The sequence below is a fragment of the Jatropha curcas genome, chromosome 10, assembly GCF_041381405.1.
Source record: "Jatropha curcas cultivar XTBG-Jc1 chromosome 10, XTBG_Jcur_1.0, whole genome shotgun sequence".
In the NCBI taxonomy this organism is placed as follows: Eukaryota; Viridiplantae; Streptophyta; class Magnoliopsida; order Malpighiales; family Euphorbiaceae; genus Jatropha; species Jatropha curcas.
In genome coordinates this window covers 25,013,311-25,085,399 of record NC_143160.1, presented here as the reverse complement: position 1 = coordinate 25,085,399, position 72,089 = coordinate 25,013,311, and the positions used below count along the sequence as shown (strand labels likewise).

The 72,089-nt window shown below is 32.7% G+C and overlaps 1 protein-coding gene, 1 non-coding gene and 1 pseudogene across 3 annotated transcripts; 1 reads left to right on the top strand and 2 right to left on the bottom strand.

Moving 5' to 3' along the window:
- The first annotated feature begins 21,770 nt into the window (after window positions 1–21,770).
- LOC149493332 (small nucleolar RNA R71) lies at window positions 21,771–21,876 on the top strand. The gene has a single exon (XR_016318622.1). It is a non-coding gene; the product is annotated as a small nucleolar RNA R71 (small nucleolar RNA).
- Window positions 21,877–39,820: 17,944 nt separating this feature from the next.
- On the bottom strand, window positions 39,821–49,966 carry LOC105631141 (bystin-like protein). Its single transcript, XM_012213141.4, has 12 exons — window positions 49,693–49,966; window positions 49,383–49,598; window positions 49,043–49,169; window positions 48,853–48,904; window positions 48,297–48,624; window positions 45,607–45,686; window positions 43,053–43,100; window positions 42,139–42,285; window positions 40,672–40,744; window positions 40,496–40,568; window positions 40,228–40,322; window positions 39,821–40,066 (listed from the first exon to the last, which is right to left on the bottom strand). Exons 1-11 carry the CDS (start codon window positions 49,813–49,815, stop codon window positions 40,243–40,245), a joined length of 1,347 nt encoding a protein of 448 aa, XP_012068531.1. The 5' UTR covers window positions 49,816–49,966; the 3' UTR covers window positions 39,821–40,066; window positions 40,228–40,242.
- Window positions 49,967–54,454: 4,488 nt separating this feature from the next.
- Window positions 54,455–57,992, bottom strand: LOC110009206 (uncharacterized; annotated as a pseudogene). The gene is made up of 8 exons (XR_016318479.1): window positions 57,717–57,992; window positions 56,290–57,146; window positions 56,114–56,130; window positions 55,944–56,014; window positions 55,674–55,859; window positions 55,581–55,588; window positions 55,166–55,243; window positions 54,455–55,075 (listed from the first exon to the last, which is right to left on the bottom strand). The product of XR_016318479.1 is annotated as an uncharacterized LOC110009206 (transcript).
- Window positions 57,993–72,089: the final 14,097 nt, after the last annotated feature.

The window sequence follows — 72,089 nt, the reverse complement described above, 5'->3', positions numbered from 1 at the left end:
CTCCACACTCTGACTTAATTCTGGGGATCCCAGGTTAAGGTTGCAGGAACCCTAAACCTTAATTAAAATAAATTAATTCAAATTGGTTGAGTTGATTGACAAAAAATTATTTGGTAAATTGATTTTGTTTGTGATAAGTATGCTCTGTGGATGCAGCTTAGTCTGATCTTCCACATCAGAAAAATTGTTTAAATTGTATGTTGATTTTATGCATTATATAAGTATTCATATAAACCCAATTAATCATAGTATTTTAGTTCACAGTTATGATTTATCTTTAAATATTTGTATCTGTATTTATTTAAACCCTAGTAATAATCTTAGTGCTATACATATATATGATTTTATTTAAAATCAAATCTTAAAGTCTTTATATTTGGTTTTGTTTTCTCTTTTGTTGATAAAAAAAAAAAAAAAAATTAAAAGCATATCTCTTTAAAGTCATTTGTCATTATTATTTTCAAAGTCATAAGTCATTGTTTTTATAAGTCTTTAGTCTTTGTTAGGGTCTTTTGTTTTGTTTTGCTTTGTAACGTGTTTTTGTTTTAAATTCAAAGTCTTTAGTCTTGTAAGTCTTAAGTCAATTTTATTAAAGTCTTTTAGTTGTTTAGTTTGTAATTCTTATTGTATTCAATTATAAAAACGATCCATTACTTTTGTTGGTATCAGAGCCACTATGGTATAAGTCCGGTGCTTCTTAACTGAGCCGGCATCCAGATCCATGGAGGGTTCTCACTGTGTGACACTGTGACGAAACATAGGCTCTTACCTCCAGGATGTCCTGCAGGGTGTCTGCGCCATGTATACGCGGCCCAGTAAGCCAGGTTGTAGTTGTCGAGAGGCAACATGCGTGAAAAGTGGTTTCTGAGGTACTGCAGGTTGTCACGATCCTATACCGGATTAAGTGTGCCTGTGAAAAACAACACTGGTCGTGTATGTGCATTACTTTTGTTGGTATCAGAGCCATTGGATTTAGATCTACTATCTGGATACTTAAATAAAGACTTCATTTTAGTATATATCCTAAGCAGTTTTGACTTAGCCTACTGAACCCATTCCTATTGAACCCATGAGTAAGACCCATGTGAAAGGCATCAAAAGGGTATAACCAGGAGGGTATAACCAGGTAGTCATTAAAGCTTTTGGTATATAATAAAATGGATCCTTTGTTGTGTAGATCGGCTAGTAGTAATAAATCTGAAGACTCAGATAACTCAGAAATTAAAAGAGTAATAAATAGAAATGAATTAATTTTGCAAGATTTTAGTAAAGCAATTGATGAATGGGAAATTCCTAAAGTTGATAAAGAACAAATTTATAAAGTTTCTAAATTTAATTTATTTAAAACAGATTATGTAATTAAAACAGAAGAAAGAGATTTTCAATTAAGTAAAATCCAAGTTCGTTCTAACACTACCCAACATGTAACCCCAGAAACTCCTCCTTCATCAGGATCAAGAAATATAAACATGATAGAAGAAAACACCAACTCTGATGTTAGTGAACCTGACTCAGAAAATATTAAACAATTTGAAATCAATCCTATAAATCATCATAGAGAACTAGTAAATCGGGCACCAGACCTAGGTATAATTGATAAACCTAATACTATATCTCAATTTAAATATAATGCTTCAACTGTTTATGAATGGAACATAGATGGTTTAAGTGAATATAATATATTAAGTATTTTGCAACAAATGACAATGGCTGCAAATGCTTATAAAACTCAATCTATTATTTCAGATAGAGCTATAGCAGAAATCATTATAGCTGGCTTTACAGGCCAATTAAAAGGTTGGTGGGATTATCATCTCACTGATCAACAACATTTAGAAATCTTAAATTCAGTTCAAGTAAATGATGACGGTGAACCTATTTATGATGAAAATGGTGAGGTAATTCAGGATGCAGTTGCAACCTTAATTCTTACTATTTCATTACATTTTATAGGAGATCCATCTCACATAAAAGATAAAAATGCCGAATTATTAAGTAATCTTAAATGTAGAAATTTAGGTGATTTTCAACATTATAAAACTACTTTTCTCACTAGATTAATGTTAAGAGAAGATTCCAATCAAAGCTTTTGGAAAGAAAAGTTTTTGGCTGGACTACCTTATTTTTTAGGGGAAAAAGTTAGAAACCATATAAAGCAACAATTTGGACAACCTATTCCTTATAATAAATTAACATATGGACAGTTAATTAGTATAATCCAAAAGGAAGGTTTACAAATTTGTCAAGACTTAAAACTTCAAAGAAAATTAAAATATGAAATGCAAAAAACTAAAAAAGAATTAGGATCGTTTTGTAAGCAATTTGATTATAATTTCATATCAAACCAACGATGTGATGGTCAATGTTCTAAAACAACTAAACCTAAAAAATATTATAGAAATAAATACTCCAAAAAACAATATAGGTCTACACCTAGTCAAGATAAATTCTATAGTAAAAAGAGAACAAAACCTTCTTATAAACAAAGATAAACGACCTTCTAAATCTACAACTAAAACTTCTTATAAAAATTTGACTTGTTACAATTGTGGAAAAAAAGGGCATACATCTAAATTTTGTAAATTTAATAAAAGATTACATGAATTAAAATTAGAAGATGATGTTTTAAATAAAATTTATGAATTATATATTGATTCTGATTCTTCGGAATCTGAAATTGATGAAAGTGAAAATCAAATTGATGAATTAGGGACTACCACAAGTTTTTCCAGTTCATCCGACAAATCCATAAATATGCTTAGTAAATATCAAAGTACATTATTACAAGTAGTAAATACAATAGAAGACCAAGAAACTAAAGCAAAACTTCTTAAAAAATTAATTCAAAGCTTTGATAAAGAAAAAGAAGTACCAGATATCACTCCTAAAATTCAACCTAATACTTATGATTTAACCACTATTTTAAATAAAAATAAAGGGAAAAAAGAGAATATTGACATATCTACTAAAGAATTACGCAATGAAATTAAAACTTTAAAAAATGAAGTTCATGAATTAAAACTTCAATTTCAACAGAATTCTAAAAAAATAAAAATATTAGAATCTCAACTTATTTCCAGTTCTTCTTCAGAAGAAGACGAACCAGATAATAATTTAAAAATAAATGAATTAGATGAAGATGTAGATTGTAATTTTCTCAATTTATTACAAGAAATCACTTCACGAAAATATTTAGTAAAAATAAACATTCAAATAAATAATTTTGTGATAGATGCAATTGCACTCTTTGACACAGGTGCAGATTTAAACTGTATAAAATCTGATCTAGTTCCTAAAAGATATTGGTTAAAAACTAGTGAAAAATTAAGTACAGCCAATAAATCTAAACTTGAAATTATAGGAAAGACAGATGCAATAATCATAAATCAAGAATTAGAAATAAACACAGTATTTTTACTATCTCCTCAAATAAATTATATGGTCATTTTAGGTACTCCTTTTATAAACCTAATAACACCATACTCAGTAAAAGAAGATTGTATTAAATTCAAAATAAGAAATAGTCGAGCTAGATTAGAATTTACAGAAAAACCTAAAACAAAACAATTAAATTTGTTAAAAGCTCATTCAGTTAAAATATTAGAAATCAATTCTTTAATAAAATCAAAAGAAGAAAATATAAAAGATTTAAATAACAATATCCATTTAAATAGAATTCAAACTCAATTAGGCAGAGATCTTGTTAAACATAAAATTCAAAATCTCCAAACATTAATGGAAAAAGAACTATGTGCTGAGCATCCAAGTGCATTTTGGGATCGTAAACAACACATGGTAGATTTACCATATGAAAAAGATTTTGATGAAAAAACTATTAAAACTAAAGCTCGACCAATTCAGATGAATCCTGAATTAATTGAGCATTGTAAAATAGAAATTCAAGATTTAATAAATAAAAAATTAATTTGTAAATCTAGAAGTCCTTGGTCATGTGCAGCTTTTTATGTCAATAAAAATGCTGAAATTGAACGAGGTGTTCCAAGACTAGTAATAAATTATAAACCATTAAATACAGCTTTAAAATGGATCAGATATCCAATTCCTAATAAAAAAGACCTATTAAAGAAATTATACAATGCAAATATTTTTAGTAAATTTGATATGAAATCTGGTTATTGGCAGATTCAAATTGATCCTAAAGACAGATATAAAACAGCATTCACAGTTCCATTTGGTCAATATGAATGGAATGTAATGCCTTTTGGATTAAAAAATGCTCCTTCTGAATTTCAGAGGATCATGAATGACATATTTAATCCCTATAGTAAATTTTGTATAGTATACATTGATGATGTGTTAATATTTAGTCAAACTATTGATGATCATTTTAAACACTTAAAAACTTTTTGTATGGTAATTAGGCAAAATGGTTTAGCACTTAGTAAAACAAAGATGGATCTATTCAAAACTAAAATTAGATTTTTAGGCCATTATATTGAACAAGGTAAGATTCAACCTATAGAAAGAGCACTTGTTTTTGGTGAAAAATTTCCTGATGAAATTACTAATAAACCCCAATTACAACGTTTTCTTGGTTGTTTAAATTATGTAATTGATTTTTATCCCAATTTAAATTGCATGATAAAACCATTACATAATAGACTTTGTAAAAATGCTGGTCCTTGGACAACTCAGCATACTCAATTAATAAAAAAGATAAAATCATTGGTAAAAGAAATTCCTTACTTATATATTCCTGATCCTAATGCTTTTAAAATTGTTGAAACTGATGCTTCTAATATTGGTTATGGAGGCATTTTAAAACAAAAAGTAAATGGTAAAGAAAGGATCATCCAATATACTTCAGGTCATTGGACTCCAACTCAATTAAATTATTCTACTATTAAAAAAGAAATTTTAAGTATTGTTATTTGCATAAATAAATTTCAATCTGATCTTTTAAATCAAAAATTTTTACTTCGTATTGATTGTAAATCTGCAAAAGATGTTCTGCAGAAAGATGTCCAAAACCTTGCCTCTAAACAAATTTTTGCTCGATGGCAAGCACTTTTAAGTATTTTTGAATTTGACATAGAATATATTAAAGGCAATGATAATAATATTCCAGACTTTCTAACTAGAGAATTCTTACAGAACCATGGGAAGAAAGAAGGATAAAGGGAAAGAAATTAAACAAGATTCCGGCTCCCCAACTAAAGCTCTTTCTGAGCACTCTGAAGACCTTAAAACCTTAAACACTAAAACCACTCCTCCTAAAGATCTTAAAAAATGGATTGAAGAACTTTCTCAATCTCCCGAAGTAATTAAAGCCCTGCAGGGTATGGCATCCTCTTCCACAGAGGACCCAGGTATGTCTTCTAAATCTAAAGCGATCGTATCCGCTCATGATACGGCTACTCTGTCTCAAACGGTAGACAGTAAAGAGTTATCAAATCCGTTGATGGCTGTGGATTTGCCAAAAATCCAATATAAATCTACTGGTACTATACATAAATGGTTTGATAAAAATTTATTTGATTTTGAAATCGAAGTTGAGGATGGATATAATCATACCAATCCTTGGCAAATTATAAAAAACTATTATCCTGAGAATTGGTTTTTTATGCCTACAGACTTATCCAAACCTCAGGCTTATTATAATAATATATTATTAGATACTGATTCAGTAAACATCAAACATACTTTTGATAAAAATGGAATAATTTCTTATTCTTCTATAAAAATAAAACGCGTCATCCATCCTAAGAATTGGCCCGTATCTTCTTTAGTAACACCAGTAAAATTTAAAGGATTACATAAATATAATATGAGTTATAATTATTTTGATTATAAAAAAGCGTGGGATACGATATTTTGTATTCAAAATCCCACCACTACTCATTCATGGTTAATATATTTTGATCAAAATATACGCACTGATTTAAAAATCCCAAATTGGTTTAAACGATGGTGGCAATTTAAGGGAATTTCAGAAGAAATCATTCCTCATGATATCCTTTATTTGTATCAGTTCTTTAAAACCCATTATAAACCCAAACCTGAAGAAGTTCATATTCCTTCCTTGATGTATTATTGTATGACCTTCTTCACTCCATGGGTATATCAATGGTATTTTGATTATCAGTATGTTCCAGGAAGCCAAATTCCCATGATAATAAAAAGACATAAAATAAAATGGTGGGGATCATTCAAGAATTCCACCACTGAACATAAAATTAGTCAATGGATCCGCAATAAATTATCCAGCCCATCTAAACCAGCTTTAACCTATGCCCATACATTAGCTATTCAGGATAACCCCCAGTTTGGTATCCAAAAAGCCCAATGTCAGGCTCGGTTAGCTGCAGCTAAAACAGCAGAAGAATATAGATTGATCTGTCAAGAGATGTCTGAACAACTCTCAACCAGTTCAAATCAGCCCATAAAACCATCCACCAGTAAAGCCCACAGTGCATCCTCCAGTAAATCTTCAAACACTACACACCATAAAAGCAAGGGTAAAATCGTTTTACCATCATCCTCATCATCTAGTTCATCTAGTGATGAAAGTGATGATAGCGATATCATAAAAATCCGAAGCAAAGCAAGTCAAAAGCAAAAAGATAAAGACAAGAAAGGCAAAGCTAAAGGAAAAAGAAAAGAAAAAATAAAAAGAAAAGCAAAGAAAAAGGACACGTTAACTTCTTCCTCCTCATCATGTTCCGACACATTGTAAAAGAGGCATTTGCAACAGTAAAAGTTAAGTCACCAAGTCATTTTCAAATAGTAAAAGCCAAGGCATCTCCAACAGTAAAGGCCAAGGCATCTCCAACAGTAAAGGCCAAGGCATCTTCCTCAGCCAGTGGCAGACAAGGAACTATTCATTAATAGTAAAGATTCGCCAATTTTCCTATTAAAAAGGGAGCCTCTCCCCTTGTGAAGGCATAAGTTTTAGTCTTTAAGTTATTACCTAGAATCCCTCTCTCCTTCGGTGCTCCTAGTTCGAGTTGTAAGAGTTCAAGTGGAGAAAGTATAAATCTAAAACTATTGTAAGTTTTAAATCTTGTATTTATATTTTGTAAGTAAATAAAGTTTGTATTTTATTTTAAACTGCTACGAATATAAGTCCGTGTTTACGGCACCTTTCTCTTCTCCCTCCACACTCTGACTTAATTCTGGGGATCCCAGGTTAAGGTTGCAGGAACCCTAAACCTTAATTAAAATAAATTAATTCAAATTGGTTGAGTTGATTGACAAAAAATTATTTGGTAAATTGATTTTGTTTGTGATAAGTATGCTCTGTGGATGCAGCTTAGTCTGATCTTCCACATCAGAAAAATTGTTTAAATTGTATGTTGATTTTATGAATTATATAAGTATTCATATAAACCCAATTAATCATAGTATTTTAGTTCACAGTTATGATTTATCTTTAAATATTTGTATCTGTATTTATTTAAACCCTAGTAATAATCTTACTGCTATACATATATATGATTTTATTTAAAATCAAATCTTAAAGTCTTTATATTTGGTTTTGTTTTCTCTTTTGTTGATAAAAAAAAAAAAAAAAATTAAAAGCATATCTCTTTAAAGTCATTTGTCATTATTATTTTCAAAGTCATAAGTCATTGTTTTTATAAGTCTTTAGTCTTTGTTAGGGTCTTTTGTTTTGTTTTGCTTTGTAACGTGTTTTTGTTTTAAATTCAAAGTCTTTAGTCTTGTAAGTCTTAAGTCAATTTTATTAAAGTCTTTTAGTTGTTTAGTTTGTAATTCTTATTGTATTCAATTATAAAAACGATCCAACAGTAAAGGCCAAGGCATCTTCCTCAGCCAGTGGCAGACAAGGAACTATTCATTAATAGTAAAGATTCGCCAATTTTCCTATTAAAAAGGGAGCCTCTCCCCTTGTGAAGGCATAAGTTTTAGTCTTTAAGTTATTACCTAGAATCCCTCTCTCCTTCGGTGCTCCTAGTTCGAGTTGTAAGAGTTCAAGTGGAGAAAGTATAAATCTAAAACTATTGTAAGTTTTAAATCTTGTATTTATATTTTGTAAGTAAATAAAGTTTGTATTTTATTTTAAACTGCTACGAATATAAGTCCGTGTTTACGGCACCTTTCTCTTCTCCCTCCACACTCTGACTTAATTCTGGGGATCCCAGGTTAAGGTTGCAGGAACCCTAAACCTTAATTAAAATAAATTAATTCAAATTGGTTGAGTTGATTGACAAAAAATTATTTGGTAAATTGATTTTGTTTGTGATAAGTATGCTCTGTGGATGCAGCTTAGTCTGATCTTCCACATCAGAAAAATTGTTTAAATTGTATGTTGATTTTATGAATTATATAAGTATTCATATAAACCCAATTAATCATAGTATTTTAGTTCACAGTTATGATTTATCTTTAAATATTTGTATCTGTATTTATTTAAACCCTAGTAATAATCTTACTGCTATACATATATATGATTTTATTTAAAATCAAATCTTAAAGTCTTTATTATAAATATATTTAATGTATAATTTCTAATATTTTTAGGTGGAAAATCACTTTTAATTGTTTGATCATTTACTATCCATTCTGGTCTTTTATCTCTTACAGCCATTGGATTTAGATCTACTATCTGGATACTTAAATAAAGACTTCATTTTAGTATATATCCTAAGCAGTTTTGACTTAGCCTACTGAACCCATTCCTATTGAACCCATGAGTAAGACCCATGTGAAAGGCATCAAAAGGGTATAACCAGGAGGGTATAACCAGGTAGTCATTAAAGCTTTTGGTATATAATAAAATGGATCCTTTGTTGTGTAGATCGGCTACTAGTAATAAATCTGAAGACTCAGATAACTCAGAAATTAAAAGAGTAATAAATAGAAATGAATTAATTTTGCAAGATTTTAGTAAAGCAATTGATGAATGGGAAATTCCTAAAGTTGATAAAGAACAAATTTATAAAGTTTCTAAATTTAATTTATTTAAAACAGATTATGTAATTAAAACAGAAGAAAGAGATTTTCAATTAAGTAAACCTTTTGAAAGAATAACTCTTTTATCTTCTAAAACTTTACAACATCATAAAAGTAAAAAATATAAATATATTCATATAGGATTAATTCAAGTAGGAATAAAACCTTTAACCAGAGAAGGATTAAATACTAGTATTCTTGCAGTAGTAAGAGACGCTAGATTTTTAAATTTTCAAGATTCTTTATTAGGATCAGTTGAGACTAGCTTAAGTGAAGGACCGATCTCCTTTGAGGTCTATCCAGATATGACTGTCTCATTGAATTATTTAAATATTTTAGAAAGTATAGTTTTGGAAATTAAAACTCATAATTATAAAATGAAACAAGGATCAATTCCTATAGCGTTAATTTATAAAATTCATTATAAGGCAATGAATTCAGCCTTTGGTACTAAATATAAACTACAACCTAAAATTGGTGAAACAAGATTTCTTCAAACAGATTTGACTAAAACAAACACAGTAATTCCTAAAACCATCCAATGGAAGGATATAACACTTCCAGATGAATGGATTTTAGAAGGGGTTGTACCTCCTCCAGTTATTGATAAAGTAAAACCAAACATCAATTTGCAAAAAATTGAACAATTTGAAGATGGTAAAGTAACTTTAAAATTTAATAGAAGTCAAAGTATGAGGTATGCAGGGTCATCTTCCTCTGTAACTACAGATGAAAATGATAAACCTACTTCATCCATACCTTCTGTTATTTATGCTAAGTATAAAGAGACTGAGCCTAAACCAATAATTCAAACATTAGTAAAACCAAGATTTTCTACTTCTGATATTCCAAATTTAAAAATGAAAGGTGTTGATTACAGTAATTCTATACCACAGGCAGTTTATAATCCTGTAGATAACTATGTTAATCAACAATCAAATTTAGTAAATACACCTCCAGTATCACCAACAGCTTCAGCCATAACTGAAAATGTTAGTGAACTCAACAGGGAATTAAATGTACTTAATAAAGACGATATAGAAAAAAGTTTAATAAAAGAAGTATCTAAAATTAAAAATTTACTTAAAATGAAACAGATATTAAAACAATATACTTTTGAAGAATTAAAATATGAATATTTAGATTATAAATTAAATACTCAAACTGACATTAAATTCTTTGATTGGTATAAATTTATTAAAGAACATTCTTCTAATAAAAGTTTAAATCCAATTACTGTAAGAGATAAAAGACCAGAATGGATAGTAAATGATCAAACAATTAAAAGTGATTTTCCACCTAAAACAATTAGTAAATTAAAACATCAAGATCATGAAATTGTCTGTGCTCCATTTAAAAATATAAGGGAAAATGATACAAATAATAAATTAATTGAACAAAATAATTTTAGTAATGCCAGTTTAATTTGTTTAAATACACAATTAAAACGTATAGAAAATTTATTAGAAGATAAACCAATTGTAAATGAGACTGTAAAAGGTAAAGAAAAGGTACAAACTCATATGTTTAAACCTTATCAAATTTCTCAATCTAGTAAAAATGAATTTGTAAATACACTAAAAGATCAATTAAGTAAAATCCAAGTTCGTTCTAACACTACCCAACATGTAACCCCAGAAACTCCTCCTTCATCAGGATCAAGAAATATAAACATGATAGAAGAAAACACCAACTCTGATGTTAGTGAACCTGACTCAGAAAATATTAAACAATTTGAAATCAATCCTATAAATCATCATAGAGAACTAGTAAATCGGGCACCAGACCTAGGTATAATTGATAAACCTAATACTATATCTCAATTTAAATATAATGCTTCAACTATTTATGAATGGAACATAGATGGTTTAAGTGAATATAATATATTAAGTATTTTGCAACAAATGACAATGGCTGCAAATGCTTATAAAACTCAATCTATTATTTCAGATAGAGCTATAGCAGAAATCATTATAGCTGGCTTTACAGGCCAATTAAAAGGTTGGTGGGATTATCATCTCACTGATCAACAACATTTAGAAATCTTAAATTCAGTTCAAGTAAATGATGACGGTGAACCTATTTATGATGAAAATGGTGAGGTAATTCAGGATGCAGTTGCAACCTTAATTCTTACTATTTCATTACATTTTATAGGAGATCCATCTCACATAAAAGATAAAAATGCCGAATTATTAAGTAATCTTAAATGTAGAAATTTAGGTGATTTTCAACATTATAAAACTACTTTTCTCACTAGATTAATGTTAAGAGAAGATTCCAATCAAAGCTTTTGGAAAGAAAAGTTTTTGGCTGGACTACCTTATTTTTTAGGGGAAAAAGTTAGAAACCATATAAAGCAACAATTTGGACAACCTATTCCTTATAATAAATTAACATATGGACAGTTAATTAGTATAATCCAAAAGGAAGGTTTACAAATTTGTCAAGACTTAAAACTTCAAAGAAAATTAAAATATGAAATGCAAAAAACTAAAAAAGAATTAGGATCGTTTTGTAAGCAATTTGATTATAATTTCATATCAAACCAACGATGTGATGGTCAATGTTCTAAAACAACTAAACCTAAAAAATATTATAGAAATAAATACTCCAAAAAACAATATAGGTCTACACCTAGTCAAGATAAATTCTATAGTAAAAAGAGAACAAAACCTTCTTATAAACACAAAGATAAACGACCTTCTAAATCTACAACTAAAACTTCTTATAAAAATTTGACTTGTTACAATTGTGGAAAAAAAGGGCATACATCTAAATTTTGTAAATTTAATAAAAGATTACATGAATTAAAATTAGAAGATGATGTTTTAAATAAAATTTATGAATTATATATTGATTCTGATTCTTCGGAATCTGAAATTGATGAAAGTGAAAATCAAATTGATGAATTAGGGACTACCACAAGTGACAGCGTTTTTTTCGCAAGTATACGAAATCGCAACAAGTAATATAGAGTAAGAGAGTATCGTATCCACAGGGATTGTTTATCAAGTACCAAAATTATGTTAACCTATTATTATTTAGACGACGATAAGAGAGATTCACTGTAAGGTAAATAGAATCTTAAAGTAAAAATAGAAGAGATCAAACATAAAATTTAAGTGAAAAGAAATCAGGGGATTAAGCTACTAGGGAATTTGATTTCACTTAATTCTATCCAGCTTATTCTATTAGTTCATTAATCAATTTTAATTGTTCAAGTAGGAGAACAACCCTAAAGTCACTAACAAGCTCTCCCGATTTATTGTTAGTTATTCTAATTCAGTTCAATTACCTATCTTTAATAGTGAAATTAAACATAAATCAGATTATTAGGTTTTATGGTTGTTTTGTGAGTTCACAACTTAATAATTTATTAACTTATGAAAACCTCCCTTGAGTCAAACCATATAGCTTCCGCATCAAGTTGTTATTCTCAAGTAAATTATTATCTTTTTCATATCAATAACCCTTCTCCCGAATGTAGTTATTGAAATACCTCAATCCAGGGGAAAATTTCTGCCTGGAAGCATTAAGCACAATAATAATTTATAACGAGAACAAAAAAAAACAAATCTAATATCATAAATTGGAATCGAATTAAGCTACATCAAATCCCTAGTATAAGAGTTTAGCTGGACATAGTAATTAAATTAAACTCAATCATGCTTGGCACATTCATCATATTTAAAGACAATAATAAAAGAAAGAAACAAGATGAAGAGTTTTAGAATAAAAACTGTATCACAACTATGTTGATGGCTTCCTTGAATCTTGGCACAATTGTTTGATGCTTGAAATCCTTGAGAGAGAGAACGAATTATGTAAAGAAATTGCCTAAAAACAACGAGAGATATATTTTGCTATGAGAAGTTCCTTTCTTTATATAGAGTTCCTGAAGGCAAGTCTGATTCCTTTTAGGAAATAGAATCCTTATTTAATGCAAAATCCTTTATAGGAGATCATGACTGTTTAGACTTTTGATTTCTTCTTGATTAGGACTCCTTTTTCTCCTAGAATAGGTCCAGGTCTTGTTTAGTGTGTTTAGGAAACTCCCTGAAGTCGGCCCATGTGAGAAAAGGCTTGATTTGCATATTAAATTTACGCTGGTTCCGCCTGTGCAGCACGGGCGTGCTTCCTGGCACGGGCTGGGTGTGCTTTAGTCTGGAAGTCTGGCCAGTGAAGCATGGGGCGTGCTAGGCAGCACGGGCTAGCGAAGCATTGAGGCACGGGCGTGCCACTTAGCACGGCAAGGGCGTGCTTTTCTCTGGAAGTCTGCCTAGAGTTGTCACGGGCGTGCTATGCTTGACACGCCCTGGTCCCATTATAGCACGGTCGTGCCTTTTGGCACACCCTGGCCGTGCTTTCTTCTGTCTCTTCTTTGGTTTCCTTGGCTTCTAGCACGGTTGTGCTTTTTAACACGGCCTGGGCGTGCTAAAGGCTAAGTGCCTTGTATTATAAAGTTCTTTTCTGCGCCAAATTTCTGCAATTTTCTCTTAGATCAAGCGGATTAAAGATCAAGGAAGCTTTTGAATATAATTATACTAAAAGTGATTTAAAATCAAATTAAAGCAATAAAAACTTACTAGAATTCAAATAAAAACTATATTAAAACACTATAGAATTAACATCTATCAAAATTCCCCAAACTTAAACCATTGCTTGTCCTCAAGCAACAAAACTAAAAGAAAATAATTTGACGACACTGGCTTACCATGGCTGGAGCTGATCTCAATAAACTTTTCATGATATCATGATTAGTAAATAAGTGGATAAACTCAATTGTTCTCCATGCTATTCATACTTAAGCTTGATTTTTATTTTTTTGAATAAAGCACATTCATTGAGTAAAATATAAGTTTAGAGAGATTATCAACACTAATACTTATTCAAATTATGATAAACAGGACATGAGTTATCTAAAGCATTTAAAAATAAGATAATTGATAAAAGTGGCATTCCCATATGCAGAATTAGTCATCCTTTCTCCACGATTTAAATGCATACGATTAAAAGATCAGAAGGTCTTTATTTTGGGTTGTAATGGGGCTTTCTTGGTGTAAATTTTGCTTAATCAAAGAAAGGGATGAAATGTAGTCAAAGAGTACAAAAGAATGTATAACATTCTAGATTCTATTTTAATTAAACTTTTTCTAGTTCTAGGGAGTGTTTTGTTTTGAAATTTTCTTACTAGCTAGAGGCATTTTGGACAAGGTCTTTTCTTAATATTTTTGCACTTTTCTTCCTTGCCTTTTCTATTTTTCTTGAATTCTTTTGATTGCTTTTCATGTGCCTCTTTCTTGATTCTTTCTTCTTTTCTTTATTTGCTAGTTTTAATTGATGAAATCTCCCTCTTTTGTTGCTACATTCTAATTAACAATCGAATCTTTCAATCATACAATCCTTTGCACTTAGGGTAGGAATTTTGAATTTGGCTTTAATGGCTTGGTTTATTGAGGGTGAAGAAGAAAATTTTACGGTTTTAAGGCTTCAGGTTGGTTTCAAGAGTCATATTTTTAATTTAGGTGGTCTAGGCTTAAATATAGGTTTCAACAAAAACTGCCTAAATCATCTCTTTCAAAAAGTAAACATTTAAATTTTTCGCCTCGAAGGGATTTCTAAGTTTTGTTCTAGGAATGCCAAGATTTAAATAACTTAGAGTAAAACACACTTATACATCATCACTCTCATAAAAATCAGTGTTTAAAAATCTAGAAACAAATAGTTTAGATCAATGAACATGTTTAAATCAAACTTTCAAATTCAAAACTTAAAATATGCTAGATTTGAGAAACAATTATGTTTAATACTTATTACTAGACACAAGAACCGTCAAGCTTGCTTGTAGTCATTCCAACCATGTTAAGCAAAAAAAAAAACAAAAATTTAGATTTTTGGCTAAAATTCCCTTCCCCCAATTTAATCAATCACATTGTCCCCAATGTGTATAAATTCCCCAAACTTATTGCATTGCTTAGAAAGAAAGCATCAAGAGAGAAGCAGAAGACTTACCAACATTGTATTGAACAATACAATAGAAAGGTTATGGAATGTGTCTTAGCTAAAGGAGCAACTAAACATTAAGAACAAAAATTACTAAGAAGTTATAAAAATCCACATAACAAACAAACAAGCAAACAAGTTAAAATGAAAGTAACTAAAACAATGTATTAGAACAAAAGAAACATAAACATAGACCAAACAAAATGAAAAATGAGAAATCCGTCAATTATCTGGTGGTGGGGGTGGCTGCAGAAGCTGGAGGATGGTCTGGATTTGTCCTTGCATGGTGTCCATTCTAGAGTCAAGACTGCCATTCATGATCTCAATGGACTGGAAACGGTCTGTGATCATTGTTTCCATTCCGTTAAGGCGCGTGTCAAAGAGGTCCATTCGAGACATCATCCTTGCAAGGACTTCATCATTTGACATGTTGGAGGTGCCTTGAAACGATGGACCAGCACCGGATGTACCTGCACCAAAAGAAGAGGCAAAAGGTGGAGGGATATCCTCCTCCATGTCAGCACTGCCTGCGGCCTCGGCTCCTTCATCATCAGAATCATGCTCTGGAACACCTACTACTCGATATGCATCCCCAACTTTTTCAATCAACTTCATATGAATCATAACATCTACATCTAACCTGGTACCACGCCCCCCTCCTACACTATCATAAATTGGCCTAGCCGGGTTCCAAACCTGTAGATAGCTAGCAATTCGGGTCACAAAACACCCCATCATTATAGCTCCTTTGTCGGCTCGAGCCACTTTTGCAAATCTCTGGCATAGCCAATACCCAACATTCAACAAGACCCCATTTTCAATCGCCCATAGAAAATATAGCTCATTTAAACCTAACACCCCATCACTTTCACTCCTTCCAAAAATAGTATTTGACAGAAATTTATGAATATACCGCAAGGAAGGTTTTTTCAATTTGGACGCCTTCGAATATCTAGGATTATAATTCACTTCACCTGTAAAATTTTGCCAAGTATTGCGTGCACTAAAATCACTAGATATTTGAATTTGACTATTTTCTGTGGGGAATCCGAAAATTTGGCTAATTTCATTCACAGACAGTTCAAAATCCTGACTAAGAAGCCTAAAACGAATTTTGCTTGGTGGAGATGTTGGCAAAAACCGGATAAAAGAAGAATAAGAACTTAAAAATTCCAGAGTTAATGGAGCATAAACTAAATCCTTCATTTCAAGAAACTGTCCCCACCCTATTCGCCTAAGAGGTTCTAACACAATATCTCTAAGTCCCACTTGTGTTAAAGCAGTCTCATCAATAAATCTATTCGGTAAAATAGGCCGAAGAGATAATTTTGTGTACCTTTCTTGTTGATCTGATGAGGCAAAGTCGAATGGAAGTGCAGGAGGTGAAGGAGGTTGAGGAGCCGTGGTGGATCGCGCAGTTGGGCGTTTTCGAGCGGCAACTGAGGATGCGGGTCTGCTACGTTTGTATCTAGGAGGCATGGTTGGAGATGATTATGTGAAAATTTGGTGTGGAGGGTGTTTGATTTGAGAAAGAAAGGAGAAGAAGAGAGAAAATTTGAGAGAAGAGAGGTGACGGCTAGGGCGTGCGAGATGGGAAGTGGGGCGGTTAGAGGCGTACTCTTTAAATAGGGGCGCCAATAAATGAGGGTGTCTGATCGTGGCACGGTCGTGCTGATAAGCACGGCCTGGGCGTGCTCTCTTCTGACCTGCAAGTGAAAGAAAGGGCGTACCTGGCACGGGCGTGCTGATGGGCACGCCCTGGGCGTTCTCTTCCCTGCCTCTTGAATTGAAAATTGCCTGTGGATAGCACGGGTGTGCTATCTGACACGCCCTGGGCGTGCTTGTCTCTGACTCTCAAGTGTCTTTTCCCTTCTTCAGTAGCACGGGCGTGCCTCTTAGCACGGTTAGGGCGTGCTCTTTTCTGACCTTCAAGTGCGATTGTCCCTTTTCAATGGCACGGGCGTGCCAGTTAGCACGGCCCGGGCGTGCTTGTGTCTGACTCTCAAGTATCATCACCTTGAAAAACCGCACGGGCGTGCTGCTGGGCATGCTTGGGCGTGCAGGATCCTCACCCCATGGCACGGGCGTGCTTCCTAGCACGGCTAGGGCGTGCGCTTTTCTGGATTTCCACTTTTTCCTAAAAACTCTAACTAAAACAAAACAACAATTATGGAGAAAATTTGGGGGTTTTTGCAAATAAAACATAAATCAAAACGCATGAATGGAATCAAACATAAAGCAAAACACATAACAAAAATTAGATGGGTTGTCTCCCACAAGCACTTTTGTTTAACGTCGTTAAGTTCGACGCACTTATCCTAGTTTAGGCTAAGCAAGACCGATCGCACTCTTGATGGGTTCGAAGTTGTCATTATGATAGCTTCTCAGACGTTGAGCATTCACCTTGAAACTTCGATTTGTCTTACCATCCACTATTTCAATTGCACCATGAGGAAAGATTTCCTTTATTGTGAATGGTCCAGACCATCTAGAGCGTAACTTACCAGGGAATAAACGGAGCCTAGAGTTATAGAGCAATACCTGCTGGCCTACCTTCAGATCCCTCATGATAATGCGCTTATCGTGCCATTGTTTGGTGCGATCTTTGTATATTTTGGCACTTTCATAAGCATGGAGGCGCATTTCATCCATCATGTTTAATTGTAACAGTCGCTTTTGACCAACTTCCTTTGCATTGAAGTTAAGAAATTGAATGGCCCAAAACGCCTTATGTTCTAACTCTACAGGAAGATGACAAGCCTTACCATACACCATGCGATATGGAGACATACCTATAGGTGTTTTGAATGCCGTTCTGTAGGCCCATAGAGCATCGTCTAGCTTTTTGGACCAATCCTTTCGTGATTGTCCAACAGTGGTTTCGAGGATCTTCTTGATTTCCCTGTTAGTTACTTCTACTTGTCCACTTGTTTGAGGATGATATGGAGTACCTACACGATGAGTGACACCATATTTTGCAAGAAGGGAATCTAAATACTTATTACAAAAATGCTTACCTCCGTCCGTGATTATTGCCCTAGGAGTACCATGCCTTGTAAAAATGTTTTTCTTGATGAAGCTCATTACACTTTTGGCATCATTATTTGGAAGAGCAACAGCCTCTGCCCATTTTGACACATAATCCACTGCCACTAGAATGTATTGGTTTGAATATGATGGCGGAAACGGTCCCATGAAGTCCAGACCCCATACGTCGAAGATTTCGACTTCAAGGATGCTATTTAGGGGCATCTCATGTCTCTTCGAAATGTTACCTAACCTTTGACAACGATCACAAAGACGAACATAGTTATAAGCATCTTTAAAGAGATTAGGCCAATACAAACCACTTTCTAGTATACGCGCAGCTGTCTTGCTTGCTCCAAAGTGGCCTCCGCATTCCATGGAATGGCAAAATTTAAGGGCACTTTCTATTTCAGTCTCTGGTATACATCTCCTGAATAGTTGATCACTGCAATACTTGAACAAAAATGGCTCCTCCCAATAGTAGAAATTGATATCATGAAAAAATTTCTTTCTCTGTTGGTAAGAAAAATTGGGAGGAGAAATTTTGCAAACAAGATAATTAACTATGTCAGCGTACCAGGGGGTTTGAGCATTTGCTACTAGAAGAAGTTGCTCATGAGGAAAGCTTTCATTGATTTGTAGCTCGCTTGTATCTTCTTCCCCCAATTCAAGCCTGGAAAGATGGTCAGCAACGAGGTTCTCGGTCCCCTTTTTGTCGCGAATTTCTAGGTCAAATTCTTGCAATAAAAGTACCCAACGAATGAGTCTCGGTTTTGCATCTTTCTTTTCCAGCAAGTATTTGATGGCGGAGTGATCTGTGTAGACTATTGTTTTAGCTCCAATTAGATATGCCCTGAATTTGTCAAAAGCAAAAACAATAGCCAATAATTCTTTTTCCGTAGTTGCATAGTTTAATTGCGCATCATTCAATGTGCGACTTGCATAATAAATAACATGCAACTTCTTGTCTTTTCTTTGTCCAAGAATGGCTCCTACAGCATGATCACTAGCATCACACATAAGCTCAAAAGGTAAAGTCCAATCTGGTGTAGTGATGATCGGGGCTGAGATTAATTCCTTCTTCAACCTGTTAAAAGCATCTAAACATTCTTTGTCAAAATCAAATGGAACATCTTTAACTAACAAATTGCAAAGAGGTTTAGTGATTTTGGAGAAGTCTTTTATGAACCTCCTGTAAAACCCTGCATGCCCAAGAAAACTTCTTATACCTTTTACTGTGTTAGGAGGAGGTAGTTTCTCAATTACCTCAATTTTTGCCTTGTCTACTTCAATTCCTTTTTGAGAGATTTTATGCCCTAAGACAATACCTTCACTCACCATGAAGTGACATTTTTCCCAATTTAACACAAGGTTAGTGTCTTCACATCGTTGCATTACTAGAGATAAATTATGAAGACATGCATCGAAGGAAGAACCAAACACAGAAAAGTCATCCATGAATATTTCAATAAACTTTTCCACCATATCAGAAAAGATGGACATCATGCACCTTTGAAAGGTTGCAGGGGCATTGCATAGCCCAAAAGGCATTCTCCTGTAGGCAAAAGTGCCATAAGGACAGGTGAATGTGGTTTTCTCTTGGTCTTCAGGAGCTATAGGTATTTGGAAGTACCCTGAGTAGCCATCTAAGAAACAATAGAAAGGATAGCCAGCAAGTCTCTCAAGCATTTGATCAATAAAGGGAAGGGGAAAATGGTCTTTTCGTGTTGCTTTATTTAGTTTTCTATAATCTATGCACACACGCCAACCTGTGACTGTTCTTGTGGGAATGAGTTCATTGTTTTCATTAGAGATAACAGTCATACCTCCCTTCTTTGGAACAACTTGGACAGGACTTACCCAATTACTGTCTGAAATCGGATAAATGATACCGGCATCTAGGAGTTTGATGATTTCAGCCTTGACTACCTCCTTCATATTTGGGTTCAGCCGCCTTTGATGCTCGATTGAAGGTTTGTAGTCTTCTTCCATCAAGATTTTATGCATGCACACACTTGGGCTTATTCCTTGTAGATCCAAGATAGACCACCCTAAAGCTTTCTTGTGCCTTTGTAGAACCTGTAACAACCTTTCCTCTTGATCAAGCGTTAGGTGAGAAGAAATAATAACAGGAAAAGAATGGTTCTCTCCTAAGAATGCATGTTTTAAATGAGGTGGAAGTTGTTTCAGTTCATGCTTAGGAAGTTCCTTTTCTTTTTCATTCAAGATGCTTGATTCGTTAGTGTTATTTTCAACATGCAAAGTGGTTTCCACACATTCATCAACAACATCAATTCTAAAACAATCTTCATAGTCCATAGGAAGTTTACAAGATTTAAGTACATCAAAGACAATCTCTTCCTGTCCAACTCTTAAGGTCAACTTACCCTCATAAACATCAATTAATGCTCTTGCAGTTGCAAGAAAAGGTCGTCCCAGGATTAGAGATCCTTCCCTGTCTTCATCAATGTCAAGAATTACAAAATCAACAGGAAAGATGAATGTACCTACCTTTACAAGCACGTCTTCTACAATCCCTCTAGGATATTTAATTGACCGATCTGCTAGTTGCAAAGACATCCTTGTTGGCTTGAGTTCTCCCATACCTAGCATCTTAAAAACTTCATAGGACATAAGATTAATGCTAGCACCTAAATCTGCCAAAGCTTTTTCAAAGTCAAGATTACCAATGTTACAAGGGATAGAAAAACTTCCTGGGTCTTTTAACTTTGGAGGCAATTTGTTTTGGATAATCGCACTGCACTCCTCGGTTAACATTACCGTTTCTTGATCATCAATTTTTCGTTTCTTGCGTAGGATATCTTTTAGGAATTTAGCATAGCTAGGCATTTGAGCAAGAGCTTCAGCAAAAGGAATATTGATTTGAAGCTTCTTAAATACATCTAGGAATTTGAGGAAGCTCTTGTCCTCTTGTGCTTTCTTTAATCTTTGTGGGAAGGGTACAGGGGGAACATATGGTTTTACCTTTTCTTTTTCCTCCAAGTCAATGATAGGTTCCCTTGTTTGTTCTTTTTCTTCTTTTTCTTTCCTTGGTGGTTCATCTAACTGTTTGCCGCTCCTCAAGGTAATAGCTTGCACTTGTTCCTTTGGATTCTTTTCAGTATTGCTAGGTAACGTACCTTGGGGTCGAGATGTCATCATGTTTGCAAACTGTCCCAATTGGATCTCCAAATTTCTTATTGCGGCCTGCTGGATTTTGTGGTTCTCTCTAGTTTCATTCATAAACTCCATGTGCGATTTGGAAAGAGCAGTGAGGAGGTCGTCATGAGATTTCTTTTCCGGAGGATGGAAACCAGGTGGTGCATTCAAGGCATTGTTAGGATTACCATAAGATAGATTAGGATGATTCCTGAATCTGTTATCATATGAATTTGAATAAGGGTAATTCTTTCTTCCTTGATTCATCACATAGTTCACTTGCTCTAAAGTTTGTGGATTTAAAGAGTCCATAATGCATTCTCCAATACCATGTTGTCCATTGCACCTATCACAAACTTGCATAACAGAATTTACAGGATTAGTGGTTAACATGTCCAATTTCCTTACCATGTTATCTACCTTGGCATTAAGTGCTGTAATAGCGTCTATTTCATAGACTCCTGCAGTTCTTCTCCTTTCGGTATTGTTTTGGTAATGGCTATTGCTTGCCATTTCCTCTATCAACTCATATGCTTCATCAATTCCTTTCTTTTCAAAGGATCCACCTGCAGCTGCATCTAAGGTAATTTTTATGTTAGGAGATAATGCATTATAGAAAGTTTGTACCTGTAACCACTTGGGCAAACTGTGATGTGGGCACTTTCTTAACAAGTCTTTGAATCTTTCCCAAGCTTCATACAAGCTCTCTTGATCATGATGAGCAAATGTCATTATCTCATTGCGCAACTTGGTGGTTTTTGAGGATGGAAAGAATTTAGCTAGGAATTTTTGAGCTAATTCATCCCATGTTGTGAAACTTCCAGCGGGACACGATTGTAACCAAGATCTCGCTTTATCCCTAAGAGTGAATGGGAAAAGTCTTAATTTGATTGCATCTTCAGAAACACCGTTTTGCTTGAATGTGTCACAAATTTCCAAAAAATTGGTGATGTGAGCATTAGGATCTTCACTAGGTAGACCCCCATATTGGATCGAGGTAGAGAGCATTTGGATAATTGCTGGTTTAATCTCAAAGTTGTTAGCTTCTACCCTGGGTCTAGTAATACTTGAGGTTGTCCCATTCAGATTAGGTGTTGTATAATCTCTCAAGGTACGGACCGGCTGTTGAAGTGGTGGTCCAACTATGTTTTCATTTATGTTTTCGTTTTCGTTGGCCATGTTTGCTTCTTGTTCGGGTTTTATTTCACGTGTTTTTCTTGCAGTGTTGTGGCGACGACAAGTTCGTTCAATTTCCGGATCAAAGACTAGAGGTTCAGTCCTCCTCGATCTTCTTTGCATAAAACACCTGGAATGATTCTTAGAAGAAAATTAAATAAAAAAAAAAAGTGTCTAAATTAACAATAGGGTAATTCGTATTGATATTGATATGCCAATCCCCGGCAACGGCGCCAAAAACTTGACAGCGTTTTTTTCGCAAGTATACGAAATCGCAACAAGTAATATAGAGTAAGAGAGTATCGTATCCACAGGGATTGTTTATCAAGTACCAAAATTATGTTAACCTATTATTATTTAGACGACGATAAGAGAGATTCACTGTAAGGTAAATAGAATCTTAAAGTAAAAATAGAAGAGATCAAACATAAAATTTAAGTGAAAAGAAATCAGGGGATTAAGCTACTAGGGAATTTGATTTCACTTAATTCTATCCAGCTTATTCTATTAGTTCATTAATCAATTTTAATTGTTCAAGTAGGAGAACAACCCTAAAGTCACTAACAAGCTCTCCCGATTTATTGTTAGTTATTCTAATTCAGTTCAATTACCTATCTTTAATAGTGAAATTAAACATAAATCAGATTATTAGGTTTTATGGTTGTTTTGTGAGTTCACAACTTAATAATTTATTAACTTATGAAAACCTCCCTTGAGTCAAACCATATAGCTTCCGCATCAAGTTGTTATTCTCAAGTAAATTATTATCTTTTTCATATCAATAACCCTTCTCCCGAATGTAGTTATTGAAATACCTCAATCCAGGGGAAAATTTCTGCCTGGAAGCATTAAGCACAATAATAATTTATAACGAGAACAAAGAAAAACAAATCTAATATCATAAATTGGAATCGAATTAAGCTACATCAAATCCCTAGTATAAGAGTTTAGCTGGACATAGTAATTAAATTAAACTCAATCATGCTTGGCACATTCATCATATTTAAAGACAATAATAAAAGAAAGAAACAAGATGAAGAGTTTTAGAATAAAAACTGTATCACAACTATGTTGATGGCTTCCTTGAATCTTGGCACAATTGTTTGATGCTTGAAATCCTTGAGAGAGAGAACGAATTATGTAAAGAAATTGCCTAAAAACAACGAGAGATATATTTTGCTATGAGAAGTTCCTTTCTTTATATAGAGTTCCTGAAGGCAAGTCTGATTCCTTTTAGGAAATAGAATCCTTATTTAATGCAAAATCCTTTATAGGAGATCATGACTGTTTAGACTTTTGATTTCTTCTTGATTAGGACTCCTTTTTCTCCTAGAATAGGTCCAGGTCTTGTTTAGTGTGTTTAGGAAACTCCCTGAAGTCGGCCCATGTGAGAAAAGGCTTGATTTGCATATTAAATTTACGCTGGTTCCGCCTGTGCAGCACGGGCGTGCTTCCTGGCACGGGCTGGGTGTGCTTTAGTCTGGAAGTCTGGCCAGTGAAGCACGGGGCGTGCTAGGCAGCACGGGCTAGCGAAGCATTGAGGCACGGGCGTGCCACTTAGCACGGCAAGGGCGTGCTTTTCTCTGGAAGTCTGCCTAGAGTTGTCACGGGCGTGCTATGCTTGACACGCCCTGGTCCCATTATAGCACGGTCGTGCCTTTTGGCACACCCTGGCCGTGCTTTCTTCTGTCTCTTCTTTGGTTTCCTTGGCTTCTAGCACGGTTGTGCTTTTTAACACGGCCTGGGCGTGCTAAAGGCTAAGTGCCTTGTATTATAAAGTTCTTTTCTGCGCCAAATTTCTGCAATTTTCTCTTAGATCAAGCGGATTAAAGATCAAGGAAGCTTTTGAATATAATTATACTAAAAGTGATTTAAAATCAAATTAAAGCAATAAAAACTTACTAGAATTCAAATAAAAACTATATTAAAACACTATAGAATTAACATCTATCAACAAGTTTTTCCAGTTCATCCGACAAATCCATAAATATGCTTAGTAAAGATCAAAGTACATTATTACAAGTAGTAAATACAATAGAAGACCAAGAAACTAAAGCAAAACTTCTTAAAAAATTAATTCAAAGCTTTGATAAAGAAAAAGAAGTACCAGATATCACTCCTAAAATTCAACCTAATACTTATGATTTAACCACTATTTTAAATAAAAATAAAGGGAAAAAAGAGAATATTGACATATCTACTAAAGAATTACGCAATGAAATTAAAACTTTAAAAAATGAAGTTCATGAATTAAAACTTCAATTTCAACAGAATTCTAAAAAAATAAAAATATTAGAATCTCAACTTATTTCCAGTTCTTCTTCAGAAGAAGACGAACCAGATAATAATTTAAAAATAAATGAATTAGATGAAGATGTAGATTGTAATTTTCTCAATTTATTACAAGAAATCACTTCACGAAAATATTTAGTAAAAATAAACATTCAAATAAATAATTTTGTGATAGATGCAATTGCACTCTTTGACACAGGTGCAGATTTAAACTGTATAAAATCTGATCTAGTTCCTAAAAGATATTGGTTAAAAACTAGTGAAAAATTAAGTACAGCCAATAAATCTAAACTTGAAATTATAGGAAAGACAGATGCAATAATCATAAATCAAGAATTAGAAATAAACACAGTATTTTTACTATCTCCTCAAATAAATTATATGGTCATTTTAGGTACTCCTTTTATAAACCTAATAACACCATACTCAGTAAAAGAAGATTGTATTAAATTCAAAATAAGAAATAGTCGAGCTAGATTAGAATTTACAGAAAAACCTAAAACAAAACAATTAAATTTGTTAAAAGCTCATTCAGTTAAAATATTAGAAATCAATTCTTTAATAAAATCAAAAGAAGAAAATATAAAAGATTTAAATAACAATATCCATTTAAATAGAATTCAAACTCAATTAGGCAGAGATCTTGTTAAACATAAAATTCAAAATCTCCAAACATTAATGGAAAAAGAACTATGTGCTGAGCATCCAAGTGCATTTTGGGATCGTAAACAACACATGGTAGATTTACCATATGAAAAAGATTTTGATGAAAAAACTATTAAAACTAAAGCTCGACCAATTCAGATGAATCCTGAATTAATTGAGCATTGTAAAATAGAAATTCAAGATTTAATAAATAAAAAATTAATTTGTAAATCTAGAAGTCCTTGGTCATGTGCAGCTTTTTATGTCAATAAAAATGCTGAAATTGAACGAGGTGTTCCAAGACTAGTAATAAATTATAAACCATTAAATACAGCTTTAAAATGGATCAGATATCCAATTCCTAATAAAAAAGACCTATTAAAGAAATTATACAATGCAAATATTTTTAGTAAATTTGATATGAAATCTGGTTATTGGCAGATTCAAATTGATCCTAAAGACAGATATAAAACAGCATTCACAGTTCCATTTGGTCAATATGAATGGAATGTAATGCCTTTTGGATTAAAAAAATGCTCCTTCTGAATTTCAGAGGATCATGAATGACATATTTAATCCCTATAGTAAATTTTGTATAGTATACATTGATGATGTGTTAATATTTAGTCAAACTATTGATGATCATTTTAAACACTTAAAAACTTTTTGTATGGTAATTAGGCAAAATGGTTTAGCACTTAGTAAAACAAAGATGGATCTATTCAAAACTAAAATTAGATTTTTAGGCCATTATATTGAACAAGGTAAGATTCAACCTATAGAAAGAGCACTTGTTTTTGGTGAAAAATTTCCTGATGAAATTACTAATAAACCCCAATTACAACGTTTTCTTGGTTGTTTAAATTATGTAATTGATTTTTATCCCAATTTAAATTGCATGATAAAACCATTACATAATAGACTTTGTAAAAATGCTGGTCCTTGGACAACTCAGCATACTCAATTAATAAAAAAGATAAAATCATTGGTAAAAGAAATTCCTTACTTATATATTCCTGATCCTAATGCTTTTAAAATTGTTGAAACTGATGCTTCTAATATTGGTTATGGAGGCATTTTAAAACAAAAAGTAAATGGTAAAGAAAGGATCATCCAATATACTTCAGGTCATTGGACTCCAACTCAATTAAATTATTCTACTATTAAAAAAGAAATTTTAAGTATTGTTATTTGCATAAATAAATTTCAATCTGATCTTTTAAATCAAAAATTTTTACTTCGTATTGATTGTAAATCTGCAAAAGATGTTCTGCAGAAAGATGTCCAAAACCTTGCCTCTAAACAAATTTTTGCTCGATGGCAAGCACTTTTAAGTATTTTTGAATTTGACATAGAATATATTAAAGGCAATGATAATAATATTCCAGACTTTCTAACTAGAGAATTCTTACAGAACCATGGGAAGAAAGAAGGATAAAGGGAAAGAAATTAAACAAGATTCCGGCTCCCCAACTAAAGCTCTTTCTGAGCACTCTGAAGACCTTAAAACCTTAAACACTAAAACCACTCCTCCTAAAGATCTTAAAAAATGGATTGAAGAACTTTCTCAATCTCCCGAAGTAATTAAAGCCCTGCAGGGTATGGCATCCTCTTCCACAGAGGACCCAGGTATGTCTTCTAAATCTAAAGCGATCGTATCCGCTCATGATACGGCTGCTCTGTCTCAAACGGTAGACAGTAAAGAGTTATCAAATCCGTTGATGGCTGTGGATTTGCCAAAAATCCAATATAAATCTACTGGTACTATACATAAATGGTTTGATAAAAATTTATTTGATTTTGAAATCGAAGTTGAGGATGGATATAATCATACCAATCCTTGGCAAATTATAAAAAACTATTATCCTGAGAATTGGTTTTTTATGCCTACAGACTTATCCAAACCTCAGGCTTATTATAATAATATATTATTAGATACTGATTCAGTAAACATCAAACATACTTTTGATAAAAATGGAATAATTTCTTATTCTTCTATAAAAATAAAACGCGTCATCCATCCTAAGGATTGGCCCGTATCTTCTTTAGTAACACCAGTAAAATTTAAAGGATTACATAAATATAATATGAGTTATAATTATTTTGATTATAAAAAAGCGTGGGATACGATATTTTGTATTCAAAATCCCACCACTACTCATTCATGGTTAATATATTTTGATCAAAATATACGCACTGATTTAAAAATCCCAAATTGGTTTAAACGATGGTGGCAATTTAAGGGAATTTCAGAAGAAATCATTCCTCATGATATCCTTTATTTGTATCAGTTCTTTAAAACCCATTATAAACCCAAACCTGAAGAAGTTCATATTCCTTCCTTGATGTATTATTGTATGACCTTCTTCACTCCATGGGTATATCAATGGTATTTTGATTATCAGTATGTTCCAGGAAGCCAAATTCCCATGATAATAAAAAGACATAAAATAAAATGGTGGGGATCATTCAAGAATTCCACCACTGAACATAAAATTAGTCAATGGATCCGCAATAAATTATCCAGCCCATCTAAACCAGCTTTAACCTATGCCCATACATTAGCTATTCAGGATAACCCCCAGTTTGGTATCCAAAAAGCCCAATGTCAGGCTCGGTTAGCTGCAGCTAAAACAGCAGAAGAATATAGATTGATCTGTCAAGAGATGTCTGAACAACTCTCAACCAGTTCAAATCAGCCCATAAAACCATCCACCAGTAAAGCCCACAGTGCATCCTCCAGTAAATCTTCAAACACTACACACCATAAAAGCAAGGGTAAAATCGTTTTACCATCATCCTCATCATCTAGTTCATCTAGTGATGAAAGTGATGATAGCGATATCATAAAAATCCGAAGCAAAGCAAGTCAAAAGCAAAAAGATAAAGACAAGAAAGGCAAAGCTAAAGGAAAAAGAAAAGAAAAAATAAAAAGAAAAGCAAAGAAAAAGGACACGTTAACTTCTTCCTCCTCATCATGTTCCGACACATTGTAAAAGAGGCATTTGCAACAGTAAAAGTTAAGTCACCAAGTCATTTTCAAATAGTAAAAGCCAAGGCATCTCCAACAGTAAAGGCCAAGGCATCTCCAACAGTAAAGGCCAAGGCATCTTCCTCAGCCAGTGGCAGACAAGGAACTATTCATTAATAGTAAAGATTCGCCAATTTTCCTATTAAAAAGGGAGCCTCTCCCCTTGTGAAGGCATAAGTTTTAGTCTTTAAGTTATTACCTAGAATCCCTCTCTCCTTCGGTGCTCCTAGTTCGAGTTGTAAGAGTTCAAGTGGAGAAAGTATAAATCTAAAACTATTGTAAGTTTTAAATCTTGTATTTATATTTTGTAAGTAAATAAAGTTTGTATTTTATTTTAAACTGCTACGAATATAAGTCCGTGTTTACGGCACCTTTCTCTTCTCCCTCCACACTCTGACTTAATTCTGGGGATCCCAGGTTAAGGTTGCAGGAACCCTAAACCTTAATTAAAATAAATTAATTAAAATTGGTTGAGTTGATTGACAAAAAATTATTTGGTAAATTGATTTTGTTTGTGATAAGTATGCTCTGTGGATGCAGCTTAGTCTGATCTTCCACATCAGAAAAATTGTTTAAATTGTATGTTGATTTTATGCATTATATAAGTATTCATATAAACCCAATTAATCATAGTATTTTAGTTCACAGTTATGATTTATCTTTAAATATTTGTATCTGTATTTATTTAAACCCTAGTAATAATCTTACTGCTATACATATATATGATTTTATTTAAAATCAAATCTTAAAGTCTTTATATTTGGTTTTGTTTTCTCTTTTGTTGATAAAAAAAAAAAAAAAAATTAAAAGCATATCTCTTTAAAGTCATTTGTCATTATTATTTTCAAAGTCATAAGTCATTGTTTTTATAAGTCTTTAGTCTTTGTTAGGGTCTTTTGTTTTGTTTTGCTTTGTAACGTGTTTTTGTTTTAAATTCAAAGTCTTTAGTCTTGTAAGTCTTAAGTCAATTTTATTAAAGTCTTTTAGTTGTTTAGTTTGTAATTCTTATTGTATTCAATTATAAAAACGATCCAACAGTAAAGGCCAAGGCATCTTCCTCAGCCAGTGGCAGACAAGGAACTATTCATTAATAGTAAAGATTCGCCAATTTTCCTATTAAAAAGGGAGCCTCTCCCCTTGTGAAGGCATAAGTTTTAGTCTTTAAGTTATTACCTAGAATCCCTCTCTCCTTCGGTGCTCCTAGTTCGAGTTGTAAGAGTTCAAGTGGAGAAAGTATAAATCTAAAACTATTGTAAGTTTTAAATCTTGTATTTATATTTTGTAAGTAAATAAAGTTTGTATTTTATTTTAAACTGCTACGAATATAAGTCCGTGTTTACGGCACCTTTCTCTTCTCCCTCCACACTCTGACTTAATTCTGGGGATCCAAGGTTAAGGTTGCAGGAACCCTAAACCTTAATTAAAATAAATTAATTCAAATTGGTTGAGTTGATTGACAAAAAATTATTTGGTAAATTGATTTTGTTTGTGATAAGTATGCTCTGTGGATGCAGCTTAGTCTGATCTTCCACATCAGATAAATTGTTTAAATTGTATGTTGATTTTATGAATTATATAAGTATTCATATAAACCCAATTAATCATAGTATTTTAGTTCACAGTTATGATTTATCTTTAAATATTTGTATCTGTATTTATTTAAACCCTAGTAATAATCTTACTGCTATACATATATATGATTTTATTTAAAATCAAATCTTAAAGTCTTTATATTTGGTTTTGTTTTCTCTTTTGTTGATAAAAAAAAAAAAAAAAAATTAAAAGCATATCTCTTTAAAGTCATTTGTCATTATTATTTTCAAAGTCATAAGTCATTGTTTTTATAAGTCTTTAGTCTTTGTTAGGGTCTTTTGTTTTGTTTTGCTTTGTAACGTGTTTTTGTTTTAAATTCAAAGTCTTTAGTCTTGTAAGTCTTAAGTCAATTTTATTAAAGTCTTTTAGTTGTTTAGTTTGTAATTCTTATTGTATTCAATTATAAAAACGATCCATTACTTTTTGTTGGTATCAGAGCCACTATGGTATAAGTCCGGTGCTTCTTTACTGAGCCGGCATCCAGATCCATGGAGGGTTCTCACTGTGTGACACTGTGACGAAACATAGGCTCTTACCTCCAGGATGTCCTGCAGGGTGTCTGCGCCATGTATACGCGGCCCAGTAAGCCAGGTTGTAGTTGTCGAGAGGCAACATGCGTGAAAAGTGGTTTCTGAGGTACTGCAGGTTGTCACGATCCTATATCGGATTAAGTGTGCCTGTGAAAAACAACACTGGTCGTGTATGTGCACACCTTTTGTTGGTATCAGAGCCACTATGGTATAAGTCCGGTGCTTCTTTACTGAGCCGGCATCCAGATCCATGGAGGGTTCTCACTGTGTGACACTGTGACGAAACATAGGCTCTTACCTCCAAGATGTCCTGCAGGGTGTCTGCGCCATGTATACGCGGCCCAGTAAGCCAGGTTGTAGTTGTCGAGAGGCAACATGCGTGAAAAGTGGTTTCTGAGGTATTGCAGGTTGTCACGATCCTATACCGGATTAAGTGTGCCTGTGAAAAACAACACTGGTCGTGTATGTGCACACCTTTTGTTGGTATCAGAGCCATTGGATTTAGATCTACTATCTGGATACTTAAATAAAGACTTCATTTTAGTATATATCCTAAGCAGTTTTGACTTAGCCTACTGAACCCATTCCTATTGAACCCATGAGTAAGACCCATGTGAAAGGCATCAAAAGGGTATAACCAGGAGGGTATAACCAGGTAGTCATTAAAGCTTTTGGTATATAATAAAATGGATCCTTTGTTGTGTAGATCGGCTAGTAGTAATAAATCTGAAGACTCAGATAACTCAGAAATTAAAAGAGTAATAAATAGAAATGAATTAATTTTGCAAGATTTTAGTAAAGCAATTGATGAATGGGAAATTCCTAAAGTTGATAAAGAACAAATTTATAAAGTTTCTAAATTTAATTTATTTAAAACAGATTATGTAATTAAAACAGAAGAAAGAGATTTTCAATTAAGTAAACCTTTTGAAAGAATAACTCTTTTATCTTCTAAAACTTTACAACATCATAAAAGTAAAAAATATAAATATATTCATATAGGATTAATTCAAGTAGGAATAAAACCTTTAACCAGAGAAGGATTAAATACTAGTATTCTTGCAGTAGTAAGAGACGCTAGATTTTTAAATTTTCAAGATTCTTTATTAGGATCAGTTGAGACTAGCTTAAGTGAAGGACCGATCTCCTTTGAGGTCTATCCAGATATGACTGTCTCATTAAATGATTTAAATATTTTAGAAAGTATAGTTTTGGAAATTAAAACTCATAATTATAAAATGAAACAAGGATCAATTCCTATAGCGTTAATTTATAAAATTCATTATAAGGCAATGAATTCAGCCTTTGGTACTAAATATAAACTACAACCTAAAATTGGTGAAACAAGATTTCTTCAAACAGATTTGACTAAAACAAACACAGTAATTCCTAAAACCATCCAATGGAAGGATATAACACTTCCAGATGAATGGATTTTAGAAGGGGTTGTACCTCCTCCAGTTATTGATAAAGTAAAACCAAACATCAATTTGCAAAAAATTGAACAATTTGAAGATGGTAAAGTAACTTTAAAATTTAATAGAAGTCAAAGTATGAGGTATGCAGGGTCATCTTCCTCTGTAACTACAGATGAAAATGATAAACCTACTTCATCCATACCTTCTGTTATTTATGCTAAGTATAAAGAGACTGAGCCTAAACCAATAATTCAAACATTAGTAAAACCAAGATTTTCTACTTCTGATATTCCAAATTTAAAAATGAAAGGTGTTGATTACAGTAATTCTATACCACAGGCAGTTTATAATCCTGTAGATAACTATGTTAATCAACAATCAAATTTAGTAAATACACCTCCAGTATCACCAACAGCTTCAGCCATAACTGAAAATGTTAGTGAACTCAACAGGGAATTAAATGTACTTAATAAAGACGATATAGAAAAAAGTTTAATAAAAGAAGTATCTAAAATTAAAAATTTACTTAAAATGAAACAGATATTAAAACAATATACTTTTGAAGAATTAAAATATGAATATTTAGATTATAAATTAAATACTCAAACTGACATTAAATTCTTTGATTGGTATAAATTTATTAAAGAACATTCTTCTAATAAAAGTTTAAATCCAATTACTGTAAGAGATAAAAGACCAGAATGGATAGTAAATGATCAAACAATTAAAAGTGATTTTCCACCTAAAACAATTAGTAAATTAAAACATCAAGATCATGAAATTGTCTGTGCTCCATTTAAAAATATAAGGGAAAATGATACAAATAATAAATTAATTGAACAAAATAATTTTAGTAATGCCAGTTTAATTTGTTTAAATACACAATTAAAACGTATAGAAAATTTATTAGAAGATAAACCAATTGTAAATGAGACTGTAAAAGGTAAAGAAAAGGTACAAACTCATATGTTTAAACCTTATCAAATTTCTCAATCTAGTAAAAATGAATTTGTAAATACACTAAAAGATCAATTAAGTAAAATCCAAGTTCGTTCTAACACTACCCAACATGTAACCCCAGAAACTCCTCCTTCATCAGGATCAAGAAATATAAACATGATAGAAGAAAACACCAACTCTGATGTTAGTGAACCTGACTCAGAAAATATTAAACAATTTGAAATCAATCCTATAAATCATCATAGAGAACTAGTAAATCGGGCACCAGACCTAGGTATAATTGATAAACCTAATACTATATCTCAATTTAAATATAATGCTTCAACTATTTATGAATGGAACATAGATGGTTTAAGTGAATATAATATATTAAGTATTTTGCAACAAATGACAATGGCTGCAAATGCTTATAAAACTCAATCTATTATTTCAGATAGAGCTATAGCAGAAATCATTATAGCTGGCTTTACAGGCCAATTAAAAGGTTGGTGGGATTATCATCTCACTGATCAACAACATTTAGAAATCTTAAATTCAGTTCAAGTAAATGATGACGGTGAACCTATTTATGATGAAAATGGTGAGGTAATTCAGGATGCAGTTGCAACCTTAATTCTTACTATTTCATTGCATTTTATAGGAGATCCATCTCACATAAAAGATAAAAATGCCGAATTATTAAGTAATCTTAAATGTAGAAATTTAGGTGATTTTCAACATTATAAAACTACTTTTCTCACTAGATTAATGTTAAGAGAAGATTCCAATCAAAGCTTTTGGAAAGAAAAGTTTTTGGCTGGACTACCTTATTTTTTAGGGGAAAAAGTTAGAAACCATATAAAGCAACAATTTGGACAACCTATTCCTTATAATAAATTAACATATGGACAGTTAATTAGTATAATCCAAAAGGAAGGTTTACAAATTTGTCAAGACTTAAAACTTCAAAGAAAATTAAAATATGAAATGCAAAAAACTAAAAAAGAATTAGGATCGTTTTGTAAGCAATTTGATTATAATTTCATATCAAACCAACGATGTGATGGTCAATGTTCTAAAACAACTAAACCTAAAAAATATTATAGAAATAAATACTCCAAAAAACAATATAGGTCTACACCTAGTCAAGATAAATTCTATAGTAAAAAGAGAACAAAACCTTCTTATAAACACAAAGATAAACGACCTTCTAAATCTACAACTAAAACTTCTTATAAAAATTTGACTTGTTACAATTGTGGAAAAAAAGGGCATACATCTAAATTTTGTAAATTTAATAAAAGATTACATGAATTAAAATTAGAAGATGATGTTTTAAATAAAATTTATGAATTATATATTGATTCTGATTCTTCGGAATCTGAAATTGATGAAAGTGAAAATCAAATTGATGAATTAGGGAACCACAAGTTTTTCCAGTTCATCCGACAAATCCATAAATATGCTTAGTAAAGATCAAAGTACATTATTACAAGTAGTAAATACAATAGAAGACGAAGAAACTAAAGCAAAACTTCTTAAAAAATTAATTCAAAGCTTTGATAAAGAAAAAGAAGTACCAGATATCACTCCTAAAATTCAACCTAATACTTATGATTTAACCACTATTTTAAATAAAAATAAAGGGAAAAAAGAGAATATTGACATATCTACTAAAGAATTACGCAATGAAATTAAAACTTTAAAAAATGAAGTTCATGAATTAAAACTTCAATTTCAACAGAATTCTAAAAAAATAAAAATATTAGAATCTCAACTTATTTCCAGTTCTTCTTCAGAAGAAGACGAACCAGATAATAATTTAAAAATAAATGAATTAGATGAAGATGTAGATTGTAATTTTCTCAATTTATTACAAGAAATCACTTCACGAAAATATTTAGTAAAAATAAACATTCAAATAAATAATTTTGTGATAGATGCAATTGCACTCTTTGACACAGGTGCAGATTTAAACTGTATAAAATCTGATCTAGTTCCTAAAAGATATTGGTTAAAAACTAGTGAAAAATTAAGTACAGCCAATAAATCTAAACTTGAAATTATAGGAAAGACAGATGCAATAATCATAAATCAAGAATTAGAAATAAACACAGTATTTTTACTATCTCCTCAAATAAATTATATGGTCATTTTAGGTACTCCTTTTATAAACCTAATAACACCATACTCAGTAAAAGAAGATTGTATTAAATTCAAAATAAGAAATAGTCGAGCTAGATTAGAATTTACAGAAAAACCTAAAACAAAACAATTAAATTTGTTAAAAGCTCATTCAGTTAAAATATTAGAAATCAATTCTTTAATAAAATCAAAAGAAGAAAATATAAAAGATTTAAATAACAATATCCATTTAAATAGAATTCAAACTCAATTAGGCAGAGATCTTGTTAAACATAAAATTCAAAATCTTTTAACAAGATCTCTGCCTAATTGAGTTTGAATTCTATTTAAATGGATATTGTTATTTAAATCTTTTATATTTTCTTCTTTTGATTTTATTAAAGAATTGATTTCTAATATTTTAACTGAATGAGCTTTTAACAAATTTAATTGTTTTGTTTTAGGTTTTTCTGTAAATTCTAATCTAGCTCGACTATTTCTTATTTTGAATTTAATACAATCTTCTTTTACTGAGTATGGTGTTATTAGGTTTATAAAATGAGTACCTAAAATGACCATATAATTTATTTGAGGAGATAGTAAAAATACTGTGTTTATTTCTAATTCTTGATTTATGATTATTGCATCTGTCTTTCCTATAATTTCAAGTTTAGATTTATTGGCTGTACTTAATTTTTCACTAGTTTTTAACCAATATCTTTTAGGAACTAGATCAGATTTTATACAGTTTAAATCTGCACCTGTGTCAAAGAGTGCAATTGCATCTATCACAAAATTATTTATTTGAATGTTTATTTTTACTAAATATTTTCGTGAAGTGATTTCTTGTAATAAATTGAGAAAATTACAATCTACATCTTCATCTAATTCATTTATTTTTAAATTATTATCTGGTTCGTCTTCTTCTGAAGAAGAACTGGAAATAAGTTGAGATTCTAATATTTTTATTTTTTTAGAATTCTGTTGAAATTGAAGTTTTAATTCATGAACTTCATTTTTTAAAGTTTTAATTTCATTGCGTAATTCTTTAGTAGATATGTCAATATTCTCTTTTTTCCCTTTATTTTTATTTAAAATAGTGGTTAAATCATAAGTATTAGGTTGAATTTTAGGAGTGATATCTGGTACTTCTTTTTCTTTATCAAAGCTTTGAATTAATTTTTTAAGAAGTTTTGCTTTAGTTTCTTGGTCTTCTATTGTATTTACTACTTGTAATAATGTACTTTGATCTTTACTAAGCATATTTATGGATTTGTCGGATGAACTGGAAAAACTTGTGGTAGTCCCTAATTCATCAATTTGATTTTCACTTTCATCAATTTCAGATTCCGAAGAATCAGAATCAATATATAATTCATAAATTTTATTTAAAACATCATCTTCTAATTTTAATTCATGTAATCTTTTATTAAATTTACAAAATTTAGATGTATGCCCTTTTTTTCCACAATTGTAACAAGTCAAATTTTTATAAGAAGTTTTAGTTGTAGATTTAGAAGGTCGTTTATCTTTGTGTTTATAAGAAGGTTTTGTTCTCTTTTTACTATAGAATTTATCTTGACTAGGTGTAGACCTATATTGTTTTTTGGAGTATTTATTTCTATAATATTTTTTAGGTTTAGTTGTTTTAGAACATTGACCATCACATCGTTGGTTTGATATGAAATTATAATCAAATTGCTTACAAAACGATCCTAATTCTTTTTTAGTTTTTTGCATTTCATATTTTAATTTTCTTTGAAGTTTTAAGTCTTGACAAATTTGTAAACCTTCCTTTTGGATTATACTAATTAACTGTCCATATGTTAATTTATTATAAGGAATAGGTTGTCCAAATTGTTGCTTTATATGGTTTCTAACTTTTTCCCCTAAAAAATAAGGTAGTCCAGCCAAAAACTTTTCTTTCCAAAAGCTTTGATTGGAATCTTCTCTTAACATTAATCTAGTGAGAAAAGTAGTTTTATAATGTTGAAAATCACCTAAATTTCTACATTTAAGATTACTTAATAATTCGGCATTTTTATCTTTTATGTGAGATGGATCTCCTATAAAATGTAATGAAATAGTAAGAATTAAGGTTGCAACTGCATCCTGAATTACCTCACCATTTTCATCATAAATAGGTTCACCGTCATCATTTACTTGAACTGAATTTAAGATTTCTAAATGTTGTTGATCAGTGAGATGATAATCCCACCAACCTTTTAATTGGCCTGTAAAGCCAGCTATAATGATTTCTGCTATAGCTCTATCTGAAATAATAGATTGAGTTTTATAAGCATTTGCAGCCATTGTCATTTGTTGCAAAATACTTAATATATTATATTCACTTAAACCATCTATGTTCCATTCATAAATAGTTGAAGCATTATATTTAAATTGAGATATAGTATTAGGTTTATCAATTATACCTAGGTCTGGTGCCCGATTTACTAGTTCTCTATAATGCTTCAACTATTTATAGGATTGATTTCAAATTGTTTAATATTTTCTGAGTCAGGTTCACTAACATCAGAGTTGGTGTTTTCTTCTATCATGTTTATATTTCTTGATCCTGATGAAGGAGGAGTTTCTGGGGTTACATGTTGGGTAGTGTTAGAACGAACTTGGATTTTACTTAATTGATCTTTTAGTGTATTTACAAATTCATTTTTACTAGATTGAGAAATTTGATAAGGTTTAAACATATGAGTTTGTACCTTTTCTTTACCTTTTACAGTCTCATTTACAATTGGTTTATCTTCTAATAAATTTTCTATACGTTTTAATTGTGTATTTAAACAAATTAAACTGGCATTACTAAAATTATTTTGTTCAATTAATTTATTATTTGTATCATTTTCCCTTATATTTTTAAATGGAGCACAGACAATTTCATGATCTTGATGTTTTAATTTACTAATTGTTTTAGGTGGAAAATCACTTTTAATTGTTTGATCATTTACTATCCATTCTGGTCTTTTATCTCTTACAGTAATTGGATTTAAACTTTTATTAGAAGAATGTTCTTTAATAAATTTATACCAATCAAAGAATTTAATGTCAGTTTGAGTATTTAATTTATAATCTAAATATTCATATTTTAATTCTTCAAAAGTATATTGTTTTAATATCTGTTTCATTTTAAGTAAATTTTTAATTTTAGATACTTCTTTTATTAAACTTTTTTCTATATCGTCTTTATTAAGTACATTTAATTCCCTGTTGAGTTCACTAACATTTTCAGTTATGGCTGAAGCTGTTGGTGATACTGGAGGTGTATTTACTAAATTTGATTGTTGATTAACATAGTTATCTACAGGATTATAAACTGCCTGTGGTATAGAATTACTGTAATCAACACCTTTCATTTTTAAATTTGGAATATCAGAAGTAGAAAATCTTGGTTTTACTAATGTTTGAATTATTGGTTTAGGCTCAGTCTCTTTATACTTAGCATAAATAACAGAAGGTATGGATGAAGTAGGTTTATCATTTTCATCTGTTGTTACAGAGGAAGATGACCCTGCATACCTCATACTTTGACTTCTATTAAATTTTAAAGTTACTTTACCATCTTCAAATTGTTCAATTTTTTGCAAATTGATGTTTGGTTTTACTTTATCAATAACTGGAGGAGGTACAACCCCTTCTAAAATCCATTCATCTGGAAGTGTTATATCCTTCCATTGGATGGTTTTAGGAATTACTGTGTTTGTTTTAGTCAAATCTGTTTGAAGAAATCTTGTTTCACCAATTTTAGGTTGTAGTTTATATTTAGTACCAAAGGCTGAATTCATTGCCTTATAATGAATTTTATAAATTAACGCTATAGGAATTGATCCTTGTTTCATTTTATAATTATGAGTTTTAATTTCCAAAACTATACTTTCTAAAATATTTAAATCATTTAATGAGACAGTCATATCTGGATAGACCTCAAAGGAGATCGGTCCTTCACTTAAGCTAGTCTCAACTGATCCTAATAAAGAATCTTGAAAATTTAAAAATCTAGCGTCTCTTACTACTGCAAGAATACTAGTATTTAATCCTTTTCTGGTTAAAGGTTTTATTCCTACTTGAATTAATCCTATATGAATATATTTATATTTTTTACTTTTATGATGTTGTAAAGTTTTAGAAGATAAAAGAGTTATTCTTTCAAAAGGTTTACTTAATTGAAAATCTCTTTCTTCTGTTTTAATTACATAATCTGTTTTAAATAAATTAAATTTAGAAACTTTATAAATTTGTTCTTTATCAACTTTAGGAATTTCCCATTCATCAATTGCTTTACTAAAATCTTGCAAAATTAATTCATTTCTATTTATTACTCTTTTAATTTCTGAGTTATCTGAGTCTTCAGATTTATTACTACTAGCCGATCTACACAACAAAGGATCCATTTTATTATATACCAAAAGCTTTAATGACTACCTGGTTATACCCTCCTGGTTATACCCTTTTGATGCCTTTCACATGGGTCTTACTCATGGGTTCAATAGGAATGGGTTGTCCAAATTGTTGCTTTATATGGTTTCTAACTTTTTCCCCTAAAAAATAAGGTAGTCCAGCCAAAAACTTTTCTTTCCAAAAGCTTTGATTGGAATCTTCTAATATAAATATACAAAATAATTTATATATTTAATGTATAATATAAATATATTAAATCTTGATTATAATTTCTCTTATATTATTTAAATTTTTATAATGTTAAAAAAATTTATGAAATTAATACGAGTATAACAATTTATTAATAAAACAGCATTTCAATTTTATTCAAAAAATAATCAATAATCGATTCAAGACCAATCACCGAAATGTGAAAAGAGTCAACCAAAAACAACTTGATTTAGCTTGATTGACGGCTTTTTCCAAAGTTTGCTAACAAATCTATTAAATTATGAATTTCAAACTTGAAAAACGAAAAAAAAAAAAAAAAGATATGAAGAACATAATATAGAAGATATTTTTTAATAATTTAAAAATTATCTATAAACAATATATTAAAAGCTTTAAGAGGAAACAAATACCTGTAAGCCATTAAATAATTAATAATGTGCCAAAAAGCTTTAAGAGAAACAAATGGGTATAAATAAATTTTGGAATCACTCAGAAACTTCTCTCAATTGAATTAGCTTCTTCTCATAAAACATCCAAAACTGCACAAGCAAAAAGCTCCATTCTCCAACCTGCAACAGAATTCAAACTCTGATTGATTCAATAGAAAAACTCTGATTTCAGTGCCAGCTAAGCTTTTTCATACAGCTGGGACGGGACAGGAAGATTAAAAAAAGACTTTCATTTTTTATCAAAATAAAGTGAAAAGTAGCATAAAGATTGGTTCACATACCGAGGGGCAAAACATTCAATCCTCCTCCATAGGTACATCTGGAATGTCAAACCTGTCTTCTTCGATCACTTTGTTTATCACAGACACAGGAGATGGTAATGGCTAGTCAAGGAAATCTAGGAAATCCAATCACTGAATAAAAGTGTAGGGAACCATTGAAATGATATAAAGTCTCCTCAATATCTCCACACAATAATAAAGGTTATACTCACAAGCAGCTAAATATATAATATGCATTTTGGAATTTCAATCTTTCTGCAAAGGATATTTATTAACATGGGATCATCCATCTCTCTATGATTGCGGCTATTATCTAGCTCTCGGATAATTTCCGGAGTGACCTATAAGCAGAATAAGCATAAAGACTAAGTATCTGACAGAATAAAATACAATCATTTACAGCTGATTCTTTAATATAGAAAAAACTTGGGATGATGATCTTACTAATTTATGCTTTTGCTTTCCAACTAGTGTTCTCAGATTATCTTTATCTTCTTTCTGCAGTTCATTCTTGTATCTGCAAGGATATCAAACAGAAAAATGTTCAACAGGAGCAAAATATTCAACAGTGTCTGCACAGTCATCCAATCTTCTACCATTGTATTCAGTTGTTTAAAAGGTTCCGAGTTAATTGAAAAATTAAATAAAATTTTAACCAAGGCTTGAGTTCCTAAAACTTGGATAGTATAAGCTTATCTTAAAAAAAAACTCCAATTCTTTCTCTACATTCAATTAAATAGACACAGATTCAAACTTGGGACCATAACATTTGGTTCCAGAGCCAATAGTTATGGGTGACTTGAAGTTTTTCAGCAACAGTTTCAAGCCTTCATGCTATGTATTGAGAAGACAACACAACTAGACAAGCATAATTATACAACAGCAACTGCTAGCACAAGGGCCTTGCTCATGACTTGGCAGCCTTTGGATTGGAAGGACAGAACACTGCAAGTCCGCAACTACCAGTGCTAATTGTGACTAAAGAGACTATTGAAAGGGGAAATGACCCCACTGGTTGAACATTAGAGTGTGCAGAGATTTCTTTTAGAGGAGGGGGGGAAGGACTGTGTTATGATTGTGATGAGCTGTAATGTCGCAGAGGAAGCATTAGAGCAAAGCACGAAGGAGCTACTGAATTGCATGGCAACAAGGATCTAAGTGCAATTTAACATCTTATTCACGGGTATAATAAAAAGTGATAAGGACTCTGTTTTCTTCATGTTATTATAAGTTGAACATAGCATGTTATTCAGGGTTTGTGCTTGAGAACAAGTGCATTTTGAAAGATTCTTCATGTTATTATAAGTTGGAAATAGCATGTTATTCAGGCTGTGCTTGAGGACAAGTGCATTTTGAAATATTCTTCATGTTATTATAAGTTGAACATAGCATGTTATTCAGGCTGTGCTTGAGGACAAGTGCCTTTTGAAAGACACCCGGCCCTATGGAGGAGGAGAGAGAGGAATTGGGAGGGCGTTTGATAGGGTGACATAATGTTAAGTACCTGGCTTAACAGGTGTAGTTTTTATTTAGTATTGTTCTGCTCATATGAAAATAAGTTCCTTAATCAGTGGGTGTTTGTTAAGTAAGTTTCTTCAATGTAGTGCATAGTTAACTAGTATTTTACATTCTATTCAGTTTTTATAAAAGGCTGTGGATTAATGAAAGAATCAGGCAGAATTTTAACCAGAGGTAAGTTCCTAAAACTCAGAGATCAGAGGTCTTTCAAATGAGCACTGATACTAAGTTTGTATTCAACTAAATAGAACCACAACCAGATACAAACTTGGGACCCTAATAGCACATTTACATGTGCACATGCAAGTAGCGTCCACGTGAAACATTATCACTTCTATCTAAATATAAGCCAACAATAAGAGGCAAGGCAAGTAGCACAGAAGATTTACTAACCTTTGCACAAAAGCTAGAAGTGATTGGTGCCATATTACAGGCATTATTCTTGTATCCTCAAGAAATCTCATGAAATGAGAAACCACTGCATCAACCACACGATATGGTAACGCATACTTCTTTTCCAAGAGAAGCTTGATAAAATAACTGCAATGATTTATCAAAGCAACATTGTCAAATAATTTTAGATTACTTCACATTTGAACTAAAAGAAAAGAGAAGAAACTTTTATTTTCTTAAAAAAATAAGAATAAAAAGCCCTCGGTCCTTTGCTGATCTATAATCGAAAAAAAGCATGTGTTTGCAAGTAAAAGGCAGACCATTCAGCTAAGCATTTTTGTTCGTAGTAGTTTTTAAATTGTGATTAAATTATGTTGTTTATCATTTTCCACCATTATAGTGGCATATTCCACCTTACAATCTTGCATGTGTGATATTCCATGTTTTATTAGCAGTCACCAATACACCACGCAAGTCTGATATTGTTAAAAACAAAATTATTGGAATATAGGTTGTTTTGTAGCCAGCACAGAACAAATACTAGAAATTTATAGGTAGGGCCTCCATTGTAAATGAATTAAAGAGGGAAAAAGAGAAAAGCAAGCAGATAAATGACCAAATAATAAATAACTCATATGACATTCCAACTTTTCAATGGCTAACATCTGCAGACAATAGAGCTGGAATTGGCATAGCTCCTTCATGGAGCAAGCAAAAAACTGTACTTAGTTCCTCCAATAGCATCACAAGACAAATCAAAATTAAAAAATTTCAAATGCAATTTTTTAACACAGATAGAGACAGCAGAGTTCGGAAACATGCAAAACAAATTTAGGAACACAGCACAAACAAACCACAAAAACTGCTACAAGATACTTCTTTTTTTGTCGAATTCAATATATGTCAAAGGTTACCTTGTTGTTCCACAATATTCCATCTCTGCAAGCTTCATCAATGCAACACTGCAATTCCATTCAAATTTTGAGTTAAAAATCCTCACTGGGAAATAAAATAATGCAATTCCAGCACTAACAAAAAGCACTGTGTGATCTTCTCAAAAAAAAAAAAAAAAAAAAAAAAATCAAAAGAAAAAAGAGAAAAGAAAAGATAGGCATTGTATGATCTACATGCTAAAACTTGAAAATGAAAGGTGAGAACACAGTGAAACAAAATTGTTATAAATATTTAAAAATTGGTGCAACTTCCAGAAATCAAATTGTATAGCAATTTGTCTCCAGTCTCCACAAGCAATATCTAACTGAACAATACAATCATCATATTCACCCAAATCATTTGACCATGCAAATGAAGATTAGTAATAGATCAAACAAGGCAAAATTAAAGAGCTCTAGAAAGGCAAACTTGGAAAATTGGTTATCAAAGTTGGATCTATCACACTCACGGGCTTATTAATTAATTTATGATACAAGACAATGTTTTTCTCACCAAGGTGCTTAGCCAGCAGCTTCTTTATTAACTGCAACACCAAGTTAGATCCTTAATGAGACCTGATTTTCATTCAGGAGCTTAGGGACTATATGCTATGGTACCATTAAAATTGTGTAAGAAGCAATCCAGTTCGATTATAGGTTTTCTGTCCTCATGCATTTTTTAATCAATTGCGATTTCAATTTTTATTTCAACAATACAACCCTTGCATCCTGAAGAGCTCCTTTTTTCCTTCTTTTTTCTATAACAGTTGAAATCAGCCTTTCTATTTCAATTCAAAGTCATTTGCCAAAACAATGTTTATAATAGTTCCTTGTTTGTTCTTTTTCCAGACTCCAGCAGAGACTCTCAAACTAGCACTGTAAACTTTAAAAAAAGTACTCTAATTTCATATATTTCCAAGCTTTTCCAAAAAATTTGAGATCAATTGTATACTGATTCAGATGACAATAAACTCAAGAAGCATAAAGTTCAAAGATTCAAGAAACTTAGAATTACAAAAAGAGATGAACAAAATTTTAGAGGGTTGATATCGGATAGGGAAGACTGCTACGTTCTTGCATCGATGGTGCCTGAGACTTGACTTGGACAAGTTGCTCCCATCAACGTGGGCGGTTTAGCATGAAATAAGTAAAGCTCCTATGAGATTCTACAAGGCTTGGTTGATTAGTAATCTGTTCAAATAAATTAGCTGCTGATAGCTTTCTTGGTGAACTCCATCTAGACATCTTTATAGCTTTATTTCTATTTTAGAATCTCAATTTATGTCATTATGCCTTAGGATAACATTATTGCATCTAAATTTCTTTTGGAATCCAAATTCTTAAGAGGACCGGAACTACTTTTGAAATTTTATTATGTTAGGCAAGGATGTAAAATAAGATGAAAGAAAATTTGAGGAGAATTTTGGAAATGTTTCGCTCCTCATGTTAGGAAAAGGGAAGAAAATTTTCCCTTGCACCCACCCATACTCACCTTTCAAATCTGGGAGGAAAATAAAGTGAAAATAAATGAAGTCCCATGTAAGGAATACTTGCATAATTTTGCCATTGATGAAGCCATATTTTTTAAGACTTCCAATCCTCCCCATTTTCCACCTTCAATTCTGATGAGTGAATATCATTTTCATCTCTCCATTTCTGCTCCCAAACATGGTGTTTAGGATTATATCGAATACCTATGTCTGTAATACTTATGATTCAGTTTTATGAATCAATGACCAAAATTTATAGTAATTACGCTTCTTTTTTATCTGTCTTAAGGAGGTTGAGGGCTGAGCCTAAACACTTATTTCATTGTTTACAGGTACTGTTCTCAGTGCTAAACCTAAATTGCAAGCAGCTCTTTGTGCTATTTAACTTCAAAATTGCCCGTCCTTACAAGATTTAGTTTCTGCCCACTACAGCTTTCTTCTAGACCAAAAATCTAGCTGAATAGCCAGCCCTAAAACCTACCCTGTCCTCATCACATAATTTTGCCACAACCATCTAAAGTTTAAATTTCATCCTACCCAGGTGTGCAAGGATAAGTGAATAACAAAAACACCTATCCATCTCTGAAACCCAATAAAATACTTAGCCCAGTTTCATGCTTTCCAGGTTTTGAATACCTATGAGTTTGGTAACAATCATAAAAAACTTTTGAAACCTGAATCAACCAAACTAGCTGTGAAACACCAGATTTTTAACACAAGCTGCTAGACACAACCAACCTGTTGCACAATGTAATATCCAAAAACCAGCCTTGCCACTAGATGCAAACCATCATGAAAAGACCTAATGTTACAATTAATAACAGAGAACGGATACAATCTCAAAGCAAAAAAATAAATAAATAAGGAAGAGTCTCTCATGGTGCTAAATCAAGAATAGAATTATCCATCATAGTTCTAGTCATAACAGAATTTTCATGTTGTTTTTTGTTAATAAGATGCTGCTACAATCACATTTGCGAATCATTTAGCCCATTAGTTAATATAATGCCTGAAGTCAAGATTAAACAATCCAAAATTTAGCTTACCTTGAATGGAGCATGGGAATGGAAACCTTTTGAATAATACTTCCAACAATCACAGCCTCCCTAAGGTTGCATGTCCCTGACTGCATGTCAAAGAAGGAACATGAAGTTTCATCAAAACAGAAATATGTGGTTCACTGACTATCAGAAAAGATACAGAGGACAAAATTATAGTTGATGTGCATATTTTTTTATGCTAGCCAAATTAATAGAACACATTGAAATTGGTTAATGCTATAAAAATAGAATAAAAGGAAAACAATTTCGGCTAGTTATGCATCAGGAAAGATTACAAGGATAAGTACATGTGCCTAGCTAACAATAAAAGCGGATAAAAACATTAATGTCATTGTTCATCTAACATAATTCCATATAAAATTAGAGAAATATCCATGCAATAACTAATTTTGTCAATAAAGGTAAGGAAAAAGCAAGTGTTAAAATAAAGAGTTTAAAACCTAAGTTGTCTTTTTCTATGGCCATATTCAATCATATACTCTCAGATCCCTTTACATAATTCAACCATCAGCTCATCTTCTTTTACATTCTTACAATCTAAGAAGTCGTGCACTTGCGAGTTTTCTTTATGTTGTGTTTAGATAATGATTTTTCCTAAGCAGCCTCCACTTGATCTTTTGGAGAAGGTAGCATAAGTTCGGCTAGCCCATAGTAAGTAAAGGTGCGTCACAGGCACACCTACTTAACGCTCAACTGCTTGTGCCTCAGATGTCGTCAGTAAGGCGACTTCCTGTTAGTAGAGGCATGCACCTTGGGCACAAGAAAGGCACTCCTTTCTATTTATTTTCCTGAACAAGTCACCTAGGGTTTTTCTTTCAATATAAAGCTGTCGAGCTAGCATCTGTTTACATAAAATAAATAAAAGAAATAGAATGTAACATAAAAACCAATGATGTGCTTTCCAATCCAACATCCACTCCTCCATCTAGTGCTCACCTCCTGCAATCTAGTGTCTAGCCATCAGCCATTCAGATGCTCAATTTCTCTTCCTATATCTGCTTTCTTACTTTCTTTGTTCTTTTTTTTTTTTTTACTCATGTTCTTCATTCTGCTCCTTCCTATCTTAAATCCAATATCTTAAAACATAAGTTGTTGTCTTGCCGATTGTTTTTTTTTTTTTTTTTTTCAATTATGTGTTTTTCTCCATGTTTTACTGAGTTTTTTTCTTTTTCTTTATATCTTAAATCATATTTTCAGATTTGTGTTTTATTATATTCATTTTTTTTTTCTTTTTGTACCTCATATTGGCCAAGTGCGCGCCTTCACCCTGAGGCTAGTGTCTAGGCTCTAACAACCCTTTGCACCTTAGTGCGCCTTGATTAATATGGCATAGCTTATTCAGGATTTCTACTCGCAGTAGAATTAGGATGCTAATTAGAAGCACTAGCCAACAGCTTCACGATCTAAAACCAAAAATGAGGGGAAAATAAATAGTGTTGTCTAGAAGCCATCAGGATTTTTGAGAGAATGTTGCTGCTTTCTAGTTTCCAGTCTGGTTCCTTAAAATTCTTTGTAAGAATGCCTGAATATTTCATCATTTGCCAGACTCAATAACTGTAGATAGCTGCAGATCTTAGCTGAACTATCAAAGTATCCAGTTAAATCCCTATTGAACTGAAATCCTAATCTCAATTCTCCCCAAGTTAAAACCGTTAATCCCCAACTCCTATCACCTCACCCAGAGCCCAAGTTTGGTGCCAGCAATTTTATCATAATGTTCTCACCCTCATAAAGTTTTTTGATTTTCAGCAATTGAAAATAAAAATGCCCTAAAAATGAAATAGTTACAAAACAGTTGATAATGAGGAACGAGGTGGTTGTTTCCAATAGATTATTTGATGAATTTAAGCTAACCATTGAGTGTCAGAATTTTCACTTCTACATACACAATGCAGACTTATATGGGTGCTTATGAACCAACGTATAAAAAGTAAAACTACATGAAAAAAAAAAAAATTAATAATGTACACATGTCAGATGTGTCTAATATTAATACTTCAGTAGAGGCAGCAGCAGACTGCTATTTCCCATTGCAAGGGAGGACTTGGACTGGATATGTAAAGATATTTCTTTTATATGCTATTATTTGGTCTTAAATAGGCATCAGAGAAAACAATCATGCCAACAAAAATATAATATTCAGAGGATGTCTTCTAAACTTGTGGGCATTATAATCATGGCAAGAAAGTAATGCAGCCATGAAGATAAATACTTCCCAAAACAAATCGGTACAACAAACTAACAAGGAAGCAAAAAAGCAGGAGTCGCAACATAAAATATTCTAAGCAGCAAAGCAAACGCGGCAAGGTAACAACAGGAATCTGACCAAATTTTTATAAGCAATAATAGGGATAGAGTATGCAATTCATTTCGATATATCACATAAAGAAGGATAGGTTCAATTGTTTCATCAATTTAAATTGTGGTATGCTACGCAGTACTTGCTTAGGTCAATTACTAAACATAACATTAAACAAGTCAAGTCCATGCTTGCAATGAAATTTGCTCTCGGAAACAATATCATCTTTGCAAATTGCACCTCGCAAACAATAGTGATTGGGAAAACAATAAAGTAATAATAGTCACAGCACAGAGTATAATAAATTAAGGGAATAGTCAGGAAAATAGCACTACAGAGGGCATGCCATATAGCATATTTTTGTGCTGATCTGCACCTTACACAATGGGAACAATATTCCTTTGTTGAATGCAGCAGGTTTGTAAAGAGACTTTTTCAAAGCTTGATATAAAGCAAAATGAAGCCTCTTATTCTGTTTAATGTCATCTCTGATTCGAGGAAGTAATACAAGCCTATAGAAACGCTCTGCCTTCTTTCCCCCCAGATTGGAAGCAAAGATCCTTGTTGCTTGATACATTGCATTTGGAGACCAATTCTCAGGTTTAGTGAGGTACAAGACATCCTCCCAAGGTTGGATGGAAGGAATATGTTTAAATGCTTTAGGCATTTTTCCAGCAGTATATCTATTCAAAAATTCACCAACCCTGCACATTAAAATTAACAAAATTCTGAATACACATTTATATCAAGAAATACTTCAATTTCCAAGTCACATTTGGGAAAAGCTCTTTTAAAGGAAAATCAGCATGCTTTTTTCAAAACAAACTTAACAGGTGGAAAAGAAAAGTTGTTTCGGCAATGTTTTTGAAGCTCATAGAGGAGCATAGCTGAAAAGAAAGAAAAAAAGAAAAGAAAGGACGACACTAATTTACCCCTTATACATATCTATGAGAGATTCGTCCAGTTTAGGCATAGGTTGTGCTTCTGCGATCAAACAAATCAATTTGGAATAAGTATACAATAATATAAATAACACTTATTGGTTGAAGAGGACTTATTCAAACCTCGAGTTAAAGAACCAGACAAAACTCATAAAAAAAATTAGGGTAAAATTATAAAAACCTGAAGAAACATTTGCATCCTCTTGTTTAATTTTTTCAATGATGATATCTGCAAGTGTGCGTTGTCGACCAGCATCCTTGGATAAGAATGCCTCCAGTAATTTCTCCTCTTCCTCATCAATCTCATCCTACAACACCCAAACCAACCAATAAAGAAAAGAGTAATGATTAAAATAATAAAATGATAATAGTAACATAGGATTCAACAAGCACTGTCCATGGTAACTACAAATATGTTAATACAAAATTTTAATGCAAAAAGGCTTATAGAATTTTTCTGCAGGCACAAGTAAGCTGAAAGTTCACAAAAAGGACAACGTACAAATATAAAGAGAACTCACATCATAATCGCCGAACTGGGTTTGAGTTTCAGAGAATCCATTGAAATCATCAACATCTTCTTGTTCGTCTTCTATCTTTTGATGCCTAACAGCTTCCCCGTCAGCAACTGCGAAGGCATTGTGAGTAGGATTGGTCTCCTCAGCCTCCTCTTGAATCTCCTTTTGCTGAATCAGAGCCTCTTTAAGGATTTTGGAGCTTATTCCCGAAGAGATCATCTACAGATGAAGTAAACAAGAAAGAAATATCATTAATGTAACTAATTATACAACTCTCTTTTTATGAATATATATATAGGTTAAGAGAGGACACCTGTTCTTGCTTCTGATGGTGCTTGGGTGCTTTGGCTCGTTTCTTGGTGGAGGCAACAGAATCATTATCTTCTGGGATAAAAGGCTGGGGGTTTTGGTGTCTACCTCTCTTCTTCTTTTCCATGGTTAAGGATTATACTGTCAGTTGCAGGGATGGCAGCAGCTCAGGACCTGACGGCAGCCGGGCGGGAAGAACCGTAGAAGGAGAGAAGAGGAGCTGCGCAGGGAGTTGCAAAGGAGAAGAAGATATTGAGAGGAATTTTGTTTTTTTTTTTTTTTTTTCTATCATTTAAATGCAACAACCCTAAGTCCCTAACCGACATGGCCAAAATCCGGTTTTTGGAACCGGAACCGCCGGTTTGGAACCGGTCCGAACCGGATCCGGAACCGGTCCGAACCAGAGCCGGGTGTAACCGGAACCGAAACAGATTGCCTACGGTTCGGTTCCGGTTCCACCATTTTTGGAACCGTGAACCGGCGGTTCCAAGAACCGGCCGGAACCGGTTGGAACCGCCTGTTTTTCCAGTCGGTTCAAAATCCGGTTCGGACCGGTTCCTAGTTGGCTAGGGCGTAGTCTCATACATAAAAGGAGCAAGCAAGTATGAAGGGGGTGGTGGTGGTGCAGTTGGCTAACGGTCTGATAGCTAAAGCAGTTGAGCAATCCTGAGTTGAGAGTTCGGACCTTTCTTACTCCATTTCTTTTTCATTTTTATAGTTTTTTATTATTTATCAATAATGATGCTCATTGTAATTTTAATTTATTTGTAAGAAATAATTAAATAAAATATTTATCATAGTTTTCATATTTTGCTTTTTTTTTTTTTGGTTGAAAATTTTGAATTTAGAGCACAAGAAAATACTAAAGAAAATGAAGATTCATATAACATTTACGATGAGTCCCCAATGGGAACATCAACCAGTAGTGACAATAGCAACTAAGATAAAATGGGTGAAATTGATACAAGGTAAATAAGAACTACGTGGATTTTAATTTCTCTAAGCTCCAAGAAGATACGTAGGCAACTTAATTTTTTTAAAATAAATTAAGTTCAATCCTTTTTAAAAAAAAAAAAATTAAGTTTTAGCCTTTTTAAACAATAAATAAATTTAGTTGAAGACCTTTTTTTAAAATAAATTAATATCAAAGTATTTTTTTAAAAAATAAATTAAATTCAAGCATTTTTTAATTTTTTAAATGTATTTTTTTTAGAAATTATTTCATAAATTTTTAAATTTTAAATTTTGAAGGAAAATATTCTCTACTTTTTATTTTACGGTTATGCGATTCGCCGGAAAATCGGTCGGAGAACCGGCCGGAACCGTCGGTGTTAGAACCATTAAGGAACCGGAACCGAAACCGTCAATTTTCGATTCAGTTCCGGTTCTAAAAAATTTAGAATCGAAACCGGCGATTCTAGATCCGTGGCCATGTCTAAACCTGAAACGATGTAGTTTTGCCTATGAGTTAGTTTAACCTTTCTAGGTCAAAACTATATTGTTTTGATGGTAAAATAGTTACTGCAAGTTGTTATTAAATGACTTTTATTATTTTTATCATTAATGAGATATATTATTTCAAATTAAATAATTTGTGATCTACGGGTATGTATTTTTTTAAATGGTGAAATAAATTTTATAATAGATGTTGTTAATTAGAAAAAAAAATGAGATTTATTTTGAAAATTATTTTAAAGTTATTATTGATAATATATTAAAAAGCTATTATAAATTTACAATATTGAATAATTGTTTAATATTGAAAATAATTTCTTTTCAAAAAAAAAAGAGAAAAGATTAGGAATTAAATTGATTTTCAACATTTAAATTTTTAATAAAATATTTATTCTTAAAGAATATGTTTATGTAAAAAAAAAAAATAGATTCTAATACATTGTATTAATTTTGATACATATGTACAACATATTTTAAAGGTTATTTAGGTTTTGTTTTAGATTAAGTTTTTTGTTATTATTTTGTTTTTTTAAATAAAGAAAACTTGTTTGTTTAAACTTGTTTAATTTTTTTTTTAACTTTTTAGAAAACTTATTTTTCAAACAAAAAAATAAATTTATGAAATCACAAATAATGGTTTCTATAATTGCACTTTCTATTTTTATTCTACATTCCTCTTTTTTTTTTCATTTTCTATAAGACTTTTCCTCATAAAGCTGTATTATTATTATTATTATTATTATTTTCTCTATCCATACAAATCTAATGTCATTTATTTGCTCAAAATATATAAGCATTAGTTTTATTATCTCTAATAAAATTCGAGGCTTTTTTTTCCATCTCTTCTCTATTTAGTATTATTTTTAATATTTATTATTATTTTCTCTACCTATATATATTTAATGTCATTTAGTATTTTTTATTTACTTGGATATTATATTTTTATTAAATTGATTGTATACAATAATCAATAATTAATTTAACTTTGAATTTTAAAAATTAAAATGTGAAATATTATTAATTATTTTGTCTTAGATTTTATATTTTTAGATTTTTTATAATTAACTAAAGTCTTTAATGCCTTAATAAGAGAGAGATTTGATAATTGGAAGAATTTTTTACATCATGAACAAAAAGAAAGGAAAATATAATTTTAGAAAGAAAAAAAGAGTTTTGAGAAAATAAGTAACCAAAAACTAAAAATAGCTTTATGTTTATAATAAATAAAAAACTAAAAAAATAAACAATTGTAACAAACGGACTTTAATTTTTTTTTTCTAAGTTTTTTTCAATATGGATTTAATTTACATTTTGTTTTTAAATGTATTTAATTTTTAGTATTTCAAACTTCCAATTCTAAAATTTGCAAGATTATTTGATAACGGACTTTAGTTAATTAACATGTCCTTTTTTTATAGTGTTAACATTAAGGGAAGAATAAGAAAAATGAAATATATATATATATATTTTCATGTTATTGATCAATCTTTAAATGAATGGTTTATTTCCTAATTTTGTTGAGTATAATATATTAGGATTTATTAAAAACTTTAAATCAATACAAATAATGCTGGAGGATATAATCCTCTTCTAAAGATCAAACATAGAACAAAACTAAAACAATTATTGTTCGCTGATCTAATAAGAAAGTCTAATGAAAATTGGAATTGGAAGGTGAACTTGAAAAAATTAATAGATCTTCAAAGTAATTGGTTAAACAAACTAAATCTTCCATACATGGCCTAATATCAATGAATTAGTTGCTTACGATGAACACAAAGGGGTTTGAACTACTAAATCTAATGAAGGAACATACCGCACTGCCAGACTCAAAAAGACAAAGATCATCGTGTATGTAAAAAATTCTCCACAAATTGCACATTGTCCAAGTAAACCCAAATAAATGCAAAATACAATAAAAACTTCACCTAAGATGGAGATAAACCACAAAAAATAGCAAAAACATTAATAACTAAAAATTTGTGTCAAAAAGTCATAGATCTGTACCTTATTTAACAAAAAACAAAAAAATTTGCAACGAAATAAAAAATAATAGGGAGTGGCTATTACAAGAGACAAAAATCAGCCCCTCCCTATGTCAACATGCTTACTTTTGGTGTTTCAACGGAGAAAAGGAAACAAAATTCCAACGAAAAAGGAAGAGAGAAAGTCTTATTTCTTAGTTTTTTTTAAAATCAATATGATAAAAAATTATTATAATTAAAAATTATAAAATAAAATGATAAAAAACAACCCTTGGTTATAAGAATAGCAAAAACATCTTAATCTATTAAGTAAAGAAAATTCTTAAAAATTAGATTATTCTCTTTTTAAGTCATTAAAAATTCTGACACTTAAAATTTAATTACCAATATGTTTTTAAGAATTAAGCAAAAAGTAATTAAACTAAAATTTTAAAAAAGCCAAGTAAAATTATGTGAATTTAATACAATTCTATTTTTTAACTAAAAACTTAATTTGATTAAAATTAACAAATAAAAAATAAATATAATATTTGAACAAAGTAATCTAGTAGTTAAAATCTTAGAGTACGGATATAATTTTTTATTCACAGGAATGACACGTCGCAATCATTTGTATGACGACTTTCATCACATTTGATTTGTCAAATTTTAACAATTAAATGGTAAACTTGTCCTTCGACAATAATAGAAGAGTAAAATTCCCGAAGAAAGTCAAAATTACTATTCTATTAACCGTAAATTTGGTTTTCGCTTTAGTATATATAACTAGGTGAAGGCCCGCATTTTGCGCTTATTGATATTTTATAAATTGTGTTTAGTATATTATTAAAAGATCTATTTTTCCACAGGCTTTATTTAGATTATCATGTTATAGAAATTATAATGTAATTAATTTATTTTAAATAATTAAAAATTCAATTAATTATGTCTAGGTGTTGACTAAAGTTTATAATTTAAATAATTTAAATATTGTATCATATCACAGATAATTCTATATAAATAAAGTTTTACAATTTAAGTAATTCAATAAAGATAATATATAGATAAATATTATTTTTAATTTAATTACTTAACAGTAAAATATAATTTTATTATTAAATATTATTAAAATATAAAAAATAAAGATATCTATTGATTCTAAATATAATTTAAATCTGTTAAAAAAATAAAAATTACTTATCTAGACAGAGTTCATAGCCACGTTTTATGGACCAAACCAGTGACCAAGGTTGTCAAACTCATATTTTCACCTGAAATTGATGGACAGTGCACAAAATCAAACGTAAACGAACCACTTAAAATAAAGTAATATAGCTCCCATGCAAATTTATAACAAGTCAAAAATAAAACTAATAATAGAAAAGAGATAATATTGTCATAATACAAACCAAGTTCACAACACACACAATAAAAAAAAAAAACATAAGAATTCCTAAGCAAAGAAAAATACTAAGTAAAGATGAGCTAAAAGACCAGAAATAGTCGTTAGCACTTTTTTCAAGACTACCACCCTTCATAATCATTCACATTTTCAAAACCACTATACTCTTCATCACCACCAAATGCCCTACCTATTTCATTATAACTGCTACCTATGTCATCACCATCCAAATTAGAGTTATGGATTTCTAAATCATCGCTTGCTTCATGACTTTCTATGAATTTAAATTCATTTGATACTTGATTTCCACCACTTTCTTCTTCATCTATATTTATACCACTTGTTTGGTTCGCTTCCAAGAACATCTAACCAATCATTATTTGTTGCCAATGGTGAATCAAGATGATCTTTTTCAGCTATCCACTCATCATCGGATGGTATTCTTCAAAAGATGTTGGCTCATCATAATGTTTAGCTTTTCTGTCTTTCAACTTCAAATTGTACACTACAAAAACCAAATCATTCATCTTCTTTTGATGCAAGCGATTCCTTTTTTTTGTATGAACCTATAGAGGTAAACAAGGTAAATAAACAATATTAGATAACATATATATGAATTAAAATAATTAAATAGTAGTTTCATTAACAAATATTACCATTTCAAATGCACTCCAGTTATGCTCACAACCAGAAGAACTACAAGTCAAACTCAAAATTCTAATTGCAAATTTTTACAATTCAAGGCATTAATCACCATAAGAATCCCACCACTTAGCTGGAGGTTTCTTGTCCCTAGCCAACTTTGCAACTTCTATGCCAAATAAACCTTTTGCATCCTTGAAAGATTCAAGTTGTAAATCTATTTTGCATCTCTCTCATGAATCCGACACCATTCTTTCAAGGCAAGTATATAGTCCAATTTTAATTTTAGCATCAACTTTAAAATTAGGACTATAATGGTAATGAGGGTTCAAGTAGTAAGCTGCTGCATGCAAAGGCCCATGTAATTGAAGCTCTCATCTTTCATCAATGATTTTCCATACAGGTTCATAGCTTTTAAATGAAAAAAACTGAATTAGCTACATTTAAAATGTAAATTCAAATTCTATATCAATCACTGTAAATTGCGATAAAGTACCAAAAAAATAAATTCAGTTTGTTTACCTTTTCCTAACATTATTGAAATTGGCTGTGTCTTCTCTTTTACCTGATCCATCTCTTCATAAATGAAACCCATAGCTGGTTTCTCTTCTGAATCCACCGATCTAGGCACTTTGATGAGAGGATATGCAGCTTTAAGAAATGTAACAATATTTTTCCAAAATCTAGAATCCAAAACCATGTGTTGCCCTCACTTCCCATCTTGTGTTGATGCAAACTTACTAGCTCTCCATGTTTTGGAAGTAAACTTGGACATCAAAAACCCTTTTTGACCATTAAGGCATCCTAAGGTCAAATAAGCAGTGGCAAAACATGTAGCAGCTGGTCTAATCAAGTCTCTACCTCTAGTAAAATGCCTCAGAATGGAAATCAGTAAAAGGTCTTACATAAATATATACTGAAATCTTTCTTGCTTTGGCAATTGTCACCTTATTGACCGTTACCTTCTTCTCAAAATCCTCTAAAATCAAGTCAATGCAGTGTGCAGCACAAGGTATCCAAAACAATCTTTTCCTTTTCTCCATTAGCAAACAATCCTTTCCTTTTCTCCATTAGCTTTATAATTTGCAGCATTATCAGTAACCACTTGCACAACATTCTCCTCCCTTATTTTCTATACTATTTCATCTAACATTTCAAAAACTTTATCTGTAGTTTTAGAAATGTGAGATGTATCCAATGATGACAAGAAAATAGTTCCCTTTGGACTATTAGCCAAGAAATTGGAAATTGAATGTCTTTTCTTATCATTCCATCCATCAGACAAGACAGAGCAACCTGTTTTCTTCCACTCTACTTTATACTCATCAAGTAAATCCATTGTGCAGTTTATTTCCTTTTCAAATACTTTTCTCTAATTTCATGATAAGTAGGACCTTTGAATCCAATGCCATATCTTCCAATTAAGTTAAAAATTTTCATGAATTCAGGATTTTTCACACAATTAAAAGGAATTACATTTGTGTAAAAAAACCTAGCTATTTGTTGACAAGCTTCTTCCCTTAAATCTGTTTTCATCATCTGATTAATAGTTGTTTGCTTGCTCTTGCTTTTATTGAGTTTTTCTTTTGAAAAAAACCCCATATCATCTTTTCTCTTTGAAACTGGTTGTTCGACCTCGTTAGACATATTATCATCTAAGTAAAAAATATCTTCTTTTTTTTCTGTGAAGATTCTACTAGTTTGGCTAAGACTCCTAACATTTGCTTCTTAACTTCCTCAGGTACAATTAAGAATGATTCAACGTCCTTACGAGTTCCGGCTAAATGGTGTTTAAAACGATATATTCCTTCGCTAAAAATTTTGTTGCAATGTTTGCATTGCACTCTTTTTAAATTGTTATCCACATCTATACCGTGCACCCAACCAATATCAGACCTATTTCCCGATTCATTCCTCCTACTAGTATTATTGCTCTCACCCTTAGACTCGATCATAGATGACATTCTTTGTTCCATACAATTATAAACAATAAACCTATAAAAAAAAAATTAAAAGGACAGCAATGAATAATCACATAAATGAGACAACAATGAAATAAAAGAAAAAAACATGAAAAATACACATCTCAGGTAGTTTATATATAATTACATAATTTTTATGCAAGAATTAAACAAAAGAAAAAAAAAAAACAATAAAAGAATAGCAATGAAAAAAACGGGACAACCATGAAATAAAAGAAAAAAAAAGCATAAATAATACACATCTCATTTACTTTATATTACAATTACCCATTTTTTATGCAGGAATTAAACAAAAGAAAAAAAAAAAAACAAAAGAACAACAATGAAATAAACGGGACAGCAATGAAATAAAAGAAAAAAAAATCTATATTTCTATAACTATTAAACAAAAAAAAAAAAAAAAACAAAAGAGAAAAAAGAAATAAAGAAGAAGAACTATAATTTTTCTGCAAGTATTAAATAAAAGAAAAAAACAAAAAGAAATAAAGAAGAGGAAAAGAAAAATTCCTGCAAGTACTAAACAAAAATAAAAAAATAAAAAGAAAAAAGAAAGAACAAAGGAGGGAAGAAGATAATAAAGTACCTGAAGTAGTGGAGTTTCCTTTGGCGATCAACTTCGCTTGCTTGGCTTGATAGAAGCGAGACGTCACAGTTGAGAGAATCGGGACAGAAGCAAGAAAACGGTGATAGGGAAGGAGTTGTCTGACTAAATCCTTAATTTTGTTTGAAATGACACCGTTTAGGCTTTGGGCTTAATCTATTTTTGGCCTAGGATTAAAAACAACCCATTTTCTAATCCGCATTTGAAAATGCGCCGAGTTTACCGAGTTTAATGAATCTATTGAGTTTACTACGATTTCACGCTGATTCTACCACTTTCTGATTTTGCACCCGATCCAACTCGTTTTTAAGAGTTTGGCTCGTGAAATCGTACGATTTTACAAGTTGAAACGCGATTTTGACAACACTGCCGATGACGGTAATGATTTCTTAAAAAGTATTTTGACTTTTTATTTTCGGTGTATGGTCAGAAATACTTTTATTTTAATAAAAAATTTTATTCTCATTAGTGTGATCTATGAGTAGGCCATGAACTCGGTGTAAGTAAACTTTTTCCTTAAAAAATAGGAAGTTTTACACAAAAAAAAAATCAAAATTATATATTATTTAAAAATTGAAAAATAAATTTCAAAATTTTGAAGGCTTAATTTCAGATCGTAAATAAAATTAAAAAAACCATAGAATATATGATTTCTAGAATCTCTTCTACTTATTAATTTTTTAAAAAAAAAAAATTGAATCTTATCCTTATTATTTTTTTTTCAACCTATTATTTATGAATTTATGAATGTATCATATAAAACTCAAAATACAAATTCATAATATCTAAATAAAAAATTAATTAATTATTTTATAATTTCTAAATAATCAACATTTTTAATTTTTGAATAACAATAAAATTAGTTCAAAAAATTGCTAATAATAACTATCCACAAAATGTCCAACTTACAATTTTTGGATCAAATAAAGAAATAGATAGTTTTTTTTTTTATGACGATTGTATTTATAATTGCACATCATTAGTATCATAGAAAGAACAAACGTAAAAAGGGAAAAAATTCCAATTCATTTCATTGAGAAAGTAAGGCATAACCGTGCTAAAAAACTGGGCTGATTTATTGAGAACAGAAGCCGTGTCTACATCCTATCTGTTATGAAGACTCTAAAATGGAAGCAAAAGAAAGAGTTTAGACTTAAAACAAATACACATGAACAGAGGAGTTGACAAAGGCATTTAATTAAATGAGATATCTTCAACTAGACAAAGGCATAATGTATCAAAGTGAAATGTCCGCATAAGAACAAAGTTTGCCTTTTTCGACATTGATGGCCCATCTTTGCTTTTTTTTAAGCTTAGCTACCTGTAATATAACATAATCAAATACCTCAATTATCTAAAAACTGTAATAAAATATTAAGGGAAATTGATGCTTGCATTAGTTTGCGAAATGAGAAAAGGAATTTGTTGCACTAAAGTTAGGAAATGTGGCAACTAGAGGTACCTGTGTTTATGGTGTTTTGAATTAGTGAACAATCGTAAAAAGACAGCACATATGATTCTAAATAGATAAATAGATAAGATAGATAGGAAAAAAAAAAAATTTCAAAGAAGAGAGTTCTCATTCTTCTTTTAAACTAAGTATACGATGCAACAAAAAGAAAAACAAAATGAATACACAAAGAAGGGACCATAAATACACAAAAATTATAATAAAAGAAGGGACCAAGAGATTACCTCAATGTCAATTTTCAAATCCACCTATAAAGGAATATCAGAACAGAGAAAACCAATCACATCCATGTAAAAAAGATTAAATTAATATAAATATGAAATGATGAACAAATGATATGAGACTCCCAACGACCAATACAAAATGGAAATTTTCAAACAAAGAGATTTAGGATGACATATATATGGATAAATATAGCTATTATACAGATAAGAAAATATTTAAAAACTTCAAAAATTTGAATACATATCTATGTAGAGAGAAAAGAATTTTTTAAAAAATATATATCCAAATAAAAAAAATAAAGAAAAAAGAAAAAAAATCCAAAAATTTATAAAAAACGAAAAATAGAATACTGAGAAAGGAGAGTACCACGTCAGATTTTGAAAATTTTTTTATTTCAGAATTATATATATATAACAATAATAATAATAATAATTATTATATTATTTGAATAATACTAGCTATTAATTAAAATATTATAATTATATTTCAATATTATAGTAGTAGTAATAATAATAATAATAACTAAAGTATCACGTTTAATATTTTTTTATTAAAGAATATGCCTATTAAGTTATAATTAATTACAGTTGTTGCCATCCTTAATTTTTCAATAGTAGATATCTAGTTATAATTATAATAATATAATATGATAATACTAATAAATAAAATAATAGAACATTTAATTATAGTTTAATATTATAATTATTGTAGCCTAATAATAATACTAAATAAAATATTAAGTTTAATTATGGTATTATTAAAGAATACATCCGCTAGGTATAATTAATTACAATCTTTGCAATCCCTAAATTTTCTACACTGCACATTTAAGTATAGTTATAATAATATATATGATGATACTACTAATTAAAATAAGAGGACATTAATTGAGATCCAATTATAATTATGCTAGAAATTCGCTAGTGGTATTTTGTTTGAGTTATATTCTAAATTATTACTCCTTCTATCCCAAAATGTTTGTCCATGTTTTCATTTTTAGATATCCTAAAATGTTTGTCCAATTAACTCGAGAGATATTTATTTTTCATTTTATGCCCCTCGTTATAACTACTTTTAAACTATTGGAATAACCATCAATCTATATATGGCCAAATACATAAATTTACACCCAAACTTTTAAAAATAACTCAATGACACCCCTAACTTTGCGGGTAACCAGTTATTGACCTCAAGTCTTTTTTTTTTTTGCACCACTATTGCACCTTTCCATGCTAGCAGAAGCGCATGATTTCCACTTACATTGACTTGGATTAGTTAGTGAAGAATCGGGCCATCTAACTCGCCACATCAGATAATTTGAATAAAAATTTTTTTTTTCCGTTTGATGAAGAAACGACTATTGGTGAGGTAAACCCATGTCTAAGCACGGAAAGATAAAAACAAAAGCTTGAAGAAAACTTCTCTTACATAAACGAAACCAAACACATTTTGTCGTTGAGATAAGAGACAAAGTTAGGGTTTTTGACTGTAAGAGTGCGAATTTGGTAATGAGCAATCGCGACGCTGGAAAGGGATTTGCTAGAGCTTGAAGCGAGGGAGAAGCCATTTCTGTTAACACGTAAGTAGTCAATTTCTTTCGTGAAAAACTCATTTGTGTTGTTCATTAAAAAATGAAGTGGCATTTGAGAGTTTTAATATGTTTTTGGGTTTTTGTCCTGTTTAGAAAAAAATATTGATTTAGTTGCATGAAGGTTTTTTTATTATTAGTACAATTAAAGAAGGGTTATTTTGAGATTGTATTTATTTTCCTCATTATGCTATACACGTGATTTGTGAATCTGGGAATATAGGGTTCATGGTTAAATGAATATTTTATTCTTCATTTGCAGAATGGTTGAGAAGATAATTCATCTTAGATGGTTTTATGGCGGACACTTTGAAATAGAGCCTCGTATGAGATATCTAGGTGGCACTGTCACTGTAGAAGAAAATGTGGACAGTTATAGAATTTCACATGCGGACCTTTTAGGAAGGGCAAAGGATTTGGGTTATAAGCATATTGGTCAACTATACTGCAAAGGCCTCATTGTTGGAGAAACTAAAGTGTTCTCCCTACTCAATCATAATATTGATGTAATAATCCATTTGGAGTTTGTGAAAAATGGGGGCACAATGGAGTTGTTTATTGAGCATGTAGTTGACCTACCAGATGTTATTGAAGTTAATGATGCACTATTAATGAATGTGTCCTGGGATGGAAATCCATTAAGGGAAGGGCCAAATGTGGAAAATGAAAATCCATTAGGGGAAGGTGCAAATGAGGAAAGGGAATATGTTTGTGCAGAAGGGGCTAATGTACAAATGGGTAACAAAGAAGGGGCAGACTGTGAAAGGGCTAATGTGCAAGTGGGTAACACTGAAGGGCAAGATTGTGAAAGGGGTCATATGCAGTTTCCTAGTGTTGGTTCTGGATCTAAACCTAGTGTAGATGAAGGGGGGTGAGGGGGATATTGAGAGTGGCAGTTCCTCCAATAAAAGTCAAGAAGAAAACAGCTCAGATGAAGATAGTGATTATGAAGCTGAAGTTTAAGAAGATGGGCTTGATGAAGATAGTGATTATGAAGCTGAAGTTTAAGAAGATGGGCTTGATGGAGATGTTGAAGGTGATGCAAGTGATGTGCATGAAGAATTAAAGGAAGCGAGAGAGAGAGAGTTAAGCACTATGCTAGGAGAGCTAGGGCAAAGCCAGAGGAGGAGGTTCAACATGTTCCATTAGGTAAAGCAAGACCTGATTTTGGTTTTACTGGAGAGAATAGTTTGAATAATAGGCTCAAAGGTGTAATTGGTGAGGAGAGCTTTACATTGATTCTTCTTATCCTGATCATAGAGAAGTCAGTGATGACGAATATGGTATTGTGTAACACCCCTTCCCGGTCCACCCGTAAACCCGAATGAACCGGACCGAGATGCTACAAACTGGTTAATTGTATGGCCTGACATGCTGAAGTCATAATGTATATTGAATATAATAGCATGCTGATACTGTTTACAAAAATAATGTAATTTATATTTACAAAACATGATACTAATGTCAAAATGAAATGGGCCCAACTGTGTGCCCTGTACATGCCATAAAAAGGGTAGACAAAGATACATATCCAAATGAGTAGCTACCCTGAAGACTGAGTCTTCTACAGATGAACTGCAGCAGTTGTAAGCTGACTCTCTACGGTCCAATATCAAAACCTGCGAGTTAAACAGGTAACTCGCTGAGCAATAAAGCTCAGTGGATATCTCAACATATAAAGAAACAATTAAGCACATACATGTATAGAAAGAACCATGTAAACACATATGGCACATATAAGCACACACATCATGATACTTTCATGATACCTTGATTATCTTTTATACTGTTTATAATACTGTATAATTCATGAAATGTTATGTCAAGATATCTGTATGGCTCCATAATGTTATAGTGAAACCGAAGTGATAAGAAAAACTGTATGGAACTGGATGAATATTGTATGCTTGGCTGCTATGGCCCATATAATCATATCCACTCAACGGCCTGTAGCCGGAGTATCAAACTGTATGAGGTGCAGATCTGCTATCCTATGTCGCGACATAGCCTTATCTACATGGTTTCTACCTAACCTCAATGGAGCATAATGTTGGTATGTCAATAATATCACACAACATCATAGTCATAGTTCATAACTTCATAATTCATAATGTTTATTTGATTTCACATCATTTGCATGCTTGAATGTTGTTTTGATACATGTTCTAATGTTGTATTTGATGTTAAAATGATTGGAGGCATATAAGTGAAGCAAAGGAATACAATTGCATTGAAAAAGAAGTCCAAAAATGCATGAAAACACAAGTCGCGAGCGCGCCTTGCAAGGTCGCGAGCGCGTAATGCACCAGATGAGAGACAGTGAGTTATCGGGCACAAGTCGCGAGCGCGTACTTGAAAGTCACGAGCGCGAGAAGTGCCAAATGAGAGACAGTGAGTTCCCAGGCCAATTTCGCGAGCGCCCGATGAAGGTCGCGAGCGCTTATAGGCCAAGGGCCAAGTACGCGAGCGCGCACTTCAAAGTCGCGAGCGCGAGATGTGCCAAATGAGAGTCAGAGAGTTTGCGAGCACAAGTCGTGAGCGCGTACTTCAAAGTCGCGAGCGCGAGATGTGCCAAATGAGAGTCAGAGAGTTTCAGGTGAAAGTCGCGAGCGCGTAGTTCAAATTCGCGAGCGCGAGAAGGCAACGCGAACTCGTCATGCAATTCGCGCGCGCGCTTCCAGCCTGCACTGTCTGTACTCTTTTGGTCATATCTCTCAATATACAACTCCAATTTGAATGATTCAAAAACCCATGTAAAGCTAACACATAGAGGAACAAATAACTCTTCTATGACACTTCCTAATTTCATCATTAAATGGGGTCAAAATCAAGATGAAGTTACTAGTGAAATTTCCAGCAAAACCTGTTTCAACATAAACTCAATATTCACTTCATTTATTCAATACTTCCCCTATTTTCCCCTGTTTTCTCACCATTACCAGTCCTCCCACTCAACATAAAGCAAGATTGTCTCAATAGCAACACACCACACAAATCTCATACAAAGAAAATGAAAAATAACAAGAGATATCAAACCTTTACTCCAAAAGCTTGAGCTCCTCTTTAGCTTCTTTTCTCTACACTCTTTGAACTCCCTTCACCTATAAATAAGAATTCTTATGAATTCTAAAACAATAGCACCAAATGTTTCAATTATGAACTTCAAGAAGGTTTACTTACTTGGATAGAAGAAAAATTGAAGTTAAGGCTTAACTACCATTAAAAGTAAGGTGGAAGAGGAAAGGAAGAAAATGAAGAAGATGAAGATAAACATGAAAATGGGAAAGTGAAAATGAGTATTATGGGTAGGCCATCAAAAATCAAGGGATTTGTGTGTAAAACTTCCTAAATGGTACCTCAATTGTAAACAGGCTACAACTTAATACCCAAGCTCAATCTTTTAATGCAAATCAATCCTCACCCATATGCTTTAATCTTTTCTCTCAATCAAGTAACTCCACTTAATAACCCATTCTACCCCAACCGGGTTTGGTTCAACTCGACTCAACTCGACTACTCAACTCTATGCTAAGACTCGACTCGGTAGGATGTCACAATTCTCCCCTCCTAAATAAAAACTTCGTCCCGAAGTTTACCTGTTGTGAACAACTGCGGATACTGTTGTCGCATGGTGTCTTCAGATTCCCAAGTTGCTTCTTCTGTCTTATGATTCCTCCAAAGGACTTTAACCAATGCTATTTTCTTGTTCCGCAATTCCTTAGTTTCTTTGGCTAAGATCTGAACTGGTTCTTCTTCATAAGTGAGATCCGGCTGAATTTCAATCTCTTCTGCTGATAACACATGTGATGGGTCTGATCTGTATCTCCTTAACATGGATACGTGAAAGACATTATGAATTCGATCTAAGGTTGAAGGTAACGCTAGGCGATAGGCCAATGGTCCTACACGTTCAACAATCTCGTATGGACCAATGAACCTAGGGCTAAGCTTACCCTTTCGTCCAAACCTTAGGATCTTTTTCCATGGTGAAACTTTCAGAAATACTTTATCACCCACCGAGTACTCCATATCCTTTCTCTTTAAATCAGCATAAGACTTCTGTCGATCACTTGCTTCTTTCAGCCGTTTTCTGATGATTTCCACTTTCTCTTCTATTTCTCTAACCAAATCTGGACCCAAAATCTTCTTCTCACTCAGTTCTGTCCAACACACAGGTGTCCTACATGGTCGACCATACAATGCTTCATATGGTGCCATCTTAATGCTTGATTGGTAGCTGTTGTTGTAGGCAAACTCCATGAGAGGTACATATCTGTCCCAACTGCCTTCAAATTCTATAACACATGATCTCATCATGTCTTCCAGGATCTGAATTACTCTCTCTGATTGGCCATCTGTCTGAGGATGAAATGCAGTGCTGAAATGCAATTTCGTCCCTAATGCTTCCTGCAGTTTACCCCAAAACTTCGATGTAAACCTTGGATCACGATCAGAGATAATGGATGATGGAACTCCATGTAGTCGGACTATTTCGCTAACATAAATGTCTGCTAACTTGTCTAGAGAATAGTCCATCCTGACTGGTAGAAAGTGTGCGGACTTAGTTAATCTGTCCACGATCACCCATACTGCATCATGCTTCCGCTGCGTCTGAGGTAATCCAGTAACAAAATCCATCGTGATCTGATCCCACTTCCATGTTGGCACTGTTATTGGATGAAGTAACCCAGATGGTAGTTGATGTTCTGCTTTTACTTGTTGACATGTTAAACATCTTGTTACAACATGTCCGATATCTTTCTTCATGCCCGGCCACCAATAGCCTTTCTTCAAATCCTGATACATCTTGGTACTACCTGGATGCATTGTATATGGACTGTTATGAGCTTCATGCAGAATCTTTTGTCTAAGCTCCCCTATCTGTGGTACAACAACTCTGTCTTCATAGAATAGGACTCCACTGTTATCCAATCTGAATTTCCCACCATGATCTTCCTGTACTTGTTTTACCCATAGTGCTGTTTGTGCATCTTTCTTCTGTGCCTCTGCAACTTCCTGAACCCAAGATGGCTGTACTTGCATCTGTGCTACAATAACTCCCTGCTGTTGCAACTCCATGCTAATTCTCATTGCTCTCAAAGCAAACAATGATTTCCGGCTAAGGGCATCAGCTACCACGTTAGCTTTGCCCGGATGGTAATTAATGACATAATCATAATTAGCCAGAATCTGCATCCACTTCCGTTGTCTTGAATTCAAATCTTTCTGTGTCGGTAAATACTTTAAACTCTGATGATCTGTGTAAATGTAACACTTTTCACCATACAGATAATGCCGCCATACTTTGAATGCTAGAACAATGGTTGCCAATTCTAAATCATGGGTTGGATAATTCAATTCATGTGGCTTCAATTGTCTGGAGACATAAGCTACCACTTTCCTGTCTTGCATGAGTACACATCCTAACCCAATATGAGAGGCATCACTGTAAATCTCAAAGTCTTTACCTGACACTGGCTGAGTTAACACTGGTGCTTCAGTCAACTTTTTCTTCAAAGTGTCAAAACTCTGCTGACATCTATCATCCCATTGGAATACAACCTCTTTCTTCAACAATCTTGTTAAAGGTGATGCAATGATGGAGAATCCTTTTACGAACCTTCTGTAATAGCCGGCTAAACCCAGAAAACTTCGAACTTCTGTGACATTTCTGGGTGGTCTCCAATCAACAATAGCTTCAATCTTATGAGGATCCACTCTGATACCCTCCGATGACACCACATGTCCTAAGAAAGAAACTTCTTCCAGCCAAAACTCACACTTACTGAGCTTGGCATACAGCTGTTTATCCCTCAGTGTCTAGAGTACAATCCGCAAATGTTTATCATGTTCAACCTTATCTTTGGAGTAGACCAAAATGTCATCTATAAACACCACCACAAACTGATCCAGATATGAATGAAACACGCGGTTCATGAGATCCATGAAAACCGCTGGTGCATTTGTGAGACCGAATGGCATGACTAAAAATTCATAGTGACCATATCGGGTCCTGAATGCAGTCTTAGCGATCTCTTCTTCCTTTATCCGCAACTGATGGTATCCCGACCTAAGGTCGATCTTAGAAAACATACCTGCACCTTTTAACTGATCAAACAAATCATCGATTCGAGGCAATGGATACTTATTCTTGATTGTCAGTTTGTTCAGCTGTCTGTAGTCAATGCACAGTCTGAATGATCCATCTTTCTTCTTTACAAATAAAACCGGTGCTCCCCAAGGTGATACACTGGGTCTGATAAAGCCTTTATCCAATAACTCCTGTAGCTGAATCTTTAACTCTTTTAGCTCTGCTGATGCCATTCTGTAAGGTGCAATTGATACTGGTGCTGCTCCAGGATAGACATCTATGGTAAACTCTACTTCTCTCCTTGGTGGTAACCCTGGTAACTCTTCTGGAAATACATCTGGATAATCACACACTGTTGGTATATCTTGCACTTTGGACTGTTCTTTTTCTGCTTGTAATGCACATACCAAGTATGCTTCACAACCCTTCTGAATTAATCTCTTTGCTGCCATGGCTGATATCACATTACCCAGAAAATCTCGCCGCTTCCCGACTACTGTAATCTCTTCCCCTGCTGTTGTATATAATGTCACCCTTTTCTTTGCACAATCAACTATAGCCTGATGTCTGGATAGCCAATCCATACCCAAAATAACATCAAATTCTCTAAATGGCAACTCCATCAGATCTCCTGGAAACTCTTTTCCATGAATAACAATTGGACATCCTTCGACCACTGTATGAGTTTGTACTACATCTCCTAATGGATTAGTAACCAACATACCCTGACTCACATATGCAACTTCTAACCCTTTAACCCAAGGTTTAGGTACACTAATGTATGAATGAGATGAGCCAGGATCAATTAAAGCATAAACTGTATGATCACATAAGGAAAACTCACCAACTATTACATCTGGGGCTTCCTCATCTTCTCTGGCTCGCATAGCATAGACCCTGGCTGGACCTCTAGTATCAGGTCTGTCCACAGTCTCTGACTGCTGTCTCTGCCCTCCGGAGCTCTCACCTCTTCCTCTGCCTGGTATGAACTGTGTAGGAACTTTTGCCCTCTTCGGACAATCCTTCTTCTGATGGTCTGATGCTCCGCATATCCAACATTTACCAGTCACCAACCAACAATCTCCACCATGCCGTCTGCCACAATGCTCACAAGGTGGAAAAGTATAACCGACTGACTCTGCACCTCTACTGGTGCCTCTACCAATTCCTCTGCCTGAACCTCGACTACCACCGGCAGAACTAGCCACAACTGATACTGCTGGCATGTTAGCACCCCTAGCTGTGCCTTGGCTAAAGGAAGGTCTAGAACTAGCTGAACTACTAGCACCTCTGAATCTCTTGTTTTCTGACTGATAGGTACTGGGTGCACTCTGAGTCTGGTCTCTCCTCTGCTGAGACCGCTGGCGTCTGGTACGCTGACTGGCCTGAATGCGCTCTATCTCCTGAGCTGCCTCTACCAAAGCTGAGAACTCTCTGAATCTGGAAGCTACCACTCCCATCTGAATCTCATCGTTCAGGCCTTCTTGAAACTTTTTACACCTCTCGACTTCTGTAGTCACTATCCCCTTACCATACCTGCTGAGCCTGGTAAACTCTCACTCATATTCGGCAACTGACATTCTGTTCTGCCTCAGGTATAAGAATTCTTTCCTTCTCGCATCTAGATAAGCCTCTGTGATGAACATTTTCTTGAATTCATCCAAGAAGAATTGCCATGTACACTGCTCTGCTGATACCCGCTGCTGAACAGTAGTCCACCATGTATATGCTTCATCTATGAGCAATGAGGTGGCACAAACCAACTTATCCTCTGGTGTACATTGTAATTGTTCCAGAACTCTTGATGTCCCATCTAACCAATACTCAGCTCTTTCTGGACTATCATCCTTGTTAGCACTGAATTCTTTCGCCCCATATTTCCGAAGCTTCTCTAGTGGGGGCTTTCTTTCTCTTTCTACTACTATTGGTGCTTGAGGCATCACCCCTGCAATCTGTCGAAAAGTATCTGCAAGTTGCTTTAACAACACCTCTTGACCTGGTGCTCTTGGAGCCTCACCCTCCACTGGCCTGGAGGCGTGTGACTCACTCTCACCTTCTTGTGACATCCTCCTAAAAGAACAACAACTGCTTAGTTCATCAGGGTAGTCATGGCATGTACACTATACTGACTTATGCATGCAAGCCCGGGGAAACTAAACCTAGGGCTCTGATACCAAAATTTGTAACACCCCTTCCCGGTCCACCCGTAAACCCGAATGAACTGGACCGAGACGCTACAAACTGGTTAACTGTATGGCCTGACATGCTGAAGTCATACTGTATATTGAATATAATAGCATGCTGATACTGTTTACAAAAATAATGTAATTTATATTTACAAAACATGATACTAATGTCAAAATGAAATGGGCCCAACTGTGTGCCCTGTACATGCCATAAAAAGGGTAGACAAAGATACATATCCAAATGAGTAGCTACCCTGAAGACTGAGTCTTCTATAGATGAACTGCAGCAGTTGTAAGCTGACTCTCTACGGTCCAATCTCAAAACCTGCGAGTTAAACAGGTAACTCGCTGAGCAATAAAGCTCAGTGGATATCTCAACATATAAAGAAACAATTACGCACATACATGTATAGAAAGAACCATGTAAACACATATGGCACATATAAGCACACACATCATGATACTTTCATGATACCTTGATTATCTTTTGTACTGTTTATAATACTGTATAATTCATGAAATGTTATGTCAAGATATCTGTATGGCTCCATAATGTTATAGTGAAACCGAAGTGATAAGAAAAACTGTATGAAACTGGATGAATACTGTATGCTTGGCTGCTATGGCCCATATAATCATATCCACTCAACGGCCTGTAGCCGGAGTATCAAACTGTATGAGGTGCAGATCTGCTATCCTATGTCGCGACATAGCCTTATCTACATGGTTTCTACCTAACCTCAATGGAGCATAATGTTGATATGTCAATAATATCACACAACATCATAGTCATAGTTCATAACTTCATAATTCATAATGTTTATTTGATTTCACATCATTTGCATGCTTGAATGTTGTTTTGATACATGTTCTAATGTTGTATTTGATGTTAAAATGATTGGAGGCATATAAGTGAAGCAAAGGAATACAATTGCATTGAAAAAGAAGTCCAAAAATGCATGAAAACACAAGTCGTGAGCGCGCCTTGCAAGGTCGCGAGCGCGTAATGCACCAGATGAGAGACAGTGAGTTATCGGGCACAAGTCGCGAGCGCGTACTTGAAAGTCACGAGCGCGAGAAGTGCCAAATGAGAGACAGTGAGTTCCCAGGCCAATTTCGTGAGCGCGCGATGAAGGTCGCGAGCGCTTACAGGCCAAGGGCCAAGTACGCGAACGCGCACTTCAAAGTAGCGAGCGCGAGATGTGCCAAATGAGAGTTAGAGAGTTTGCGAGCACAAGTCGCGAGCGTGTACTTCAAAGTCGCGAGCGCGAGATGTGCCAAATGAGAGTCAGAGAGTTTCAGGTGAAAGTTGCAAGCGCATAGTTCAAATTCGCGAGCGCGAGAAGGCAACGCGAACTCGTCATGCAATTCGCGCGCGCTCTTCCAGCCTGCATTGTCTGTACTCTTTTGGTCATATCTCTCAATATACAACTCCAATTTGAATGATTCAAAAACCCATGTAAAGCTAACACATAGAGGAACAAATAACTCTTCTATGACACTTCCTAATTTCATCATTAAATGGGGTCAAAATCAAGATGAAGTTACTGGTGAAATTTCCAGCAAAACCTGTTTCAACATAAACTCAATATTCACTTCATTTATTCAATACTTCCCCTGTTTTCCCCTGTTTTCTCACCATTACCAGTCCTCCCACTCAACATAAAGCAAGATTGTCTCAATAGCAACACACCACACAAATCTCATACAAAGAAAATGAAAAATAACAAGAGATATCAAACCTTTACTCCAAAAGCTTGAGCTCCTCTTTAGCTTCTTTTCTCTACACTCTTTGAACTCCCTTCACCTATAAATAAGAATTCTTATGAATTCTAAAACAATAGCACCAAATGTTTCAATTATGAACTTCAAGAAGGTTTACTTACTTGGATAGAAGAAAAATTGAAGTTAAGGCTTAACTACCATTAAAAGTAAGGTGGAAGAGGAAAGGAAGAAAATGAAGAAGATGAAGATAAACATGAAAATGGGAAAGTGAAAATGAGTATTACGGGTAGGCCATCAAAAATCAAGGGATTTGTGTGTAAAACTTCCTAAATGGTACCTCAATTGTAAACAGGCTACAACTTAATACCCAAGCTCAATCTTTTAATGCAAATCAATCCTCACCCATATGCTTTAATCTTTTCTCTCAATCAAGTAACTCCACTTAATAACCCATTCTACCCCAACCGGGTTTGGTTCAACTCGACTCAACTCGACTACTCAACTCTATGCTAAGACTCGACTCGGTAGGATGTAACATATTGGGGATGATATTTTATCAATCAGTAGGAGAGAAAGGAAAACCCACTATGACCCAACATCTGCCGTGCCATATTGGGAGCTTGGTATGATTTTTGAGTCTGTGGATCAATTTAGGAAAGCCTTAGTTAAGTATGGTGTGGTAAGGGGGGTAGATCTGACTATAAGACCAAATGAGCCAAAGAGGTTTAGAGCTAAGTATAGGAAAGGTTGTCCATGGTTGTTGTTTGCTAGCAAAGAAAGTAGCACAAAAAATTTCAAGATAAAAACCTATAACCCAATCCATAGATGTTATAGAACCAATAGAAATAAGTTATGCACCTCTAGCTTCATAGCTAGGCATTTCAGAGATATAATTGTATCTCAACCTAGTATAAAAATTAGGGAAATACAAGCTTTGTGCAAGGAGCACCTAAATGTTTACATTGGCAAAACAATTGCAAGAAAAGCTAAGATAAAAGCACTAGGAGCTATAATGGGGGACTACATAGTTGAATTTGCTAGATTGCATAATCATGCAGATGAAATCAGG

What these genes read in the sequence shown, in the direction of transcription:
- LOC105631141 (XM_012213141.4), bottom strand. Translation starts at nt 49,815, where the DNA reads ATGGAAAAGAAGAAGAGAGGTAGACACCAAAACCCCCAGCCTTTTATC. An exon ending in ACCATCAGAAGCAAGAACAG is followed by an intron (nt 49,599 to 49,692) that starts GTGTCCTCTCTT and finishes CTTCATCTGTAG; the next exon opens with ATGATCTCTTCGGGAATAAG. An exon ending in GAAAGCAAAAGCATAAATTA is followed by an intron (nt 40,569 to 40,671) that starts GTAAGATCATCA and finishes TTCTGCTTATAG; the next exon opens with GTCACTCCGGAAATTATCCG.